This window comes from Ammodytes marinus (assembly GCF_949987685.1).
Source record: "Ammodytes marinus genome assembly, chromosome: 9".
Classification (NCBI taxonomy): domain Eukaryota; kingdom Metazoa; phylum Chordata; class Actinopteri; order Uranoscopiformes; family Ammodytidae; genus Ammodytes; species Ammodytes marinus.
Window position 1 is genome coordinate 1,552,157 of NC_137213.1, and position 72,089 is coordinate 1,624,245.

Here is a 72,089-nt window from a genome sequence, read left to right on the forward strand (position 1 = left end):
CAGTTTTTTTAAGGAAAACAAAAATAAATGAAAATCAGAAGTTTGCTTCAATAGATACACATTTTGTATACTTTATTGAAAACATTTCCAAATGTATTTATCTGTGTAAATATTCTATAATTGTAATACAGAAATCAATTCCTGTAATGTTGTCATTTACTGTAAGGATGCAACTCTAAGCTGTTTGTTTGCTGGAAAATTCGTATTACAGATGCAACTTTAGATTTTTGCAGATTGGGTTGCACTCTCAACCCTGCCTCTCTCAATGAGAGACCATGATTCACAACAGGGTCTAGGGTTCTAGGTCTTCCTCCACACATCCACACTCTCACTGCCACTCTTCTACCTCCAACAACCTGTCTTCCTTGGTCCATTTCCAAAAAAATAAATATTTTTGCGCTTTCCCTTTTATACTGTATATATGTTCACTAACAAGTCTAAAACAAGACATCTTAGTGTTTCAGTTGAAATTGCAATCCGCAGTGTTTGAAATGCATTCATTCTGTTTTGAATGTGTGGTTTATAGTTGTGGCAGCAGTGTGTTAGCATTTGAAAAAAGTGCTGGAAATCCACAGTGTTGTGCAGGCTGTGGTTAAGCCATGAGATAAGTGTGTAGAGTTTTGAAAATTGTGTTTAAGCAATGAAAAACGATCTACAGTTTGGTCCGGATGAACCGCTGCTGTGCATACTGTTAAGAGTTTTGCACTTGTCGTTCCAGTCGTGCCCACTGTGGTTTAGCAATCATAAAAGACTAAGTAAAGCTTTATGTGTGAAAACCACTAAGAACACATGACTTGAAACATTTTCTTATTCAGGACACTTTAAACTTCAGCCTCAGTCCAAGTTTGTATTTTCTCCAGGCCAACTTTGTGAAAAGTAATTCACATTTTCTGCTTCATACCTGGTTCCACCCCAAAACAAACTGTCAACTGGATTAACTGTGAGATTGAACACGTTAGCACCTGGTGAACCCTGCACCCTCCAGGCCGTGGTGGGACTCTTCAGGATCTTATCATGATGACACAATGAATGATGCACACAGTAGATTATACTGCAGCCCACTCACCCACCCTGCCTGTCCTGTGTGTTTCCCTCAGTCTCTATTCAGACGAGGTGGATGAACGATCAGCGGCCAAGTCAGAGCTACTGTAGCTCCACTGAGCTTTTGACGACATACTATCTGCTATGTGGCCGTTCTGATGTTTGTCCTACACACTTACTTTCCCTCAACCTTTATTAGAGTAGAGCTGTGATAGGAAACAGAGGGAGACATGCTGTGTTCAAATCCCCCTACGTTCTGCTATTTAGTATGGTAGAAAAAGATTTATGATGTCCAAATTCTTGCGGTCCGATTTTGCATGCTTAATAATACTCAGATGTCTAATACACCCGGTCAAGATTGTTTGTTCTGAAAACAGCATGCTATTTTGGGTGATTCTGTCCCACAATCCAGTGCACACCGGAAGTGGAGTCACATCTATGGAGACTCCATATGAAAACAACCGGGAATGCAACAGATATGTAGGCAAGAGGCAGGTTCAAGTGGTAAGAGTTATGATGAAATAAATAAGTAAAAGTATGTCCCAATTGTAGCATAATGCATGCTATGTAGATTTTTTTTTATGGTCAGATGTATGTAGAAAAAAGAAAGAGTATGCGATTTGGAATGCAGCCGTGGTCTGTTTTTCTTGTACTATGAAAAAAGAGAAGGAGAAGACGAGCATTTTTTTCCCATCAAGTTGCAGTGCTCTTGTCAGCCACACAGAGGCACTCAAACACCACTTCCCCTTCCCACATACAGGAAGTGACACTCATTCATTGCTGGCAGTGACTGACTGCAATGCAACAAGCTTCTTTCTTTGGACAGTATTTCCTTGTCTTATTTGGCTCATGACTTTATACTGATTCATCACTTATTAATACAGTATGCATGCCCATGTCCTCTTACGCACCAAATGGAACCGTGCAGTGGCAGACGGATGGAGCCTTATTCTATAATATGCACAGACACACATGTCAATGACCTCCTACAGTCATGCCCAAAATTATTCATACACAGCAAGAGCGGTGAAGAAATTGTTAGCGGACAAACACATTAACGTTTTACAGTGGCCCAGCCAGAGTCCTGACTTGAATCCAATTCAGAATCTGTGGAGGCTAAAGATCAGGGTGATGGCAGTGAGACCCTCCAAACTGAAAGAGTTGGAGATCATTGCTAAAGATGACTGGGCAAAAAATACCAGTAGAGACATGCAAAAAGCTGGCCAGCAATTAAAGGAAGAGTTTGATTGCTGTAATAGCCAATAAAGGCTTTTTCTATTGATTATTGAGAAGGGTATGAATCATTTTGGACATGCAAATTGTTGTTCAAATGTAAATAAAAGCTGATTTTTTTTTCCACAATAATGCCTCTTGTACATGGTCTTATTATCTTCTGGGAGAAGCCTGTGTCATTTACAATCGAGAAAAAACTTGCTGGTTGAATAAAAGTAACTTTAAGTAAAAATGTACCAGGGGTATGAAGAATTTCAAGCATGACTGTATCTTACATACAGAACAATTTAGTATGGGAACCATTTATTTTCCCCACACTATGTAATTTCAACAGTTCATTTTTAGAATCCATAGTCCAATCATTTCCAATGTTGGTCAGGGGAGATTTTAATATTCTTTATGGTCCATCTTGACATTTCTCTCTGGTTGGGAAACATCCATTCCATCTTTATTTAGATGATTTTATGGAGCTGTCTGGTGTCCTTATGGAGGTTCAGACTGGGGGATCTCTGTTCTACTGATGACTGACAAAGACTTTCCTATACTGAGTAGGTTCTTGATATTATCAGCGCCATAATGACTTCTGAAAGGTTCAGTAAGCGGAATGGTTCTTTTAGCTAACTTCCTGTCAGTTACTGCAGTTAGCAGTCCCCTCCCTCGTCCCTACGTCACCACATTAATGCACTGCGATCTTCAAGCAGCGAGTTATCTAGCATCATCTCAGATCCATAAGTGTGATAAAACATGATGAAAACCATCAAAACAGACATTGGGAAGGATTTTTACCTGCTCCGCCATTGTAGGCGCATAAACATTCACCCATCTGTCACTCTGGCGTGCACCGGCAGTGAGACCATGAGTGAGACGGGTGTCGGTTTGTAGCGTTCTCTCTTGTGATTGGATATTAATTTCGGGATCCCCCGAAAAGTTTATTTGCCGATGACATGCAGAGCAGCTGACTGAGAGATCGGCTTTATGAAACGCGCACATTATGCAAGTGATCACTGTATGAATAAAGAGCGATTTAACACTTATATTAACATAAATAAAGCGCTTACTTCACCTTTAAGAACTCAACTTACTTACTGATCTGTAAGCGTCTCTCCTCAGCACTAATACAGTGTAACACACACATTAGTACATTGTGTTAATGTGCATTTGGCTGAGTATTAACCCATTTTCTTGTCAATACTGAGATATATTTTTTTATTTAATCTTTACCTAAAAAATATTTCTGTGCAATATTACGGTGAACTGAAAGATATTTGACTAATCTAATTGTGGGCAGTAGTAAGAATGATGGATGACTGCTAATGCTGTTGATACAGGTTGGAACACGTTCTCTACCTCACGTCACACTAACGGAGCAGCAAAGATATCAGCACCCTGAAAACAGGATGAAACTCAGATTTATTGGTTTACAAAGTACACAAAATTCCTTCCATATATCATTTATAGAATGCCTTCCATTATTTGTGCATCATAATGCGTTTTGAACATTAAGACTTAACATCAACAGGTGTACATGCATTATTAAATAAAGAAAAACACATTGGTATTAGAACATATAAAATTGCATAAGTCATCCTACCAGAATTGAATTTTTTTTAATAAAAAAAAGAAAGAACTACTGGCTAAGAAGAGGTTAGACAAGCAGTAAACAGAGGGGGAGATTCTAAAGTTATTTCTAGACACTTTTAAAAATTCCATTAATACAACATTTTTGTTGTACTATTCAGATGGAGAAAGCAGTCATGCTTTGTTTTTCCTGAACTGTGTGTGTGTGTGTGTGTGTGTGTGTGTGTGTGTGTGTGTGTGTGTGTGTGTGTGTGTGTGTGTGTGTGTGTGTGTGTGTGTGTGTGTGTGTGTGTGTGTGTGTGTGTGTGGAGGGGCTGGTCATACACATTATTACAACACTGTGGTCCCAAACACTTAAACAATAACACCACCCTGAGCCAAAATAAAAAGACTGCTCCAATTCAGAAATACATTAACAAAATGCATAGAAAAGTCAGCATCCAAATCCCAAGGATTTGAATCAATGGTTAACAAATGACAGTCAGCAGGGTGAGGGGGATGAGGGGAAATAAACACAACCTAAGTATATACATCCAAACAACAGTAGAGCACTATTATTACATTGTTTTGTTGCGTTGTCCCCTCTGTTTGGAGCTCAAGTTTGTTGGTGTGTGTGTGTGTGTGTGTGTGTGTTGAGGTAACACTGTCTGTGTGTTCACTTGTGTTCCAGTCGCAACAGCTGCTCCTTCCCATTGACGGTGAGTGAGCGGAGCTGTCCGTCCTCCTCCACCTCCACTCGCTCAACACCGTTCTCTACAATCCTGCAGGAAGACACAGAACACAGCGCGTTACACTAAACCTTCAACTGGAAAATGCATTGACTGTGTTGTGCACGATAACATACTGCTCTATTTCATTGTAGATGACTCTGTATACATTTGATAAAGTGATCAAGATTTAGGGGAGAACGGGGTTATACGTCACAAGGGTTGGTTGTCACAATCGTTATATCAAAGTCAAAGTCAAAGTCAGCTTTATTGTCAACACTTCACATGTACAAGACATGTAAGGGAATCGAGAAAACGCTTCCCCCTATCCCGCGGTGAACATATAAAAAGTAAAAAGTGCACAGGCACAAACAACAAATATACGAGACAACACTAAAGATAGACAATGACATATAAAATGTAAACATGTGACATCACAGAAAGAGAAATGTAGGGTGAGACAGTGAGACCATAAAACACTCTTTCTGCCTTTTCTCAGGCTAGGATGATCCGTTTTTTTTGCGATTTCAGTTCTGCTTTCTTGCCTTCTTTTTAAGATTTTTACCATTAAAATAACATTGTGACAAACAAGCCCATAGTGTGTGACAACCGACTCCTTGAAGGGATTGGTTGTCACCAGGGTTTTTCCTGCATGAGACATTTTTGGCGCCCCCCAAAGAGGATTTACCGAGCGCCAAAGGAAAATCACCAACACCAAAATGATAAAAACTGAGAATAAATGTAGCCATTGAAAACCTCTCTAAATTCAGCCCAATGTAAGTCATCCTTCTTGTAGGGCTGGGCAATAACTTGATTTTCAATTACAGCTTCCCTCAATCATGAAAACAAAAAAGCGTTCGGCTGGTCCAGAGAGTACGAGGGAGAAAAACTTATTGTGTTGTCTGAAAACACTTGAGACTCACAACTAGGGCCCGACCGATATATCGGCCGATGATAGCACATCTCCGAAAATCAACAATCGGCAAAATGGCCGCCGATTTTCTGCCAATTTTTTTTTTTTCAGTAATCATGTTGAGTGAGATGCATTGCTGCCCCGGAGGTAGCCTATTAACAGCAGCAGCAGGTGTGTTGTAATACATTGGATTAATTCACACTTGACAGTTCCCCCTGACACCAATAGCAGAGTCATCGGTCATTTCTTGACTGTTAATAGTAGTTGATATTACTATAGTTATTATATAGAATTTATATAGCGCTTTATTGGAGGTCATTCAAAAGACACTTTACATGAAACATATAGAAAATCATACTTATAGAAAAAGAAAACAAAATACAGACAAATTAAAGGCCTACTTCACCGGTTTGAATATGAAGGTGTATTGAATTCTGAGATCCTATGTAGTATAAATGTGCAAAAAAAATTTAAATTGGTTCATCCTAGCCTGAGAAAAGGCAGAAAGAGTGTTTTTTTTAACCCTATATTAATCTTACTGTGACATCACAGTAAGATAAATATAGGGTTAAAAAAAAACCTTACTTTGTAAATATTACTGTGATTTCTCCTACTGTGACATCACAGTAATATTTACAAAGTAATGTTTTTTTTAACCCTATATTTATCTTACTGTGATGTCACAGTAAGATAAATATAGGGTTAAAAAAAACACTCTTTCTGCCTTTTCTCAGGCTAGGATGAACCGATTTTTATTTTTTTTGCACATTTATACTACATAGGATCTCAGAATTCAATACACCTTCATATTCCCACCGGTGAAGTAGGCCTTTAAAGATAAGGTTTGGAGTGGAGTCAGGTGTAATTATGCTTTCTTAAAGAGGTGAGTTTTGAGTTGACTTTTGAATGAGTTTATTTAGTCTGAGATGCTGATGTTTGGAGAGAGGGAGTTCCAGAGGGTTGGGTGCAGTTACATAAAATGCTTAATGTCTGAGTTTAAAAATGCGTCATGTCACTTTAGACATATTTGTAACACTTTATTTTTTTTTAGATAATGCATATTTCAATAAATAAAAAGTTCCTGTACACTTATCGACAGTAACAAGTAATTCATATACAGTATATGTAAGGGTTCAAAAAAGTTAATTTTTTCAATATATATTTATGGGATTTAAAAAAATAATAATCGGCCGATTTAATCGTTAACGTAATTTTCCTCTGAAAATAATCGGCATCGGCACTCAAATCCATATCGGTCGGGCCCTACTCACAACAGACTAAAATAATGTGCAAAATATGTCACGCGCGGAAATGCGAGTCACATGACATATGCGACCGCCAGAGAGAGAAAAAGGGAAATGCGTCTGCACCTCAAAACATCCCGACAAATTTCTTTATTCACTTTAAGTAGAATCATAGTGGTCTTCGACCAAGCAATAAATTAATTAAAAACACTGGAGTTTAAAGCTCCTTGACTCCTGCCACCACAACAGTCAACACTGTACAATATCCAGCCAGCTCCTTGAGACATACATAAATGATGCCCTCACATTCCTGCTACCAAAATACGTGCCCTATCAACATCATTTGCAACGGTTTATTTTTATTTTGACATATTTTTTTTTTCAATTATTAAAACATGTTTAACTTATTTAGCCTATTTCTATTTTCCTTGTTTTCAGTTCAATTAGGCCTATGTTTAAAGTCATGGTGTTAATAGAAACAACCTTGTTTAAAGTTAAATGAATGCATGATGACTTTAATCAACGATTAACTGTCTTGAATAATCGTGATTACACAATGTTAATCAAAATAATCTTGATTATGATTTTTTCATAATTAAGCAGCCCTAACTTCTTGCAATTTCCATGGTTTAGATCAATGGCATTATTAAACAGGTTATCATTATTAGTATTTTGATAGAAAAGAAAAGAGTGTCACTACAACATGTATGTGACTAATAAAAAGCTTTGAATCTTTTGACTCTTAGCAGAGACTTCATGGTGGACTTTGAGAGTTTATAACTCTCAACAGACGCTCAGGGTAATTGTCTAATAACGAAAGTAGTGTTATCTTTACAAGCTGGCATTTCTATCTTCCTGTGACGTGTGTAGGTTGGCAAAGATGATATGAAGTGGCTCAAACCACGGATACTGCTGCAATATGTGAGACAAGTGAAAGGTGTGAAGCCACAGTGGCCTCCATTAGCTTGAAGCAGAGGCGGTGTGTCTCTACCTTTTAGTGGTGATCTTCCTGCCGTTGATGATCTTGGTGGAGGAGGACACAGAGCGGAAGTTTCCCCCCATGCTGACCCCCCCGCCCCCAAAGGAGGAGGAGGAGAAGGACGTGAAGCCCCCGCCTCCTCCCAGCTGGCCCATGGTGCTCATGTGACCCATGTGTCCCATTGGGCTCATAGTGCCAAAAGAACCAAACCCTGAGAGAGAGAGACAGAGACAGAGAGACAGAGACAGAGACAGAGAGAGAGACAGAGAGAGAGACAGAGACAGAGCGACAGAGACAGAGAGAGACAGAGACAGAGAGAGAGACAGAGACAGAGACAGAGACAGAGACAGAGAGAGAGACAGAGAGAGAGCGACAGACAGAGACAGAGACAGAGAGAGACAGAGAGAGACAGAGAGACAGAGACAGAGAGAGAGCGACAGAGACAGAGACAGAGAGACAGAGACAGAGAGAGAGAGAGAGACAGAGACAGAGAGACAGAGACAGAGAGAGAGACAGAGAGAGAGCGACAGACAGAGACAGAGACAGAGAGAGACAGAGACAGAGAGAGAGAGACAGAGAGACAGAGACAGAGAGAGAGCGACAGAGATAGAGACAGAGAGACAGAGACAGAGAGAGAGACAGAGACAGAGAGAGAGACAGAGAGAGAGCGACAGAGACAGACAGAGACAGAGAGACAGAGACAGAGAGAGAGAGACAGAGAGACAGAGACAGAGAGGCTCAGTTAAACAGGGGACAATGTCATACTACTGGGTAAGGTGGATTCAGCGGTTTAGTCACTGGTGTGTGTATGTCTTACCTGGATCAAAAGGTGAGAAGCCAGCACCAAAGGGAGGGAAACCGACAAAGCCCCCGTAGAATGAGCCCCCTGTCCGGCTGCGGTGTGCCTGTCTTTGTTGGTGATGGTGGTGGTGGTGGTGCCGCCGGCCGTTACCAAAGAATGGATCCTCACCAAACGGGTCTGCACCTGGGAGAAGAGAGCAGCACACACAGGGGGGTGGGGGGGGGGGGGCTGTTCAGTTAAAGCAGGACATGAGGAAGATAAACTAAAAAACTAAAACTTTCAAATCTACATTTTGGTCAAAAGCACTAAATCATTAGCAAACTTGTGATGTTTGTGATGTAACTCTATTTGAACAGTGACAGTGTACAAAAGAAAGATGAACCTTGTTTAGAGCAAGGAGAGATGCATTGTACCAGGTGTGTACTGCTATTTTCACCTGTAGTCTCTAGGCAGGTAAGAACAATAAACAGTACTAAACTAAACAAGACACAATAATATCTAGACATGGGATCAAACATTAAAAGGATAACAAGATACAATGATATAAATACATAGGATACAAAAAGTTTACGAAAAGCACCATATTACATATTTTATAAAAAATACACCCCTATCCTACTAGCACTACAACATTCTGTAAGTGTGTGCAGGTCTGTTGCGTGAGCAGCCAAACCTTTGTCAGACAGGAGAAAGGTGTGACATACCAACATAGTACAACTTACCAAAAAAGTCTGCGAAAGGATCCCTGCCGCCAAAGAATTCCCTGAAGACGTCTTCTGGGTTACGGAATGTGAATGTGTCGTGGAAATGGTCTCCATTGTGATAATGGTTCCCTAAAAACATATGGCAATTGAAACACACACGTAAACAGTGTGTAAACATAGAGCAAACCAAACTACACTAAGAATACTGCTCAGTACGTGTCTATTCTCACCAGTCCAGCAATCTATATCCATTCAATTACCCAGCAGCCACCTGTGCTGGGGCTGGACACACACACTCCATAATCATGGCTAAAACACACCTCAACTGGCCATTCATCTCAAGATGTGTTCCTAACCTCCAAAAACATTTGATCAATGGCTACACTAAGACACTGCTTTGATTGACATGATTGGCTGTCAAGTCAATGTTCAGGCCTTACTAACTTAATACTTATTACTGTGGTTTCCCCCCTAAACTATTCTATTCACTTAGTCTGGTTATGTATCAGATAAGGACGGTGTTTCCATGGCAACAATTGACAAATCCTGCTGACAACACACTGCCCGGGCGAAGAAGAAAATCCCCACCTGGATGTAACCAGTCCTCCATTGGATAACAACTACAGTGATTAATATGTTCAGTTGGCAACAAGTTATTTAACCCTAACTGATGCAGTGTATAGCTTCTTATTTCTTAAACAACCATGTCAGAAGACATGTGCTGTGGTTTAGGAAAAGATGTAACTCTGTATCAGAGGGGGAAATGATTGGCCTGTATAAGACAAAGAAAACTACTGAGGAGAAGATGAAACTAAAATCATGTTAAGAACTGTCCAACGCATTATTAAAACCTGATAGATAGTGGTGAACCATCTCTGAGGAAGAAATGTGGTCGGAAAAAATCTTTTATGATCATAATGGGAGATCACTTCAAATATTTGGTGGAATCAAAATGTAAAATATGGACAGTAGAACTCCTGTCTGTTTAACAGTGAAAGTAAGAGCATGTCCACATGGACAATACAAAGAGAACTTATACGTTCCGTATCAAAGCTAAAGGCGGTCGAACAAAATATGAGTGTGTGACTTTGTTTTGGCCAGGCAGTGTACAATGAAGGAAGAGAGAAACATGGCTGAGTGTGTGCTTTGACAGAGCTACTGAGGAACAAACAATGAGCAGTACAATGGCTTATAGAGACAGACAGCAGTTTGCTGGCTCTGCCACTATTCAACATGCTGTCACTGTAAAGGCTGGAGTGAGCATTCTGTAGTGAGCTGTACTGATGTTGTTAGTGGACACTTACCTCGCCCTGCATTGTTCCCTGTCAGCCCCTCTTTGCCATAGCGATCATATAAGCTCCTCTTGTTGGCTGAAGGGAGGAAAGTCAACAAATCTCACTATAGAAACACTACATTGACATAGACAGGTCAAAGGTGGAATCACACATTCTGGAGAATGTTTGTTGACAAAATCAGTGAATACTCTATCTCCTCACAATCTGCTACCTGTCCGTACTGTGTGTGTGCTGCTGTTAATACACAGCCCAGGCTCTGTAAATTGGTACGTAAACAAAGGAAATGTAAACAAAGTGGGCCTGCTGTGTTTCCAGTGTTTCCCACACATAGGCTGTATGTGTACAGTCGGATCAAGGTAAAGACATTAACGCCACCTAACCCCTACTTCATTCCTCTGCAAAGTCCATCAGCAACTAAGGCTAGTTAGCTTAGCCGAGCCCAAACAAGGACACCTGCTTAGAGAGGTCAGTGTGCTCCCAACTACAGGTCAGATCTCCTGTGAGAGATGTGCCCGCCCTTTGTCATATAAAGAACCTGTCAAAGAACGTCACTGGGATAAATAGAAGAGAAAAAAACAGCACGTTACATGGTGATGTGTTCAAGTGCTGTTGGTTAAAATGAAAATTTGAGACAGCTCATCATGATTAGTTCAAAGTGAACCCGTAAAAAAGTAGTGTTAGGCGAGAAACTAAAACAAAAAGGCTACAGCTGCTGCTGAAGTAGTAAATAGAAAAAACATATCAAACGGCCAACCCAGTTACACAAAGGTAACACTGTGTAGCGGGTATAATTTGAAGACGATTAAAAGGTATCAAATTGGATACTGTCCAACCGTATAGTCTGGTTTGTTTAATATGTAAAAAGATATTCCTATCTAAATGATTTAACATAATTGACTCATTGTTTATCAATAAATGATAAAACTTAGTTTGACTCATTTATTATTCAACCCGCCCATCACACTCAGCAACCTGACCAACGCAATTACATTCTCAACCTGTGCCAAACCCTTTGCATACATAGTCTAGGCTGTGTATTAACACCAGATTAGTGTTTTAGCACACTCACGGTACAGACAAAAAGCAGATTTTCACTGATTTGGACCAAAAAGTGATTTGGAGTAACCAACATTCTCCAGAATAGCTTAGCCCAGCTTTAAGCAATGAGCTCAGAAACAGTGAGAGTATAGTGTTGTTGCTATGAGCTTCACTAACTATTACAAACCATCTGACAGGACTTCATAAGCCTCCGACAGCTCCTTGAACTGCTTCTCAGCCTCTTCTTTGTTGTCGGGGTTTTTATCAGGATGCCACCTCAGGGCTGCCTTCCTGTACCTGCAGGGGGGAACACACACACACACGATGGCTGCTTAACAAGACTAAATAATGTCAATATTAGGGGTGACGAAAAATCTATATTGCGATATTCGTACAGGGGCCTGTTTCAGGTAGCTGGTTTTGAGGCAACCCAGAGTTTGTTCGCTCTGAGTTAGTGGAAACTCTGGGTTTTCCGTTTCAGGTAGCAGGTTCAGCGCAACCGAGAGTCTGTTACTGCGGCAACATACGCCGTGGGTCTAACCTGCTCGGGAGGTGGTTAGACCTACCCTGAGTTTGTTTTCACTTTACGCTGCAGCTCCGACTGAAGAAAGAGTGTCACTGTCACACGCGTCCCTGTACAGTTTGAAGCAAAATCACTCCATAGAAATCTCCATCGGGATGTTTTTATCATTTCCTGATGATTTTACGTTTGACCGATCATTTATCTGATCAGTAGCCTTGTTCTCAGCCCTCGGTCCGTTCATATAGGCGGCCACCTTACACATCGTGACATGCTCTACATTCAGATTAATAAACCTATTTGTATTGTATGTTTTTTAACGTATGTGCCACTGAACAGATTTATGTCAGGTGGATTCATGTAACGCTGCGGCTGCACGCGATTGTTACTGTTCACTTGTGCGATCCTAAAGTCACAGACGAGCCTCGTTAAATAGCCTAATATGAATATAAAAATTATATAATAATTTAAACTGTGATCACTTGAGGAAAATGGATCTGGTAATAAATCAATCAGGCTCTTCAATGGAAACTGTCACCTTATGTGTCAGACGTTAATGTCTTTCACTCCCCATTTAAAAGAAGCGACAGTCTGTTTACTGCACAGTGGGCTATTAGGCTATAGCTTCCCAACATATTATACAGCGAATATAAAACACTGTCAGAAATGCTGTGCCGCGCCAGCTTTATTACTTTACTGCTGATATGCGTAACTTTTTAAAATAGACTATGGCTTCTCATACGGAAGCGAAATGATTGCTCTGTTTTTTTCTGAATTGCCGAGGAGATTAGATCAGAGTTATGAGACAATATCCCGTTAATTCTTCTCCATACCATAAACTCATTCGTTAATATTTCTAACTCCAGTGGGAGTAGCGGAGAAGTTTTTTTTTTTGAGAAGTGGAGAAGTGGGAGGATCACGCATTTGTTTCTTCTGTTTCCATGGTGAATCATGTTATCAGCGATCCATTGACGATGGCTTTTATGCACACGCTCCACCCAGAGTGAACACGCTCAGAGTTGATTGACCCAACGCTGATCCACTGTTCTGAAACCCAAAACCCAGAGTTGCTCATCAACCCTGCGCTCTGAGTTGACCAACTCAGAGCGCAGGATTAAACTCAGAGTATGTAAAACCAGCTACCTGAAACAGGCCCCAGGGCTCCAAGGTGGGCACACCTGCGCCCAAAAATCTATGGAGTGTGCCTAGATATTTTCACTGGTCGCACCAGTGCACCTGAAATTTATCACATCATATTAAATGTAATATTGGGTATAGTACTGCTCGATTAATCTAATCACGATGTGAGCTAGTGCAATTACATAACCGCAGAAATGGCTGCGATTGCAATTTATTGTTAATATACACTCACCGGCCACTTTATTAGGTACAGTGGTTCATTTTCTTGTTAACACATATAACTAATCAGCCAATCACATGTCAGCAACTCAATGCATTTAGGAATGTAGACCTCGACGGGACAACTTATTGAGGTTGACACCGAGCAACAGAATGGGTTAGAAATGGGTTTTAAGTGACTTTGAACATGGCAATTTTGAGGGTGCCAGGAGGGCTGGTATGAGTATTTCAGAAACTGTTGATCTACTGGGATTTTCACTCCAAACCATCTCTAGGGTTTACAGAGAATGACCCGAAAAAGAAAAATTATCCAGTGAGCGGCATTTGTGTGGACGTAAAATGCCTTGTTGAAGTCAGAGGTCAGAGGAGGATGGGCATACTAGTTTGAGATGATAGAAAGGCAACAGTAACTCAAATAACCACTCGTTACAACCAGGGTATGCAGAATACCATCTCTGAACGCAAAACACGACCAACCTTGAAGCAGATGGGCTACAGCAACAGAAGACCCCACCGGGTGCCACTCCTGTCAGCTAAAAACAGGAAAATGAGGCTACAATTCTCACAGGATCACCAATATTGGACAATAAAAGATTGAAAAATCATGCCTGGTCTGATGAGTCTCAATTTCAGTTGTGACATTCAGATGGCAGGTTCAAAATTTGGCGTAAACAACATGAAAGTATGGATCCATCCTGCCGTGCACCATCAACCATGCCATGTTCAAAGTCACCTAAACCCCCTTTCTTCCCCATTCTGATGCTCAGTTTGACTTCAGTACATTGTCTTGACCACGTCTACATGCCTAAATGCATTAAATTGCTGCCATGTGATTGGCTGATTAGCTTTTTGTTTTTATAAGCCATTGAACAGGTGTACCTAATAAAGTGGCCGGTGAGTGTATGTGTGCACATGTCTGTAAATGTTCCAACCGCTCCTCTGTTCTTTTAGTAGCGCCCCTCAGCTCCTCTGACAGTGTGTGTGTGTATGTGTGTGTATCTGTAGCCGGTGAGTAAAACAAACAAACATGGACGCCGACGGGCAGCAGCAGCCAAGCCAACGCTACACTGTGGCGCAAAACAAGCGCAACATGTACTCTATGGGGATAGTTAGGAGTCAGGTACACCAACGTTGAAAAGTTATAGTCGCAACATCACGTGGTGACCGGTGGCAACCTCTTATAATAGGTCCATGGTGGCAGTCTAGCAACAACACATGAGAGCGCAGAGAAAAGTCAGATGAATGCATGAGAGTGAAGCCCCATGCAAGTTTCACTAGCTTGACACTGCTACTGTCTTTGCACTTTGGAGGAATGCATTTATTTTCATGGGGGGATTTTTATTTATTTATTTTGAAAACAGTAGGCCATAGGCTACTAGCCTATTACAAGTTTTATTTTTTATATTTTCAATGATTCTTAATATGAGCATGTTTTAAATTGAGATACAGGTTTCAAAGCTATCAATATTCTCTAATTTTCCTCGAAAACCAAGCCAGTAGAATCATATTACCATTTATTTATTATATATATATATCGCATCGCATATCGCAATATTGGCCTCAATAATCTCAATCACACTTACTCTCCAAATCGTGCAGCACTAATTGGGTGCACCCAAAATATATGCTGGTGCACCAATGAAAAAGTTAGTCTGGAGTAGGGATGATAATTAATCGATAATTGTTCGTTAAGAATACTGTCGATCACGTAACATTGTTATCGATCATATAGCCGTTGTGTTGCACAGTGTGAGTCCGGCAGCACAGCAATGAGTTTCACTATGTGGCAGCACCATAGACTGTATGGGCAGCAATTAAACATCCTACCAGCAGGGGGAGATACTTAACTAGTAGTAGGAGACAACAGAACAGGCTCAGGCAGCAGCCTGCAAGCTGCCGTAGATGTCAAAACATAAACATGAAGAAGTTAAACCTGCAGTGTGTAGAATTTTGGGTTTTATTTCCTAGCAGATTTTGTAGAAAGTAATTATAATATCCATAAGTACATTTAATTTAGTGCATAATAGCTGATTTTTTTTTTGGATTATTTATTTTTCCCTTAAAAAGGGTCTCATATATGTCCATATTTCTGCATATCTTGGACCAAGGCCTAGTGACGCCATCTTGAAAGTGTCATAGTTGGAATGTCATCAGGTGCATTGTTTAAAATTTAGAATTGTTCTTGTCCTTGAAGGCCACTGTAGCTTCTGTTATTATTCGAAAGGGGTGGGGTTACCCAGGGAGTGTTGCATTCTAGAACTTTGTAGAACTTTCTTGATGTCATATTACACACTGCACCTTTAAAAAGGCGAAGTTTGGCATCGGACAGCTTTTAGAACCGAAAACAACTAAGTTCATTAAGCATTGTGAAACCTTGTATAAGTACAACACTTAAACAAACCGAATTATGTACCACTTGTACATTGAAGCCTACATCCGACCCTGTTTAACGTCACGTTAGCGCCGCTAGCATTAGCTGCTAACTTTAGCGTCTATGCTTTCCTACTTCGCCTTCATCAGGGAACTAATTTGCACATTTTAGATGATGATTAGATGAAGTAACGTTAGGTCCTTTACCACTCAGAGAAACGTGCCGTGCCCTTATGCAGTCTTTGGCAGCATCTTAGGAGGCGCATATGTGTTTAAACTTTAAAGGTATCGTATCATTGGCTCCTTGTTGGCTCATAGCCTCGGGCTTTCACCAGCGCCGCATTTTATTATTATTTTATTTTAAAAAGTTGCCTTGTCTTAATAGATTGTTGTTTGCCTCGAAGATCTTGGAATAAAGATGTAATTGAGTAAAAACCTCTTGTATACAGTCTATGGTAAAAACGCTGTATTTTGGATGTTCTGTTGGCATTTTTTAATATGTAAAAAGATAACGATTAATCGGTAATTAATCGCTAATTTTCCCGATGATCGATCAATGAAATTTCTTAAAATGCCCATCCCTAGTATGGAGCCCTGCTGCAACTCTCTTGCGACACGATACGCTAGCACCAAATATAGAGTTCAATTGTTTTTAATTAGCCCATTAATCTGTCCGGCTCTAATTGTAGTTCACAACCCGTTTAAAACCTGAATGTTTTCCCTCTAAAATAGATACTGGAGCTGATATCTCCAAAATACTGTAAGTATCACAATATCTTAACGCTGGATATTTGAACACAGTCCTTCCCTCATTGAAATGACTGGAGGTTGTGAGTTGTAAAAATAGGCCTTAACACTCCAGCCTGCAGCATACTGATGACGTCATTTTCTTCTCGCAGCTCTGTCATCGAGAACTTTGTTCTTTCTTCACGCGGAGTATGTAACAGGCTTTAGATGACGGACCGCAGATTTACTCTATTATTTAGTGCCCACTCAATACTTGTGTTGTTCCTAGAAGTTTCATATTGTTACTAGCACAGCATTGGGATAGGTTTCACAGCTGAGATTGATAATGCTTGGATTAAACTCACGCTTTCTTAATGTCATCTGCAGACACATCTCTCCGTACTCCTAACACCTGGTAGTAGTCCACCATGATGAGTGGATGGAGGGAGAACCTTCACAGCCTGCTGCACCTACAAGGACAAAGACAGCTGCTTATACAACACACACATAGTGAGACAGAGAGAGAGACAGAGAGAGAGAGAGAGACAGAGAGAGAGACAGACAAGGACAAAGACAGCTGCTTATACAACACACACATAGTGAGACAGAGAGAGAGAGAGACAGAGAGAGAGACATCAGACAGAGAGAGAGACAGAGAGAGAGACAGACAAGGACAAAGACAGCTGCTTATACAACACACACATAGTGAGACAGAGAGAGAGACAGAGAGAGAGACAGAGAGAGAGACAGACAAGGACAAAGACAGCTGCTTATACAACACACACATAGTGAGACAGAGAGAGAGACAGAGAGAGAGACAGACAAGGACAAAGACAGCTGCTTATACAACACACACATAGTGAGACAGAGAGAGAGAGAGAGAGAGAGAGAGACAGAGACAGAGAGAGAGACAGAGACAGAAAGAGAGAAAGACATCAGACAGAGAGAGAGACATAGACAGAAAGAGAGAGAGACAGACAAGGACAAAGACAGCTGCTTATACAACACGCACAGTGAGACAGAGAGAGAGAGAGAGAGAGAGAGAGACAGAGACAGAGAGAGAGACATAGACAGAGAGAGAGAGACAGAGACAGAAAGAGAGAGAGACAGAGAGACAGACAGACAAGGACAAAGACAGCTGGTTATACAACACGCACATAGTGAGACAGAGAGAGAGACAGAGAGACGGACAGAGAGACAGACAGAGACAGAGAGATACAGAGACAGAAAGAGAGCGACAGAGAGAGAAAGAGATAGACTGATAGGCCTTTCACACCGCCGCAAAATCGGCGCTAGTTCTGGGCTTGTTCGGAGTTAGAGCCAGTGTTTTGGTTTCACACCGCCAGAGAGCCTGCTCCGGGCCGTAAAAACCGGGGGAACTCATACCCCAGGATTGAGCAGGGTTTGATAAGAACTGCTTGCGCGAACGGTTGGGGGAGGGATTATCCTGACCAACCAGAGCAACTCAAACCTCATGCCCGCCATATTTAAAAACACCGCTACTACGAGACGTAAACATAACATAATTACCGAACGTAGCGATCAAATTGACCGGCGAGAATACGCTGTATGGGTCCTGTTTGCTTAAGAAAGCAAAGCGAGAGCCAACAAGTGTAAAAATAAGACGTATTCGCCGCTGTTGTTGTGCTTAAAGCTAGCGGTAGCTTTAGCGTTAGCCACAAGAGCAGCGGCGTCGGGTGACGTACACACACGTTTACAGTGACGTCATGACGTTGCTCTCTTGCCGGCTCCATGGCTGTCTCCGGTCGATGTGAAACCAACCGGTTCATAACTGGGATAAGGCTGTAACCAGTTTTGAACTGACCCCAACACCAGCCTGGAACTGACTCTTGGTTCATTTTGGTGTGAAAGGCCTAAGAGAGACAGAGTACACACAAACGGTTCAAATGAGATTAGCAGAGCATCAGCAGCCCACGACCAGTGGCTTTCAAAGTCAGATGGAAAGATGGAACACTACTTGGGCCAAAATGCAGATTTGGTCTAGTGTTTATTTTGAAAAGTTACGCACACTGTTTTGGTTCATGTCACTTCCGTTTGATTGACACATGGGTGTGGTTCAATCTATATACCTGGGCACTCGTGGCGGGCGGGAGTTAAGAGACAAAGGGGGTTAGTGGCGCTCCTGATTACATTTTCTGTTTACCGTCAAACTCGTCAGACCATAGTCAAACAACCGTCAGTAACAACAGTTAATCTTTTTAAAAAATGTTTTCAATACCCTCTAGATGATTCATCAGTTGTCATTCTGCCTTCATTTGTTAAATTCTCAAACTATATTCATCACCGAACTTGGATTCATTGATTGACGCGTAACTGCCTGGAGCCCACCTAAGCCTTTTAGGAAGGCTGTCGCTATACGACTTATTCCTTATGTCATTTTTTATTTGATGAGAATAAGATAAATGAGGTTAAAATCCCAGGCAACATTAAAGATGATTGTGGTGGACTGACCTACCCACCACAGCAAAGATTTCACTGCTTTTTTTAAATAAAAGTTAATTGACAGAAATTGCATGTGTTAACTTATTTTGTGAGCTTCTCATAATCAGAGAAGCACATTGTCAGCACATTTGTAAAAAAATATCTCTGTGTCTTTAGGTGAGGTTGGGTCCAATGTGACAGTGATTCTGGAGGCGGCTTGCTGTGAAAATCACTTCTAGTCAAAATCATTGAATATGATCCGACGCTTATTGTACGTACTGCGTCTGTGTTTATGCACAGCCTAGACTCTGTATACAGTATTGCTGTAAATGAAGTGTCAGACAAACACCAACATGGAACTGATGTGACTGTCAGCACTAAGAGGCCAGTTCACTATGTCATTTCGTCTGAGTTTTCAGAAAATCAGAACATTCATGATTCCAGTTTCCAATAAGCCAATATTGTGGACATCTTGGTTTTGAAAAAAATGGCGACCTTTAAACACTCATTTCTAAATATCTTATCTCCTAGATTATCTAGAATCAAGATTGCATTAGCCAAATCTGCCTCTTTGGGGGAAAGAAATCCAATGATGAATACAAATATATACACATGGTCAATAATGCATTTTGGATGGCGAGCTTACATTTCCTATACACAAAGCAGAATTTATTTTGCAGAGCAGAGCTTTTCTTACATCCCTGTGGAGGTTGGGGACTTGAACCCAAGTGGTTCAAATGTTCAAATCCCCCCAAAATTTCCCACAAAGCCTTTTTTTGGGCCATAGTGGACTGGACTATATGAGCAGGAGACTGAATTGTCTTGTGGACTTTTTTGGGCCGAACAATGTCTATGAGCTGAGAGTAGTTAAAGGTGGGATAAGCAATTCTGAAGAATGTTTGTTGACAAATTCCCTTTTTGTCAAATCTGTGAATATCTCCTCACAATTGGTTTCTTGTGCGTGCTGTGATTGTGCTGAACAAAAAGCCTAGGCTGTGTATTAACAGACCAGTTTACAGAGCCTAGGCTGTGTATTAACAGACCAGTTTACAGAGCCTAGGCTGTAAATACTTTGTTTCTCTGCGCACTCACAGTCAGGAAGCAGATTGTGAGGAGATAGTCACTGATTTGACAAAAAGGGATTTAGTCAACAAACATTGTCCAGAAACAAAGACTACACCTTAATACAGTGGTGTTCTCTCCTCACGCTGTTACATGAGAATTATGAATGTGTAATGCAAACACAATGGTTCTGTTTAACAACAGTTCCTTTCTACTGATACAGCGTTTGGTACACAGCCTGTCTTGTAGGCCTACTACAGAACACAATGAAGACATTCAAGAATCAAAACGGCCTTTTTGATGACGAAGTCGATGTCGTAACATTGTGTTTATCATATCACTTATCCCAGTATATGTAGTCCTACTACAGTCTCTATTCACACTAGAGATTATACACACAGTGTATGAGACACGGTGCATGTTGTAATGATTTAAATTCCATGGAGGCCAATTTATAGTTAGGTAGGTGGATACCAGATGACATCAATACGACTCGTCTGTATTGATTCTCTCCATATATAAATGTTCAACCCGTAACAAACGTGGTAGGGCTGCTGGGAATGGAAACTCAATACTTTGAATATGTACTGCAAGACTGCGACAATTCAAAGTAAATGAGCTAAAAGCATGATAAGCTGTCGTGCGTCCAGCTCTCCCCGCTTTCTGAGCTTGTTTATCCGGCTGTGACCCAGAACGGCTGCCGCTACCCGGTTCATTCATAAAAAGGGAAAGGAACCGCAACGCTAACGGGAATGGTTTACTGCACAGTCTTAGGACATAGATATATGTCCATCGATTCCAGTATCACTGAAACGGTTTTGTCTGGTGGCGGTAGCATCTGTTAGCCGCTCACCTAGCTCACCTATCATAAGCTGGTTAGAGCGTTAGCATAGCCCTATTCAGATGTAAACATCATTAGCCACATTAGCTCTGCTCTCAAATACACTTACCCAATTAAAGTTCGGCTGTCCGTGGTGCCAGTGTACGTGTAGGACAGTCGGTCTGTTATTTCCTTTGTAACAAGCTAAACAAGTTAATTCATGTTCAGCGGTCTGCAGCTTCTCAGATTAGACGCAACGTCCTGTTTATCACTTCTTCATCACCCTCCATTGAGCGTTCATACAGCTCACAGGCGCAGTACTGCCCTCTAGTGGACACAGCCAGGTGTGGCAATGGACAAAAGAAATGAGCATTATCGTCCTCAAAATACAAAAGCTATCAAAGGTCAATACAGCCCCATTCCATTTCCCTTCTTTCAGGAAACACTAACAATGAAAGAATGACTGCAAACTCATGAACATTAGTTGGTACTGGCAACATGTAGCCTGCTTTTTATTCCTCAAATGAAGACTGTACCCAGTTCTAATGCACATAGTTTGTTTTTAATACATGTATATATATTTTATACCTTTATGTTAGCATGCGTGTTTTGGAGAGCGAACAAAGTAAAAATGTCATCGTACAGTGCAACTGCTTGTTTACTGCACTTTACAAAATATCTTGAATTTTGAATAAAAGTCTATCACAGTGTATGATTAGAAAAAATAAAAGAATAAACTTATTTTATCATTGCTTACAGATGATATTCTTCTCTTTGTCAGTCTGTTATTAATTCCACTCACAATTCTTATTGGCAGCTTTCCTGTCCCCAGCTGTCCCAGTATCAGCACCTTGGACAGCAATCAGGACATATTTATATGTCCACTGATTTATTATCACAGCAGCAGTGAACAAAATAGTGTAGATTTTTCTGTATAATACAGTTCATATGTAATTCTAGGATAAAGCAGAATTCCATTTAAAATATCCATTATCCCGTCTCCATAGTTGCACATTTCATATTATTGGATTACATCTTTAAAATCATGATGATATGACAACGGCAATTACTCATGATCAGTTCAAAATCCTTAAAATTCACTTACAAATATTTGTAATGTTTTGCTTTAAAAAAACACATTATTTATCAGCTACTTTGATACATGGTTTCATCTTGTGTTCTATGTCAGATTAGCCTGGTCCTACCAGACCATCGTACTTCATTTCATTTGTATAGAAGGTCTGGAAGTGCTGTAATTGACAAACGTTAACTCACTTGAAGGCGGGTGTCTGTTGAAGTTTAAAACTATTGGATCTGCCCAGTGCCACTCTGGATCTGCCAACCAATCGCATAACGTTTGCTCGTGACGTCATGTGCCGGCTTCTGACTACAACTGAAACTGGCGCACAACCTCAACATAATTGTTCTCAGCCACTCCCTCTGTTCGCTGGTTGGTCATGCAAAAATATATCATGAGAAAGCCCGCGAATATACCGCGGACCCAAACTGACTACTGAAGGGAAATGAAAATTGAGCAGAAGTAGGTAGGTGGGCGGTGCCAGGCTAATGTCAGATCATATCTGTTCAGTAATTCATAGTGTTGACGGATACATGTGTTTATTGGGACATTGTTGATGGAGTACAGTAGTGGTGTAAAAACACCTGAATGATGACAAAGAGTCAGAAAAGAAAGAGCAGGGCTCCAAATGCTGCCATGCTTTGGCCCATCAAGTACTAGTCATACCACAGTCCATTTCACCAACTATCATTTTATTATTTAGTTGAAGTAGACATGTGATTGGGATGAAAATAAAAAGAGCAAGTAAAGGGTGGGAACAGTAAAAGACACAAAGCTGTATTAAACTATTAAAAAGAAGTGAGAAAAGTGCCTGGAAAAAGACCTTTGTTAAGGCTGTTACATACTCCGCCAGAAGAAAGAACAAAGTTCTCGCTGACAGAGCTGTGAGAACAAGAAGTAAGTTCTTTCTGGTCTGGACATTTCATACTTCATGAGAACTCAAGAGGGAACTCCTCACCCGCAACATACGTCACGTCACGCGCTGTTACCATAGTAGCACCAGCTGATTTTCCTCATTGACTTCAGATTGACCAATCACATAATAGTTCTCGGACAAGCTGCGAGAAGAAAGTTTGGCCGGGGCGATGTGTGGAGAACAAGCTGCAAGAACAGCTGAACAAGAGCTGAGAGAAGAAAATGACGTCATTTTCTTCTCTCAGCTCTGTCACCGAGAACTTTGTTCTTTCTTCACGCGGAAGATGTAGCAGGCTTTATGGTGTCTGAAGGTGCTCCATGTTGTCGTGGTGACAAGCTTTATTTGAGCAGCTTTGCGGTTGCCATGGAGGTCATGGTGGTCATGGTGGTCATGGTGATGGTTGGCACGGTGATGTCTTTGAAGATGGGCTGGGTCACGCCAGAGTAAGAGACTTTGTTCTCACTCAGAGTCCCAATGATCATCTGGCGCATCTCCCTGCTGGCATCCCCACGCACTGCCAGCAAGGCCTGGATGTGCTCCTCCCTACGCACAGCAAGGGACAGGGGCAAAGCAAGAGGGTCAGACGCCTGGCCATGGAGAAACTTACCTACATAGTAAAAGGGTCAATATAGCACTTTGGAAAAGAGCTGGGACTTATTCATGACATTTCTGGATTTGACTAAGACTCTGTAGTGACCTGCTCTTCAGTCTTATGTAGATGTTTGACTTATGTTTGAGTAAGGGATGGGGCCCGAACTTTGGATGTCTTGATTTTGTTTAAATAAGGGCCGTGATGCAAATTCTGAAGTCTGCACAGCTTAAAGGAATACTTCAACCATATGGAACCAGCGTTCTACCATTATAAAATCGCTATTATAATATAATGAATGAGGTTTTTCTTCCCCCAGTCTTTCCGAAGTCTTCCCTTGGCCCAGCTGTCCTGTTAATCCTAACCCTACATTTTACCATGTGTGATGTCACACATGGGAAAATGTAGGGTGAGAGCCATAACACACTCTTTCTGCCTTTTCTCAGGCTAGGATGAACCAATTCCTAAACTGTTTGCACATTTATACTACATAGGATCTCAGAGTTCTATACACCTTCATATTCCCACCAGTGAAGTAGGTCTTTAAAGAAAATTCCTCAAGGTGTTCTTGTACCGGTACTATTGCACTCACAAGAATGGCCCGGGTGGACAGACAAATGTACAGTATGGACAGACAGAAAACCCCTAAACATAATGCCTCCAGCCTTCGGAGAGGCAGAACAACTTACTGCCAAACCAAAATATATTTAGGCAAAAGAGAAAATGGATTTTCTTTGAGGTGTAAACACGACTGTGCTACAGATGTTGACACGGTACTGTCACACATGATACAATATTAGTTATTCATTTGAATGGAAATATGCTCCCAATGTCAAGACAAGTATTGGTTAATGTCCATGAGTTGTGCTGATGCCAGAGGGCCTGTCTGTACCTGATGTCAGGATATTTGGACACCAGAGTGGTGACCTCCAGGAACAGCAGTGTGGGATCAGTCAGCTTGAACACCTCTGCAATGGCAGCGATGGCCCCACACAGCCGGTCTGTGTCTTCACCCTACACACACAACACACACACACACACACACAACACACACACACACACACAGTTAGGCCTGGCTTTTTCTGGCATTATCATGGTAAGTTACACTATGTCTACACACTGGATCAGAACTGCTGTGTACTACAAAGGCTTTTGACAGTAGATAATTGTTGGTTCCAAACGTAAGGCTCAAAGTTCTTTTATTTGTCAAATGCACAACAATTACTGAAGTAGTAGAGTTGTCAGCCTCTCTCACAATGCTTTAGACAATGTATAAAGAGAATCATGAGAGTGGATAAAAAAACCATCTAAGACATATAAAACATACCAGTGCAACTTTAGAGTAGGGGTGTGCACGTGTACATGTGTAACAGGTTAGTAAATCAGAACCATTTGGGAATAATCAATAAACGAAAACTTTTAAAAAAATGTTTTATAAAGTTCTGAAAATGATTCCATTTCATTCATTTCACTTCACAAATAAACTATTTGAGACAATGACGTCACGGTTAACGGTGTACACGGAAAAATGTGCGTTGTGTAACCGTTGAGACATTTTTGAAAACGTTCACACCCCTAGTTTAGATACAAAAATAAAAGATAATACATTAAAAAGGATTACTATGCAGATGTAAACAGGTAGTAACTTGAGTTCATAAGTGATGCATTGTATGTGAACTCACTGCAGCCAGCTTCCTGAAGAGGAACTTGAACTGCTCCGCCTCTTTGATCATCCTGTCAGCCCCCTCTCTCCTCTCGTCAGCGTTCTTAAAGGTCATCCTCTTCTGCATCACTGCTTTAATGTATTCTACCACCACGCGGCGCAGGGCCTCGCTGGTCATCTCCTGAACACACACACAGCCAGACTGGTTAACACTCATAGCTATGGGGGACAGTCACACTTGCTGATGGCTCCAGTCAGTGTCTTGTGCCTTACCTCATGGCAAACATTTCCCTGAAGCTTTATGGTAAATAATGAAGTATCTGTGGAGGTAGCTACTACTAAATGGTAAATGGACTTCACTTATATAGCGCTTTTTAACCGATTTTCTCAGCCCCAAAGCGCTTTACAATTCTTACCACATTCACCCATTCATACACACAGTCATACACCGATGGCAGTAGCTGCCGTGCAAGGCGTACTCTGAACCATCGGGAGCAATTTGGGGTTCAGTGTCTTGTCTAGGGACACTTCAACATGTGGCGGGTAGGCGGGGGATCCAACCTCCGACCCTGCACTCCAGAGGCGACATCCCTACCCACTGCGCCACTGCCGCCCCTACTGTGAGCCCAGTGTTGTGCTCCTCCCACCCTACCTGATTGAAGGGTTTCTTGATCTTGTTGAAGTCATTGAAGTAGTCCTCCACTGTCACACAGATGGTGTCCACAGCATGAGAGCCCGCCAGCCACTTCCTGGTCAGCAGCTCATTCAAGTGATGCTGTCAAATGAAACGGAACATTTAATTGACTGTCAAGGAAATTGAAAAGCAAGAGACACTTGATCCATCTTAAGCCCATTGACACAGTGAGCAGAGAACTTGGTGTCATTTGAAGATGATGTGTTGTTGTTTTATTATTATTATTATTATTATTATTATTATTATTATTATTATTATTATTATTATTATCATTATTTATTTATTTATTTTTGCAGCAAATATGTAAAAAAGGATGACATATATTTGGATTTATTTGTTTATTATTTTGTGTACACGCCAAAATATTTCCTCTCACACCTTATCAATCACTAAATTTGATCATAGCAAGTACCAGTGAATTATCCTGTCATACTAAACCACTCTTTTGTAAAGGAATAGAACTGTTACATTCTTAGAATGCAATGTTTGATTGCATTGTGCAACTCAAACATAATTCAATTCATCTTTAAAGTTGTAGGGTGATGACCCAGCAGACCAGATCACACACATGTGGAACTAGATAACTAAGTGAGAAGAACATTTTTGGAAGATAGAAAGAGAATCCTTAACCCACTGATGACTATGGCAATCTAGGATGCATGTCCTTAATGCCTGTGGCTTTTCTGAAAAAATAGTACGAATTGTCAAGTCTACCAAAACCTTAATATTAGGGCTGTCAAATTAACGCGTTAATTTCGATTAATTAATCACAGAAAAATTAACGCGATTAAAAAAATTAACGCAGATTAATCGCACTTCTATAATGCTTTTTGACCCGGTGCAAAAGTGGTGCGGAGCTGCACCTGTAGCTCGCCGGGCGCGTGGGTTAAAGGGAGAAAGGTAAAGAGAGAAGCAAGGGAAAGGGGCCGACTCGAGGGCTCTATGGACGGTTTATGGGATGCATGAAGGTAGGAAGACATCTTATTTAATTCTCCGCAGTGTCCGTGCATTATTTATTTAGTGGGTGCAACAATGTAGGCTAGGTTCAAAACAGTAGTAGGCCATATCTCTCAATCTTCCTCCAATTTTGTTTGCCCCGCCCCGTGTGTGTGTGTGTGTGTGTGTCAATATTTTTGCCTATGAGTAGGCTACGAAATGGTGGCAGTGCAGTGCTGTCTGTTGTGGGAGATGGAAAGTCGTAATTTTGTCTGCTTGTTTTTTTGAGAAAATTCGGCGCTAGTTCATGTATAAAGCTGGCTGAGGGGAGGAGACAGAAGTTACGAGAGACGGAGAGCGAGCGCGCGCGAGAGAGAGAGAGAGAGACAGAGAAACAAACTGTAGCAGGCTATACAGCTGTTTACAAACAGGTATAAAAGTGTCATTAAAGTATGCGATTAATTTAGATTAATTAATCACAGAGCCTGTAATTAATTAGATTAATTTTTTTAATCGCCTGACAGCCCTACTTAATATCTAAGCCTGTGTAGCACATAGAAACATGAAATAAAATACATTTAAAAGTTAAGGTTCACAGGTTTTATTTGAACATGCTCCCTTAGCGCTTACACACCAACACATTTTTCTAAAAATCGTCAAAATTAGATGGGGGAGAAAAAAAAGAATAAATAGTATAAAATATTTAGTGTGATTTTCGTCAGTAGCCTATAGTGGACCTTGATTCTGCGCACCAAACGCCACTAACTGTTCTGTAATACACTATCGCTGACACAGCCGGCTTATTTTTTTTAATTATTTTGTTTTATTTTTTATTTTTTATTTTTTTGATTGATGTGATTTTCGGCAAACCACACAACTTTTGGGTGGTCACGTGGTCTTAAAAAATCAACAAAACCCACCTCATGTGTATTTGAACCAATGACAGTGCATTCTATGCTGCACATGCCATGAAAATGAGATAAAGTAACAATGCTGCACGATGCAGCATCAGGCAGGAGAGGCAATGTGGCATCGCGCAGCAGCCGTCATCAATGGGTTAAACATCCTTCCATAGCTGGTGAATCAGTCAATGTAATGCATACCCTGGAAGTCCAATAAAAGGCCTTCTTACTTCTAGGTCTAGGAAGACTTCGTCCAGTAGGAACTGACATCCCTCCTTTGCCACCTCCATGAGAGTCTTCTCTATGGCAGCATCACTGTCCGTGGGCTCTGACCACTGGGAGTACTTTCTCTTCAGACTGTTGATGGATTCTCTGTGGAGTTCATGGGACAATGCATTCAAACATGGAACAACCAAAGTCTTGAATGTCAAATGATTCAAAATCAACCAATTTCCAATCAAGGTAACACACAGACGTGCTTTATAAATGCAGTCCTTTTAAGCTTGGTAAGAACCCTCTGCTTTGCTAACTCCTGACATGTTGCATGTCTGTGGGACATACAGATGGGATCAGGCATCAGTGACCACACCAGGTGGCAATAGCTTGTTTTGTCTATGGACAATCTCGCCCAACCCTACTTAGGCCCAGACCACTTATACTTAAGCAGTATTCTAAACATTCTACATTGGCTGGAACAGCCCAAAACATTTCAATTGGGAGAAATGTATCGCAGCTTCAGAAACTATGGCAATTCAAAAGACCTTCAGAACATTCATATGAAGATTACAAATACAACAACAGAAACATGGGGACCACTGCAGTCCACTATCCATTTGAATATGGCCCTACAGTCCAAAGTGCACCATCACTGCTTCCACTGAGGCTCTCGCAGCGACCGGCAGTGACAGTGTGGTGTCTAAACTGGGTTTGAAAAGTATTTTGAGGGCTGCTTATGCTGCAAAGCTAAGATGGATCTTTTTTACTTGGCCACTCCATGTCAATGGCGCTGCTGCAATTGCACTTTGTGAGTGGAGCTGAGTGACAGATGCCTCCATACAGCCGGCAGGCTTCATGCAGAGGAAACCTGATGGAACCCTGTGGCCCGACCAAGAGAAGAGGCTGCCTCAGGAAACAGCGGAGCCCAGTCCCTCTGCCTTCAGTGATAACAGGGAATGTACAATCTCTGCTGAATACACGTGTAACCGTTTAGTAAATCATAACCGTTTAGGAAAAATCAATAAACGATGGCCCTCAGTGAAAAAAATTTGGACAACCCTTGCCATGGATCAACACAGGTCGCCAAAGATTTAGATGGGACACCAGAGTGTGTTGTATCTATAATCACTCGCTCACTGATTGGGAGTGTGTAGGGAACAGTTTGGAATTGGGGCATAGTGTTTGGTTTTGTAGCAGGGAGAGCAACATGTAAACGTAGCTTTGAATGTGCCCTTTTCACTTTTCTTTATGCTTCAGAAACAAACACATATTCTTGCTGGTCTCTTCTGAGGCTGAGATCTACATTTAGAACTGGTGACAATGACAGCACTCACCACTTGATTATATATGATCAAGCTGCTTGGCCCAACCAACCTCACATATATTAACATTGATGATGTGAGAAATGTGATCTTACTTGAATGTCTGGCAGTTGTTGATGATGGCGATCATGTACTGTACATAACACTGAGGCTGCTGTCTGTCTCTCAGATGCTCCTCTTTGTAGGTCACCGCCTCCTCTCTGTACCTGCACACAACATACACATATGTCCCTTTGACCTTCAAACCAATCTCATACATCTAAGGGATAGCTTTATGTTTATCACATCAGAAAGAAATGAAAATATTACCTAATAAGGAAAGTGTTCATCTGTTTAAGACAGAGCTTCAGAACTTGCTCTTTGAAATCCCCGTCGATCTGCGCAGCGACTTGTAGGTTCTGCTCAAACATCTGATGAAGAGTGAAGAAGAAAGAGCGGAAAGCGGTCAACTCTTTCTCAATATCTGCTCGGCCTTATTCGTTCGGGGTTACTTTACCAAAGGCCTGTGTGTGTGTGTGTGTGTGTGTGTGTGTGTGTGTGTGTGTGTGTGTGTGTGTGTGTGTGTGTGTGTGTGTGTGTTTGTGTGTGTGTGTTTGTGTGTGTTTGTGTGTGTGTGTGTGTGTGTGTTTGTCTGTGTGTGTGTTTGTCTGTGTGTGTGTGTGTGCATATGTGTGTGTGTGTGTGTGTGTGTCTGTTACCTGAAAGACAATAGCAGGTAGTGTGGTCTGGTAGAATCCGTCCTGGTCGGCCTCAGGCTCTGTGTCTTTCTGCCAGTCTTTCTTGTCTGTCTCCAGCGCCTTCCTCAGCCAGCCTGTTATATTAGACTGAAGACAAACACACAGGCTGGGTACACTCTTTACTAAAACATGCTTTGGAACATTGTCTCTATGCCACTCTAACCATGTTACATTTTATTCATTATGACAACATGGAATTTTTCTAACGAATGTTTACCTTTAACTTAACAACCCTGTTGACACATGGAAAGGAAAACAAAAATCAATCTATCTATCTATCTATCTATCTATCTATCTATCTATCTATCTATCTATCTATCTATCTATCTATCTATCTATCTATCCATCTATCTATCTATCTATCTATCTATCCATCTATCTATCTATCTATCTATCTATCTATCTATCTATCTATCTATCTATCTATCTATCTATAGTATGCATCAGATAGATGGATGGATGGATGGATAGATAGATGGCTAGATGGATAGATGGCTAGATGGCTAGATAGATAGCTAGATAGATAGATAGATAGATAGATAGATAGATAGATAGATAGATAGATAGATAGATAGATAGATAGATAGATAGATAGATAGATAGATAGATAGATAGATAGATAGATAGATAGATAGATAGATAGATAGATAGATAGATAGATAGATAGATAAAATAAAATAAAGCCAGGCATAGTGTGCATGTGTACATACTAAATCATTTAAAGCTATAGTGAGTGCATAACTTTTTCATATAAATCAATGTCTGTTAAATTCAGGCCATCGGCAAACGAGTTGACAAAGTTGATTAAGCCTATTATCAGCTCCACAAAACTCTCTGTATTTCTCAGTATGGCAGCGTTTACAAACTGGTGTTTCCTCCTGACATTAGTGCAGGAGCTCAGAAAAATCCAAAGAAGAGCCCAAGAAATGTTTCAGTTCAACAACAGTTCTACTGCTAAGAACAAACCTGGACGTACATTAGAAGGTATAAAATCCATGTGCCATCTCTTGTAGATGTGCGGACATTGTTGTTGTAACTACTCAAAAAATTCCTCATGGTGGCAACACAAGTTATGTAGGGCCCTATGATTTCCGCGATAACGAAAACCCGGACGGAATCACGGAATCGGGCAATAAAAACGGAATCTGCTTGTTAACACGGAATGTCACGGAATTCGCCATTATTTTGGTGAAATTCAATTTCCAAGGCAAAGGGAAACAACACGGTTGAAATTAAAGCAGAACTAGGGAGGATTTTGGTTTGGCGACATCTAAAGACCAAACTACTGCCGTGAAAAGTAGAGCCTGGCTGCAGGATCGCTAATGTAACACAGCGCCAAACCCCTTTCACAAATCTGTCTATTCAATGTTTACTTATGAATGTATCCATGTACGTAACTCTGACATGTACTTAACTTAATTTATTGTTAATAATATAGTCTGTTTATAAATTCGGCATATGATTAAAGCATCTAAAAGCACGTAATCATGTTAAACGTTTACTGTTTTTAAGTTATTAATGCCACTCGCTCCCGCAGATACACAGCACAGGGAGGTCTTATATTCAGCCATTGCTAAAGGGAGTGTTGTATTATGGAACGGCCCCTGTGGTACGAAATTCCAGTCTCAATACTGTTTCCTACACGCAATTATAACTCTACAGCCCGTTGTTTTCATGTAGTGTAACTTGTGTAATGTGTTACATTATTCAGCTGTTGCCGTGATGTCGGCTAACGCTGATGCTAATGTTAACTAACTCTCCGTCGCACAATAGACTGTAGGTTGGTGTTGCAGCCAGCTGTTAGGTGAAGCGCTGTTCCACAGGTAAAAGCCATGGACCTATAAAGCCTGTCCAATATTCACTCTAGTCCAGCTTCTTGCAAAGTTAATAAGGACTTTATTATTTATGTAAAAAGAATATTTAATGTTTCACTTGAAGCACAAAATGAATGGCTTTATTTTCTGTTATAGCCTATACCCAACAAATTTGTTTTTTTGCTTTTTTTAAGCACTAAAAACAATGCAATGTTGTGATGTATTTTAAATTTAGCCTTATATCTGATTAAATTGTTAGAATATTATTTGTTCGCAATAATTAGACACTCGTTCTGATGACGAAATGAGTGTTAATTGTAAAAAAACGGAAGTCATGAGATTAAAACGGAAAAAACGGAATTTGTGAAAAAATAAAACGGATTTCATAGGGCCCTAGTTATGTTTAGGTAGCTTCAAATGTCAAATAGATTAGGGTTCCTGTTAATGTGTGCCGTGATGTGTGTGTGTGTGTGTGTGCGTGTGTGTGTGTTGCTCACTGTAAAGGTCCTAACGTATTTGTTGAGCAGATCGTCCACCACGTTCTGGGGAAGCAGAGCCTCCAGCTGGTTGATGTCACACTCTGAAAGCAGCTCTGGATGGCCCATCATCTCTGTGCTGAAACACACAAACACACACACACACACACACAAACACACACATACAGACAGCTGTCTCATCAATACAGTGTTATCATGCTATGAGCTCAATCTGTTCCTTAAAAGAATAGTTTGACATGTTTGTGCTGGGTGGGTGTACTATGTGCCACCGATAAAGCTGGAGCTAGCATTGACTGGAATGAGGCACACAGTCAAACCCTATTGAAGGCAAGGCAAGTTTATTTATATAGCACAATTCAGACACAAGGCCACTCAAAGTGCTTTACAGGGGCAAGATTAGAATACATAAAACACATTAGAAAACATTTAAAAGCGAATAAAAGAAGCAAATAAAATAAAAATAGCAGGTTAAAATTGAAACAAAAAAGTCTTCAGACTCGATTTAAAAGAACTGAGACTTGCAGCAGACCTCAAGTCTTCTGGGAGTTTATTCCAGATTTTTGGTGCATAATAACTAAAAGCTGCTTCTCCTCGTTTAGTCCTAACTCTAGGGACTGTAAGTAGACCTGTCCCAGATGACCTAAGGGCTCTGGACGGTTCATAACGTATCAGCATATCAGTAATGTATTTTGGCCCTAAACCATTTAGTGCTTTATAAACCAACATCAGTATTTTGAAATAAATTATTTGAGTGACTGGAAGCCAGTGTAAAGACCTCAGAACTGGGGTAATGTGATCCACTTTTTTGGTCCTAGTGAGGACTCGAGCAGCAGCGTTCTGAATTAGCTGAAGCTGTCTGATAGATTTTTTTGGAAGGCCAGCAAGGACACTGTTACAGTAGTCAAGTCTACTAAAGATAAATGCATGGATAAGTTTTTCTAAATCTTGCTGAGACATAAGCCCTTTAATTCTTTATGTGTTTTTTAGGTGGTAGTAGGCTGATTTATTAATTGATTTAATGTGTTTCTTGAGATTTCTGGCTTGGGGTGTGGTTTCTAACGTAACGGATGTAAGCTGTGCGCTGACTTTTAATTGTTCATTTGGCACCAAAGACAATTACTTCAGTTTTGTCGTTGTTTAATTGAAGGAAATTTTGGCACATCCAATCATTGATTTGTTCAATGCACTTACTCAGTGCCTGTATCGGACTGTAGTCTCCTGGTGATATGGTTATGTAAATTTGTGTGTCGTCTGCATAATTATGGTAGCATAATTTGTTCTTATTCATAATCTGAGCTAGTGGGAGCATGTAGATGTTAAACAGAAGAGGCCCAAGAATGGAACCTCATTCAATATTGAGCTCCGCATTCAATATTTGTCCGCTCAGATGTGAAATTGCCTATTGACACATAGTAGTCTCTATCCTTTAAGTAGGATTCAAACCAGCTTAGTACAGTTCCAGAAAGTCCAACCCAGTTTGCTAGTCGATCTAGTAATATGCTGTGGTCAACTGTGTCAAAAGCAGCGCTGAGATCCAGTAAAACTAAGACAGAACTTTTGCCACTGTCTGTGTTTAAATGGATGTCATTGAGGACTTTAACCAGAGCGGTCTCCTTCTGGAAAAAAATCAAAGCAGTTGTTCTTTGCTAAGTAGTTATTTAGTTGTTGATAAACAGCTTTTTCAATGATATGGGCCTATCATTTTTCATGAGTGATGTATCTAGATTGTTCTTTTTTAGGAGTGGCTTGATGACTGCTGTTTTCAGGGCCTGTGGGAATACACCTGTCTGAAGGGACATGTTGACAATTTGTAGAACATCTGAGGCCATACAGCTAAAAACAGTTTTAAAGAAGCCTGTGGGCAGAATGTCAAGGCAGCAGGATGAGGAGTTCAGGTGTTGTGTAATGTCCTCCAGGTTTTTGTGGTTTATAAGATAAAATTCTGTCATTGCATTTGAATTGATTTTAAGAGGGAACACATATGTTGAACTTGGTATTGATGCAGTGACAGCTTGTCTAATTTTGTGAATTTTCTCAGTAAAGAAGGAGGCAAATTCATTGCAGGCTCTTGTGGAGAGATGTTCAGACGCTACTGACACAGGAGGGTTTGTTAATCTGTCGACAGTAGCAAACAGGGCACGTGCATTGTTGTTTTTGGTGATGATGTCAGAAAAGAAAGACTGCCTTGCATTTCTCAGTTCTGAGTTAAACGTGCACAGTTTCTCTTTGAAGATGTCATAATGAACCTGGAGATTTGTTTTTTGCCACCTGCGTTCTGCTTTATGGCACTCTCTTCTTTCTATTGTGACCTGCGGGGCATTTCTCCAAGGAGATCTTTTCTTACCAGAGACAACCTTCATCTTAGTGGGCGCAATAGCATCTATAACACTTGTAAGTTTGCCGTTAAAGTTGTCTATTACTTTTGATTGATCAATTGTGTGCACAGACATTTTACTCTCAAAAAATAAACAGGAATGGTCTGAGAGGGGACCCATATCTGCCACTGTTACGTGTGCCCTTTGTTATGAGTTGGTTTGTCAACATGCTGATTTAGTCCAAAGTTGTCAAGGACACAGCACAGTTCTTTCGCACATCTGTCCTCTGGTTTGTCAGTATGAATATTGAAATCTCCGACGATTAATACACAGTCAAACTCAGTACAGATTACAGACAGCAGTTCAGTAAGTTCATCAAAAAAGCTTGTATTGTATTGTGGTGGCCGGTAGATATTGATGAAAATAGCTCTAGAGGCTGAATTTAACTGGAGAGTCACATACTCAAATGAATCAAAATTTCCATAAGACATCTTTTTGCATTGTAGAGATTCTTTAAACAGAATAGCACCCCCCCCCCTCCTTTTTTATGCACTCTGGATTCACTCACAACATTTGGGGGGGCAGACTCTATGAGAACAGCTGAGCTGTTATCTTGGTCTAACCTGCTTTTGGGTCTTCAGCAGCCATCAATACATACTGGGGTTAAAGCCCCGTTGAACCCAGGTCGCCATCGCTCATCTGGATCCAAATTCAGAAAATGTATTTGGACTGCTGCAGTTTCCCCAAAAAACAAACTAGAAATGCTCTGTTGTCTGGTGAAGCCCAAATGACCACTAACAGCATTGACTCAGCCTGATAAGTTTGACCTGTGTGCTGATAACCAGTCTGTCGTGAAGTGATATCCCACAATAAGCAGCACGTACACAGACAGAGTGTGTACCTCTTATAAGTGTTGAGGACCCAGGTTAGCAGGGAGACGATCTCATTGGCCTCCAAGTCCTCAGAGGCCAGTTCTTGGACACGAGTGGACACAGCATTGTGGTACAGACCGAAAAACCTGAAACACACATGTAAACAACGTTACCTTACTGTGGTGAATGAGTGGAATACATGCACAACTGAAATACAGTTCACAACATGCATGGGTCAGTTTGATGCATTGTAGCCACTATCTGATACTTTTCAGAAGTAACCACAAGAAGGTGGCTCTCATTCTCATTTTATTTCTAACATTCAACTTTGCAAATGTAACCTTCAAACTGCTTGGATTTTAAAGGACAGTTAGGTGGACAGGTAAAATACACTGCCCAGCCCGTAAAAAAAAATCACAGACTCAAATATCTTGTTGGCCCATCTTTAGCTTTGATTATGGCACTTATTCGCCCTTACACATCTTGATAAGCTTTTTATGGCATATAGGTTGCTTAGAACCTAGACCTGACCAACTGAAGCAACCCCAGATCCTACTGTACACTGCCACACAGGCTTGTACAGTAGGCACTAGGCATGATGGGAGCATCACTTCATCCACCTCTCTTCTTACCCTGATGCACCCATCACTCTGGAACAGGGTCAATCTGGTCTCATCAGACCACACAACCTTTTTCCATTGCTCCAGAGTCCAATCTGTATGTTCCCTGGCACATTGAAGCATTTTATCCCGATAAGCCTCACTGATGAGTTGTTTCCTTAAGGCTACACATCTGCATAGTCCATATCCCTTATGTTCTCTTTGCATTGTGCATGTGGACATGCTCTTACTTTCACTATCAAACATAGCCGGGAGTTCTACTGTCAATATTTTACATTTTGATTTCACCAAATAATTGTATTTATTTTAAGTGATCTCCCATTATGATCATAAAAGATTTTTTCCGACCACATTTCTTCCTCAGAGATGGTTCACCACTATCTATCCAGGTTTTAATAATGCGTTGGACAGTTCTTAACATGATTTTAGTTTCATCTTCTCCTCAGTAGTTTTCTTTGTCTTATACAGGCCAATCATTTCCCCGCTCTGATACAGAGTTACATCTTTTCCTAAACCACAGCATATGTCTTCTGACATGGTTGTTTAACCCATTGATGACGGCTGCTGCGTGACGCCACATTGTATCTCCTTCCTGATGCTGCGTAGCGCAGCATTGTTACTTTTCATGGCGTGTGCAGCATAGAATGCACCGTCATTGGTTCAAATACACATGAGGTGGGTTTTGTTCATTTTTTAAGAGCAGGTGACCACCCAAAAGTTGTGTGGTTTGCCGAAAATCACGTCAATAAAAAAAAATAGAAATAAATTATTTAAAAAATACGCCGGCTGTGTCCGCGATAGTGTATTACAGAACAGTTAGTGGCGTTCGGAGCGCAGAATCTAGGTCTATTATAGGCTACTGACGAAAATCACTCAACTCATTGCATCTATTTATTAACAATATACTGTATATGAATTTAGGCTATATTTTGCTGCTCCAACTCAAATTCAGCCCAGCCAGGCAATAGTTAAGTTTCAGTTTCATTTTCATCTCTGTGGTATACAGCTGTTTGGACCAGCTGATCGGCTCCCAACAGCCGGAGTCAGTCTGCGTTCCAGTTGTACTGGAAAGTTGGATTTATGGTGCTAGTGATAACTGAACTAAATAATAAAATAAAGCTATCTCCTCCTTCCTATATCTGTCTATCTTTATCCCTCCACTGCACACTCAGTCACTACTATCCATGCTAAAAGGAAACAGGATTATAACCTCATTTAGCACATTATTTTTAAATATTTTATATTATTTTTTATTTTTTTTCTCCCCCATCTAATTTTGACGATTTTTAGAAAAATGTGTTGGTTTGTAAGCACTAAGGGAGCATGTTCAAATAAAACCTGTTAACCTTAACTTTTAAATGTATTTTATTTCATGTTTCTATGTGCTACACAGGCTTATATATTAAGGTTTTGGTAGACTTGACAATTCGTACTATTTTTTCAGAAAACCCTCAGGCATTAAGGACATGCATCCTAGATTGCCATAGTCATCAATGGGTTAAGAAATAAGAAGCTATACACTGTATCAGTTAGGGTTAAACAACTTGTTGCCAACTGAAACATAATAATCACTAGAGTTTTTGCTTTGTTAAATCCAGTTGGTGACTTTTTTTTTGTGTTACGGACATGTTCATAAAAACAGAGTGATTGATTTTTGATGCGTTACCTGTTGAAGGTGTTGTAGTGTGGGGGGAAGCACTGCACCATGAGGTTCTTGACAATGATGAGGTCATCCAGAACATACTTCCTGGTTATTTCTAGAAGACGAACCAGCCACATCTTATCAGCCTCTCTGGTCACAGACTGGGTGCCCTCGATGCGGGTGCTGACTGTACCCTCCAATACCTGGAACACAAACACATCAAGACTTGGAGGGCAGAGTCTGTACACTTGGCTAGAAAAGCTCCTCTACAGATAAAGACGACTAAAACTTTAATACAACATCTATTCCACAGCAAATCTATCAATGTATTCTTTCATGTTCCATACTTACACAAAATGGAATTACAATTCAGCATTGAAGGGTTGACAAGTTAAATGAAATGTAGAACATATTTCACAGACACAGCCATGGTGAAGCTCATCTGTCTTTGGCTATAGATCAGTCTGGACTAGTTTTTACAAGCAGGGACACATGCCACAAGACTAAAATACAAACAAACCTAACTGGCCATCTGGGTGGAGTGAGAAGTGGGACAAGAGAAACATTAGAAAAGGAGCTACATTAAATTAGAAGGAGGGAGAATAAAAGGAAGACATCTGAGTCCAACCAAAAAGCAGGGCTAAAGAAAAGATAGAAGAAGAGGAGGATCAAGTACAATGAGAAGATAAAGAAGAATGGGACGGCAAAACAACTAGGAGCTAGATAGTGGAACCAGTGGAACAGTTTAAAGAGATAATAGAATCAACTCTTTTCTTTAAGATCAATGTTTGGTATTTTATGCAATTTTATTTTTCTATTTATTAAACGGTTTGGAGAGACAGAGATGAACTGGGGAATAACGTGCAGAGAACGACCCGGGCTGGATTCTAACCCGGGTCTGCTGTGAAGAGGACTGAACCTCTATGGGAGGGGGGACTCTAACCACTACTCCACCTGCGCCCTGCGATAATAAAACTTCTTCTAATTGTCCAAGTAAAGCTCTTGATGTCATATACAGAGAGCAATAGTCTGATCCTTCAGCACTGGTCTCACCTCAAACATCTTGTCCTTCCAGCGTTTGGGTCTCCCAGGTGGGATGAAGCCTGTCTGCTTCTTGCGGTCCACCATACGCCGGTCCATCTTCTCCTCTCTCTCGATGATGCGCACCACTGACACCAGCATGGTGGGGTCGCGCCTCACTGTGAGCATGGAGCGCTGCAGCACCATCCACAGCTGTTTGGCCAGCTCGTCTGACAAGCCCTGGACCTGGACCCCAGCACAAAGACATTGAAAAACCTATTGCCTAAAAGGTCCTTCCAGGAACTTTAAAATATTTCTGAAACTGTACTGTATTTTTTCTCTGGTGATCACAAGTAACAGCAAACAAGACCATGAGTGCAAAAAATGCTATTTGTATATAGTTTTTCTTAATGCCTTTGTCATGGGCACGCTCACCCAGCAACAACAGCTGGCGTGGTAAAAACACTACCGCTTTTGTCAAAAGGGGGAGCTAGAATTAACACACACTGAAAGTTCCTCGGAGCATCTTTAAAGTGATTACATAATAACTAAAAATGCTTTGGCTAGAATATAATTGTATTTTCCACCAGAGAAGCCGTGATTTATAGCCTGGCATTTCCAGACCTGCCACTAGGCGCTGGCAAAATAAATTTGCTGCGCCTTTTGGTCTGGGCACTCTCCATTGAAGCTCATTAAATATGTCATGAAATCCTAAGCTACCAATCAAATCGTTCTATCTGATATGGGCGGGACAGAGCCCTATGTATGGTGCTCTGGGGCGGACGTAACTGGATGACGACAGTGACGTGCATGTGCCGTCGAAGCCGTGATACAGTGTTTCCCACAGAATTTTTTGAAAGTGTTGGGGGGGGGGCTGGTATGCTCCCCCGGAAGAAAATGTTGTACCTTTTAAATGTTAAATGCATCAATCTGGTGTACTTTGAGGAACACTATTCCTATATAAATGGTGATTAAGATGGAGTTTAACACACTTATCAATGGTTAATGAATAAATAATTTTCTATGATACACATTTGAGCCATCAAAAAAATGAAGCAAAGGTGGTGGTTACCTGAGGTTCAAAAGAGTGAACACAAGCGCCCTTTTGTTTTATTAGATTGTTGAATTACTAGTACTCAAATAACTGTGACTACAATCACGAAGGATAGCTCACAATATTATTTCCAGCAGAGGGTGCTCTGCTGGAAAGGCAGCAGGCGCGCAAATTACCCACTCCCGACTCGGGGAGGTAGTGACGAAAAATAACAATACAGGACTCTTTCGAGGCCCTGTAATTGGAATGAGTACACGTTAAATCCTTTAACGAGGATCCATTGGAGGGCAAGTCTGGTGCCAGCAGCCGCGGTAATTCCAGCTCCAATAGCGTATCTTAAAGTTGCTGCAGTTAAAAAGCTCGTAGTTGGATCTCGGGATCGAGCTGACGGTCCGCCGCGAGGCGAGCTACCGTCTGTCCCAGCCCCTGCCTCTCGGCGCCCCCTCGATGCTCTTAACTGAGTGTCCCGCGGGGTCCGAAGCGTTTACTTTGAAAAAATTAGAGTGTTCAAAGGCAATACAGTCACAGCGCGTGTTGACACCGCAGGGGGAGGGGCTGATTGACTCGGGGAGATTGAAGCCTCGATCCCTCAAGCGGCGCTTTGATAATACGTCCATGATTGAAGGAAATATTGTTTCTTGAGATCACAGCGCGAATCACACGTTAAAGATTTTTATGCGGAAATGCTATTGTTTCCAAGTGAAACTCGCACATTGCAAATGAAATGTTTACATGTATATTTTTAAATAGTAAAATATACATATATCAAAAAAAATAAATAAATGAAAGTGTGGCGGGGCAAAATGAAAGTGTGGCGGCCCGCCACGGAATGATACATTAGTGGGAAACACTGCGTGATAGTAAACATCAAAGATGGCTGTGGATATGTTGTTCAGAGTTTGAGATGGCTTTGGCCTCGACGTTTTACGATTTGGAAGACGGCACTCAAATCTTTCATTAGCAAGTAAGTGGAATGTTCTGTTTTGCCGATCGACCACGCCAAACGTTTAATTTAACAGCTAAACCGCTGTTCTCTAAACAAACTGGGCTTAATACGTCACCTTGTGCATCGCTCTGATTGGTTGTAGTGCTATCCAATTGCGTGCAGTGGCATTTGAAATGCACGAGTAGGAGCCGCCCCTTGAGTTGGAAATTACTATTGATCGTGGCCAGACCCTCTATCGTTCAAGATATCAGGGTCTGGATTTCCAGGCTAAGTGATTTAAGTTTCTACAGAATTTTTTTTTTTAGGAATGTATACTATACTGAAATACTTAGCTATCTGAGTAACAACACAAGCACGTCGCGCGCAGACACACACCGACACACACACACACACACCAGGGATGGAAATTAACACCCGCCACACGCCAAATGCGGGTAGATTTGCGTGCTGGCGTGTAAATTGTGTCACTTCACCCGCCACTGTGTCGGGTAATACTTTCCAGTCAGGTCCGATCTAATTTGCATATTTAATACATTCGTCATGAACATGATGACAGGGCGCTACACAGTTCAACAGTTTCTTTTTGCCTTTCTAGTCGAACTGAACTACGGCGCGATCCGCTCCGCTAGGAAATACTATCTGCGAGTTAATGTGTGGAGGCATAAGTCGACAAATCAATCGACTTACTTTGCCCCCTTTTTTTCTTCCCACAGCAGAGGTTGAGGTGCTGAAAATAAAGTGAAAACTGCGCTTTTCCTTTAAGCAGCAGAGCTGCCGCCGTTGTTACAGTATTTGCATCAAAGCCCTAATGGTAATACATGTCCGTGCTTAGAGGTGATTTTAATTGTGTCGGCTGAAACAGAAACTAACGGAGGGATTCGGCTCACATACAGTCCCTTGAGTCGCGCAGTCAGTTTGCCGACATGGCTTTGTATTTAAGGCTCGAGACATACAATCAGATCGCATACAAACAGGGAAGCCTTTCCCATCGGTATCGCTAACGGGGAGAATATCCCCGGTTATTATTTGAGCCTCAAACCACAGAGTTCTTCCCCGTGCGGTGGCTCGCGCACTCACTAATGATCTCACGGTGAAACGCTGCTTTGCTCGGACGAAGGCATCGTGTGTTTCTAGATGATTTAACGTCATAGTCTCAGACGAGCGTTTAACATTATGCTGCATCTTTTGCACTGCACTGTTTTTTATCAACAGTGAAAAAATGGTCCCACACCGGACTCTTATGTGTAGCTGATTACTTCATGCACGCACCTTGCAGAAGTGACGCTCCTGCAGCGCGCTCACGACCAGACGTGACACGGTGACATCTCCCATTAATAAAACGGCATAACTCCCTGATTTTCAGATTTCTATTTTTAAATTCGACTTGAGCGCAAGTGGAAAACCGGTCAATGTGTCGACACATTCACATCCCTAATGCATATGGAGAAAGTGATAAACAATATCAACATTTCATATCATTAACTAAAAAGAAAAAAGAAATCTAAAGGTAACTTCAATACTGTATTATAATTATTGACTAAATGATGAAAAAAAGGTGTCTGCAGGGCCAGTGAAAATATACAAGGGGCCAGTAAAACTCGGATCTATTGGCCAAGCGGGCCAGTTGGGAAAAAAAGTTGCATTGAACCCAGAGTATATATGGAGTTCAATTATACAATGTTTTGAAATAAAGATGGCGTGTATTGTGTATCATATATAGTAAGAGTGTACCATTTAATTTGCAACTCAGTTCCTTGGTAGCACCTACTAACAGTACAAATGACTTCTGATGGAAAACATTTGTATGAAAAACACTTTCATTAGCTATTCTTACTATTGTATTGTTTAACATTAACGCATATATTAAAAAAGATATTGCGTATAAAAAGTGGCTGGTAAAAAAGATGAGTGGCTGGTAGATTTTTAAATCTACCTGCCACAGTGGCTGGTAGGCAAAAAAGTTAATTTCCATCCCTGACACACACACACACTTGAACTCACATCTTCAAAGTAGATGGAGATGAGGTTCATGTCTTGGTTGTTCTTGCAGTCCATGCGGTACTGCTCATACATGAGGTCATCCCGTGAACACTCCAGCTCCATCAGCTTCCTGTGGGCCTGCAGCAGCTCGGCCTGCTCTATCAGCTGCTGGGTGCCCGCCACGATCTCTGGCACTGCACAGACAAGCACACAGCATGGCATAGTTAAAAGACCACTGCACAGACAAGCACACAGCATGGCACAGTTAAAAGACCACTGCACAGACAAGCACACAGCATGGCATAGTTAAAAGACCACTGCACAGACAAGCACACAGCATGGCATAGTTAAAAGACCACTGCACAGACAAGCACACAGCATGGCATAGTTAAAAGACCACTGCACAGACAAGCACACAGCATGGCATAGTTAAAAGACCACTGCACAGACAAGCACACAGCATGGCATAGTTAAAAGACCACTGCACAGACAAGCACACAGCATGGCATAGTTAAAAGACCACTGCACAGACAAGCACACAGCATGGCATAGTTAAAAGACCACTGCACAGACAAGCACACAGCATGGCATAGTTAAAAGACCACTGCACAGACAAGCACACAGCATGGCATAGTTAAAAGACCACTGCACAGACAAGCACACAGCATGGCATAGTTAAAAGACCACTGCACAGACAAGCACACAGCATGGCATAGTTAAAAGACCACTGCACAGACAAGCACACAGCATGGCATAGTTAAAAGACCACTGCACAGACAAGCACACAGCATGGCATAGTTAAAAGACCACTGCACAGACAAGCACACAGCATGGCATAGTTAAAAGACAACAACTTGTCCTGAGACTAGGGACGTCAATATTTTGGAATTCCACGATTCCATTCCATTCCTAATACTTGGGGTCACGATTTGATTCAAAATCCATTCTCCATTCAAAATCTATTTCTGGATTTAGTTCAAAGGAGGATTTCAGGATCTCCTCCAGTCCACTGTGTGCTAATAGGCGTTGTGTCTGTCTGTCTGTCTGTCTGTCTGTCTCCTCCAGTCCACTGTGTGCTAATAGGCGTTGTGTCTGTCTGTCTCCCCCAGTCCACTGTGTGCTAATAGGCGTTGTGTCTGTCTGTCTGTCTGTGTGTCTGTCTGTCTCCTCCAGTCCACTGTGTGCTAATAGGCGTTGTGTCTGTCTGTCTGTCTGTCTGTCTGTCTCCTCCAGTCCACTGTGTGCTAATAGGCGTTGTGTCTGTCTGTCTGTCTGTGTGTCTGTCTGTCTCCTCCAGTCCACTGTGTGCTAATAGGCGTTGTGTCTGTCTGTCTGTCTGTCTGTGTGTCTGTCTGTCTCCTCCAGTCCACTGTGTGCTAATAGGCGTTGTGTCTGTCTGTCTGTCTGTCTGTCTCCTCCAGTCCACTGTGTGCTAATAGGCGTTGTGTCTGTCTGTCTGTCTGTCTGTCTGTCTGTCTCCTCCAGTCCACTGTGTGCTAATAGGCGTTGTGTCTGTCTGTCTGTCTGTGTGTCTGTCTGTCTCCTCCAGTCCACTGTGTGCTAATAGGCGTTGTGTCTGTCTGTCTGTCTGTCTCCTCCAGTCCACTGTGTGCTAAGAGGCGTTGTGGCAAATGATGGCATGAAAGCAAATTAAAGTCCATGTCTGATCCATCTTCATTTATGTCGATCTTCTTTTAAATATAATTTTCTTTTGTAGACGACAGGAATCGTGATTTTTGTTTTACATGAATGGATTTTTTCCCCCTCCCCTACCCGATTATGTGTCAAAGTTCACGGAGACTTAAAGTGTTGTCTCCAAACTGACAGAAAGCCTGGGAGGTTTCCATCATGACACTAGATGTTCTGTGTGGGAAGCTTACCAGAGAAGATATTCTTCAGGTTCTCCACAGCGGAGGCCAGCTGACTGTGTTGGACCACAGCATCCTTGACGTCCTTTAGGCTCTCTATGGTGTTGATGCTCTGCCTCCAGTCTTTACTCACATCAGCCAGGGAGCTCTGGATGTCTTTGACATCCAGCAGGGCGCTGTGCAGCTGGCTCAGCCCAGTGCGCACACCGTCTAGCTGGGACTGGATGGCTGCCTGGAGGGGACCAACACACACACCCTTCTTTTAGCACAATTAATACTATTATTAGAGTGCTTAGAGGGCAGTTTTGCCCTTTAATGGACATAAATAGCTGGAGAAGTTGTGTGGGGAGAGAAAGAGAGGAATGACATGCAACAAAGGCTACTGGCTGGATTTGAACTGGCTACGTTTTGAATCAATGGCATACGCGGTAAACATTCGGCTACCAAGAAGCTCCTGTTTTTAGCATTGCTATGATATATTGATTTGGGGCGACTGTGGCTCTAGTCCAGGCAAAATAGCGTTTTTCATAGAATAAATTGTAAAATTATTTTTTTCAGCTCAGATAATTTATATGAGGTGTCCAGAACAACATACTAAAAGTCCTAAGAAATCCTAGTTGAGGAAATGTGTTTAATTCTCATCAATCCGAGGTGTGTGCCAATAAGGCGAGACACCAATAAATCCCAATAGGGCTATTTTTTTCCTTTACTCCTATCAAAATGAAACTTTACACAATGAAAGTATCCATGAAAATTAAAAATTGTTGTATTACAAGTTTCTTTGAAAATGAATTTTAATATGCAAATGAGATATACACTAATCGTTCATGCCCAAAATAAACCCAAATAGGCTTAATTTTTTCCTTTAGTCCTACCACAACAATAAAACTTTACATCCTAAAAGTATACTTGAAAAGTAACTTTTTTTGTACCTGTAAAGTGCTTTGAGTGCCTAGGCAATAAAGCGCTATATAGATCCTATCCATTATTATGATAAACCGTTTTGGGTCAATTCATCAAATGTGATATAATGAATGCTTTCTCTCTTACTATAACATCATACTGTATGCAATAACAGACTGTTTAAAACTGCTGTTTCCTATGGGAATACAGGCCCTTAAGGAAGAGGCTGTTTCCTATGGGAATACAGGCCCTTAAGGAAGAAAATAAGAAGTGAAGTAAATGGAGGGAATGGTTATGGGATGGAGCTGGCAATGACACAAGTCAGAAGAAACATTGAGACCGGGAAGAAGGGGAAAGGAATTTGGTTCCAGTGGAATTATACAACAATCACTGACATGAGGGTAAAGTTAAGTGTAACTTCACAGAGATTTTAACATGGCTTACTCCTTTCAGCCTAAGACCTCTACGTTCTGTTTAGCATTGAACTAGATTTGTGTGATTGTTTGATGAATTGTTTTATTAATGAGTCATTTATGTAAAGTAAGTAAGTCATTTAAGTCAACTGTAAAAAGGGCACATTGAAATGTGTCTTTTAAGAATCCCCCCTCAAGTTTTCCACCTCGGAGGGGGTCATGTCAAAGCCAAGTATAACCAGCTTCTGAGGCTTGGTGAAGACTTGCTGAAACTCTTCTCTGTGTTTTTTTAATCATGACAAACTGAATATCTTTAGGGATTGGACTAGGGCTGTAACGATACAAAAACTCACAATTCGATTTGTAACACAATTTTTGACCCACGATTCGATACATACAACGATTTTTGAAATTGGAAAAGCATTTTATTTGAATAACATTTATAATAAAATGTAACTTAATGTAACATTTGATAACAAATAACCTGAACAGATCTGAACACAAAGAACAATATAAGCAACATGAATAAATAAATAACCAAAGATATAACATTTCTCTCTTCTCTGTAACAAAATAATACTGTTGAAAAATAAAAAATATTGAACTGACCAAAAATCAACTTTAGAAAACAACTAAACACTAAAGAGCTACAGCTTCCTTCACCAAAGCTTTTATCCAAAACTTAAGAAAAATATATAAAAAATAAAAGTCGCGATTCTCCCTTCTCAGGCCGCGATGCGGGATTGCGGCTCTATGTATCGCGATTCTCGGTTCGATACACATATCGTTACAGCCCTAGATTAGACTGTTGACATTTCAAGAGAACTTTTTTTCACAGACAAAACAACTGCTCTGAATTGAAGAGTGAGTGAAAGAGTGTGTGTGCCCTGTCACCTTGAGCCTGGCCTCCACTGAAGCCTTCTTGCGAGCCTCTCTCCTCCTGTACTGCTCCACTTTGTCCAGCTGGTCTGAGCGCTGCAGCATCCCGGCAACACGCTGCACCGCCGTGGCAACCGCCTCCCGACTGGTCTCCTCCATAGCAACGTCAGTTAGATACAGTACCAGTTTGTATCCAAAGGCTTCATGCAAACTCTCTGGAGCTGAAAGAGTAAAAATACACTGTTACAACAAGTCACTCTTTAAAACCAATGTGTTGATTTCCTTATCAAATCTACATCAAGCTTACATATCCATGACCAATCCAAATGACTCGCAACTGATAGGCAATATTTAGTCAAACAATGTCTCAACGAGTGCTACATGACATGTGCACAACAATCACACACTGAAATATTGTGCTGAATGTTTGGAAGCACACTTATCATTCATTTGTTTGGGTGTGAGTCAGAGATTAGAACGCCAGAGAGAATATCATCAGGTTCAAGGAATTTGAACCTGACAATTGTTTGTCAGATGCTTTTTGTATCTGATTTAAATCATAAACATAACCAACCTAAATATGCATTACATACATTACTATGGAGAGGTAGCCAGGAGAGCCATATCAGTGAGACTGAAAACTTTGACTTTAGACTCAACATACCTCCTTCATTTGTGAATGTCATTTCATTTCAACACCACTCTAGTGGAACACCAATTCAATTTAGTTAAAGGTGAAGTAAGCGATTTATTTATGTTACTATAAGTGTTAAATCGCTCTTTATTCATACAGTGATCACTTATACAGTGTGCACGTTTTATAAAGCCGATCTCTCAGTCAACCGCTCTGCATGTAATCAGCAAATAAACTTTCCGAGGATCCCACGACTGATAACCAATCAGAAGAGAGAACACTACAAACCGGCACCCGTCTCACTGCTGGTGCACGTGCAGAGTGACAGATGGGTGAATGTGTATGCACCTACAATGGTGGAGCAGGTAAAACTCCTTCCCAACGTCTATTTTGATGGGTTTTATCATGTTTTATCACACTTATGGACCTCAGATGATGCTAGATAACTCGCTGCTGGAAGACCGCAGTGCATTAATGTGGTGACGAGGGGACGAGGGAGGGGACTGCTATCTGCAGTCATTGACAGGAAGTTAGCTAAACTGACCATTCCGCTTACTGAACCTTAAACTGGCTCAATGACAAATAAGGGTTGGCAAGACGGGTCATTTGAAAATCTTTCAAAAATGTATCTTAAAAGCATCCTTGAGTCAAGTTAAATTATATATTTTGTGTTTTTGTTAGTTTTATTTCATGTGAAATGGGATTAAGACAATTTTTTTACAAAAGGTAAATGGACCTGAAAATGTCAAATGGTATAACCACAAAATAATAAGTAATATTAATTATTTTATCCACAACACAATAATAATAACTTTAATTTCCAGATATCACATGAAAAAAGATTTGATTAGGATTACCCCTATATCTAAAATGTATATGATTTTGTAATATTGAGTAGGACGTAAGCTGGAAAACATCTTGTTTTCTAAATAATCGTTGACCAATCTTGTGAAAATTTATAACAATGATTAAATACACTGTAGTAGAGTATTACATTATGTCCTACATTAATTCACAGTTACATTATCGTATTTCTAGGAAAAATACTGCTTACACCACTTGACAAAAGCCAGTTACACCACTTAACCGTGTTGCTTCTAAACTCAAAAAACATTGTTGAAAAAGCATCACTAAAATCAAGTCCTAGTCAAGATGCTTACTGTTATTGTAATTTGGTATTAAATCGTATTGCAATGTACTAAAAACATTGGTCAACAAATATTATTAGGGTGACTATGGAGTTATTATTCTATCTTGGTTCAAGAGCGTGGTCTTTCGGTTTCAGAGCATTTTTTTGTACTAAGTGTTGACAGTTACACCACTTTTTGTCATTATCCTGTCATTAGACAATTTTGTCATTATCCTCCAAATATTCTCTCAAAATTGTTCAAACCAAAAATTCTTGAAATGGTCATTATTTTGTATGTTGTGATGGTGCAGGTGTTTGTGTGTGTTATGAAAAAAAACTGCAATAAATATATCGTGAGAAAAAACGTTGTGTTAACAAAAAAAAGCGTAAAAGTAATAGGCTACATAAGCTTTTAAAATGTATTTAAACATTTTCAAATTGAATTTAACCATAGAGACTAAAAAATGGGCGTCACCACGACATTGAGCCAACTTCACTAAAGTGTTTAGCTTGTGCATATCCTGTCACAAGAAATCACATGATATTTTATCCAGTTAATGTGTGACAGAGCTTTGACACAGTCGTCCTTAGGCCTACTGTATGCTTGGAGCTATCAAAATGTTAAATGGGGTCATTGTTACGACGCTGAAGTTGGCAGCTGATTCGCAGCAGCCGATTCGGCAGTTAAGGAAAAGTTAAGGGATTCTTAAGGAGCTGCGGAGCGACTGATTCTCCGTTGTTTAAAGGTACAACGAGTAAGTCGGCACGTTGGCGACACCTTTGAACAAAAGCGGTAGTATTTTTACGACGCCAGCTGTCGTGAAGCTGTTTTCTAGCTCGTGCAGGGCCTCAAGATTCAAATAATCAGGAAGCAATATAGTGCGTGTCCGTGTGTTGAAAGTGTGAGGGCACCGGACTCTTTTCGGCTCGGTGAGAGTGGTTAGTGACACAGCATCAACTACACCTGACCTGATTGCAATGAGTTGATCCATTGTCACCTCTCACGGAGCTGAACGAGTATGTGTCCCCAGTCCCCACACAAAGCGAATGAACGAGAGACGGCAGTTAGTTATGGATCACGATGAGGTAATGTGTTTATGTTGTTGTAAATAATGACTATTTCAGATGAATAATGGTCATCTGATGATGCTGGTGAGGCAAAGTAAACTTTGTTTTAGTAGGCTACCGCTCATTCATTTAGGAGTAAACACTGCAGTCTAGGTTCGCTGCGTGAAATTGTGTATGCGTTGCTTGGCAACGCCCTCCCGCCCGCCTATCACTCTCCCTTTGAGCTTTTCTTCATTGCATTTTATTTTTTTTTCTTTGATGGTTCAGCCCCGTTATCAGTCATTATGACGACAAATAACTGTCTCAAACAAGGCTCCCGCTCCCCTTCTAGGATGACCAGATCGCATTTCCATTACTTTTCACACGTCCCGCAAATTGAGACGTTGTCCCGCATTGTTATTGAAAGTGAGCCCCCCTTTTTAAATGCGTGTTTTATAATCTGGCATTTATCCGATAGCTGTCAGGAGACAGCAGTCTCCGTTTGTCTGTGTGTGTTTGTCTGTGTGTGTGTATCGGGCTGCTGGGCTCAGTGGCTCTGTGAAGGTGCTGCCTGCAGTGCTTCAACGTTCACTTTCCTGTTACTTCAAAATAAAAGCCAACTCACGTTTGTCAAGTGAAATGCTAATGTGAAGCCAGTGAAATGCTTTTAATGTGAAGCCGCAGCCTTAATGCTCTATTTGTTTAACAGTAGCTAACTTAACTGCTGCACGCTGATCTAAAGATAGTGTTTTTTTAATTTAGAAAGCCGTGTCTCTGGCATTACCGGTGGTGACACGAGTTTATTTTGCTAAAAAAACGGCACTTTGTCCCGCATTGTCCCGCACAAACGTAGTCTTTGTCCCACATCTGGTGAATTGGGATCTGGTCTCCCGCTCCCCTTCCCTCACCTGGAGTGATAGGCTTTTCAATTCACGTTCCTGCGCCACACTGAAATCTGCGACCAATACGGATATGTGACCATAGAGCATGCACGCGTGAACCGAAAATCGGACTGGGTGTACGACCAGATCAAATGCAGTAATAAAAACTATATAAAAACGTCTTTCTTTGCACTGATGGTCTCGTTTGCTGTTAAAGGTAATTTATGATTATCAGAGGAAAAATTAGGCTGTTTAAAAGATATTTAAATGTTACTCGTTGCCGCTTTAACCTCCTAAATCGCCGCAGTAAAGCCACATTAATTAGTCTAGATTATCTAAGAGAGTCTAACCATTCTTTAAAAACAGTTTACAATTGATGTAACCTTTATTAAGTTTGTTTAAAAGAAAGAGGGGAGATGTCACTGCTTTTTTTGCATCTGGACCACATTAGAACTGCTCCTGATTGAAAACCACTGCACCTAGACTCTTCAAATCTGGACTAGATTATCACAGTGAGGCTATACATTATAGAAAACATAGTTTGTGATTTGTGAATCTTTTTTTCTATTTGTGAAAATGCAAAGAATGCACATTTTGATGGTTTTTAAAGGTCTAGGCCGCATTAGAACTGGTCCTGATTGAAAACCACTGCACCTAGACTCTTCAAATCTGGACTAGAATATCGCAGTGAGGCTATAGATTATAGAAAACATAGTTTCTGATTTGTGAAACCTTTTTTCTATTTGTGAAAATGCAATAAAGATACATTTCAAGGTTTTTTTGGGGTCCAGACCGCATTAGAACTGGTCCTGATTGAAAACCACTGCACCTAGACTCTTCAAATCTGGACTAGAATATCACAGTGAGGCTATAGATTATAGAAAACATAGTTTCTGATTTGTGAAACTTTTATTCTATTTGTGAAAATGCAAAGAATGCACATTTTAATGGTTTTTAGGTGTCCAGGCCGCATTAGAACTGGTCCTGATTGAAAACCACTGCACCTAGACTCTTCAAATCTGGACTAGAATATCGCAGTGAGGCTATAGATTATAGAAAACATAGTTTCTGATTTGTGAAACCTTTTTTCTATTTGTGAAAATGCAATAAAGATACATTTCAAGGTTTTTTTGGGGTCCAGACCGCATTAGAACTGGTCCTGATTGAAAACCACTGCACCTAGACTCTTCAAATCTGGACTAGAATATCAGTGAGGCTATAGATTATAGAAAACATAGTTTCTGATTTGTGAAACTTTTATTCTATTTGTGAAAATGCAAAGAATGCACATTTTAATGGTTTTTAGGTGTCCAGGCCGCATTAGAACTGGTCCTGATTGAAAACCACTGCACCTAGACTCTTCAAATCTGGACTAGAATATCACAGAGAGGCTATACATTATAGAGAACATAGTTTCTGATTTGTGAAACCTTTTTTCTATTTGTGAAAATGCAATAAAGATACATATCAAGGTTTTTTTGGGGTCCAGACCGCATTAGAACTGGTCCTGATTGAAAACCACTGCACCTAGACTCTTCAAATCTGGACTAGAATATCACAGAGAGGCTATACTTTGTAGGAAACATAGTTTCTGATTTGTGAAACCTTTTTTCTCTTTGTGAAAATGCAATAAAGATACATTTCAAGGTTTTTTTGGGATCCAGACCGCATTAGAACTGGTCCTGATTGAAAACCACTGCACCTAGACTCTTCAAATCTGGACTAGAATATCACAGTGAGGCTATAGATTATAGAAAACATAGTTTCTGATTTGTGAAATTTTTATTCTATTTGTGAAAATGCAAAGAATGCACATTTTAATGGTTTTTAGGTGTCCAGGCCGCATTAGAACTGGTCCTGATTGAAAACCACTGCACGTAGACTCTTCAAATCTGGACTAGAATATCACAGAGAGGCTATAGATTATAGAAAACATAGTTTCTGATTTGTGAAACCTTTTTTCTATTTGTGAAAATGCAATAAAGATACATATCAAGGTTTTTTTGGGGTCCAGACCGCATTAGAACTGGTCCTGATTGAAAACCACTGCACCTAGACTCTTCAAATCTGGACTAGAATATCACAGAGAGGCTATACTTTGTAGGAAACATAGTTTCTGATTTGTGAAACTTTTATTCTATTTGTGAAAATGCAATAAAGATACATTTCAAGGTTTTTTTGGGGTCCAGACCGCATTAGAACTGGTCCTGATTGAAAACCACTGCACCTAGACTCTTCAAATCTGGACTAGAATATCACAGAGAGGCTATACTTTATAGGAAGCATAGTTTCTGATTTGTGAAACTTTTATTCTATTTGTGAAAATGCAATAAATGCACATGTCAACGCTTTTTTGGGGTCTAGTCCACATTAGAACTGGTCCTGATTGAAAACCACTGCACCTAGACTCTTCAAATCTGGACTAAAATATCACAGAGAGTGGTTTTCAATCAGGACCAGTTCTAATGCTGTCTGGACCCCAAAAAAGCCTTGAAATGTATCTTTATTGCATTTTCACAAATAGAAAAAAGGTTTCACAAATCAGAAACTATGTTTTCTACAAAGTATAGCCTCTCTGTGACATTCTAGTCCAGATTTGAAGAGTCTAGGTGCAGTGGTTTTCAATCAGGACCAGATCTAATGCGGTCTGGACCTCAAAAAAGCGTTGACATGTGCCTTTATTTCACTTTCACAAATAGAAAAAAGGTTTCACAAATCAGAAACTATGTTTTCTACAATATATAGCCTCACTATGATAATCTAGTCCAGATTTGAAGAGTGTAGGTGCAGTGGTTTTCAATCAGGACCAGTTCTAATGCGGTCTGGACCCCAAAAAAACCTTGAAATGTATCTTTATTGCATTTTCACAAATAGAAAAAAGGTTTCACAAATCAGAAACTATGTTTCCTACAAAGTATAGCCTCTCTGTGATATTCTAGTCCAGATTTGAAGAGTCTGGGTGCAGTGGTTTTCAATCAGGACCAGATCTAATGCGGTCTGGACCCCAAAAAAGCGTCGACATGTGCCTTTATTTCATTTTCACAAATAGAAAAAAGGTTTCACAAATCAGAAACTATGTTTTCTATAATCTATAGCCTCACTGCGATATTCTAGTCCAGATTTGAAGAGTCTAGGTGCAGTGGTTTTCAATCAGGACCAGTTCTAATGCGGTCTGGACCCCTAAACACCATTAAAATGTGCATTCTTTGCATTTTCACAAATAGAAAAAAAGTTTCACAAATCAGAAACTATGTTTTCTATAATCTATAGCCTCACTGTGATAATCTAGTCCAGATTTGAAGAGGCTAGGTGCAGTGGTTTTCAATCAGGACCAGTTCTAATGTGGTCTGTACCCAAAAAAAAACATTAAAATGTGCATTCTTTGCATTTTCACAAATAAAATAAATGTTTCATAAATCAAAAACTATGTTTTCTATAATGTATAGCCTCACTGATATTCTAGTCCAGATTTGAAAAGTCTAGGTGCAGTGGTTTTTAATCAGGACCAGTTCTAATGCAGTCTGGACCCCAAAAAAACCTTGAAATGTATCTTTATTGCATTTTCACAAATAGAATAAAAGTTTCACAAATCAGAAACTATGTTTCCTACAAAGTATAGCCTCTCTGTGATATTCTAGTCCAGATTTTAAGAGTCTAGGTGCAGTGGTTTTCAATCAGGACCAGTTCTAATGCGGTCTGGACCCCTAAAAGGCATTAAGATGTGCATTATTTGCATTTTCACAAATAGAATAAATGTTTCACAAATCAGAAACTATGTTTCCTACAATGTATAGCCTCTCTGTGATATTCTAGTCCAGATTTGAAGAGTCTAAGTGCAGTGGTTTTCAATCAGGACCAGTTCTAATGCGGTCTGGACCCCAAAAAAACCTTGAAATGTATCTTTATTGTATTTTCACAAATAGAAAAAAGGTTTCACAAATCAGAAACTATGTTTTCTATAATCTATAGCCTCACTGCGATATTCTAGTCCAGATTTGAAGAGTCTAGGTGCAGTGGTTTTCAATCAGGACCAGTTCTAATGTGGTCCAGATGCAAAAGAAGCAGTGAAATCTCCCCTCTCTTTCTTTTAAACAAACTTAATAAAGGTTAAATCAATTTTAAACAGTTTTTAAAGAATGGTTAGACTCTCTTAGATAATCTAGACTAATTAATGTGGCTTTACTGCGGCGATTTAGGGGGTTAAACAACGGAGAATCAGTCACTTCGCCGCTCCTTAAGAATCCCTTAACTTTTCCTTAACTGCCGAATCGGCTGCTGCGAATCAGCTGCCAACTTCAGCGTCGTGTCATTGTTTCATTGTAGCGTTGAATAACGTTAGCCGCTCTACTACACACAGTGACAATGTAATGACAGTCAGGGGCCGAGCAAGCGGTTAGCTAACATTTAAATCGTTCTTATTCCGTCAGGTGGTAAACTGCAGACTGACAAACCACTCACTGTGACAACTTGAAACGTTCAGCCCAATAAATATAATAGCATAAGCATAGCTAGCAACGGAGACGAAAGGCTAGCAGTTAATAGAATGCTACCGGCTGTAGTGCACCACGCTCCCTGAAGCCAAACACATTCTTACCTCAGGCTCTGAGTGAATACATATGGGGAGATGAAATGTATTTCTACATGTATAATATATATGAGTATTATTTATAACAGTAATGTTGTTGTGGTTCCTCTTCCTCCTTCATGCTCTTCTTCGTGTCTCCTCCGGGTTGGTTGGTGTGTTACCGCTCTGTAGCGCCTCACTGTGTGTCGGAGTGGAACTGCAAAGAACTATACCAGTTAACAGTTTTCTTCAACAAGCGCAAACATCACATATTTTTTTACACGCCGCTATCACTCCAAATAGTGGAGGCAGGGGCGTAGCACCAAATTCTGGGCCCCTATACAAAAAGTCCTGAAGGGCCCCCTGAAAGGCGGTCTTACAATACACACGGCTCTCTGAGCCAGACAACTCCACAATATTTCATTTGATGAATGACCAAATCATTACTTTTAGCAGTGTTTCTCCCAGAAAATGTCTTAATGAAGGTGGTCACTGGCCAGTGTCAGAGGAGGCAAAAATGTTGGGGGTATTTTGCTCAAAGATGCCAATGCGCACTATAAAAATGCCATCTAATGCCATAATGAGCTATACACTAATCGAACATGCCCAAAATACACCCAAATAGGCTTATTTTTTTCCCTGTACTCCTACCACAATAAAACTTTACATAGTAAAAGTATACTAGAAAAGAAACTTTTTTTGTATTACAAGTTTCTTTTGAAATGAATTTGAATATGCACATGAGTTTTTTTTAATGTTTTTTTTTAATCCAGCCTGGATCCTCGACCCCTTCTCTGTGGCTCTTGGTTCTGGCACCCCCTATATCAGTTCCTGGTTTGTTCTTTGCTTAGTTCTTCCCCTCTGGGTCATATTCATCTGATAAATCAGGCAACTGTGAGTTTGTGCAGCTATACTACGACATTCTCCGCAAATGGCAGTGCAAAAGAATCCCTGTTTTTTGCATGTGCATTTATTTGTGCTGCAGTCTTTCTTGCAACTACAGCGGACTACATCTAGTATTTCTGATGGTGCCGCAGGCTTATCGTCATTATTGGCCTAAATCTCCACTCCAAAACATGCCACCCCCAGTCTTTTGGGTCCATCATTTGATAAAAGACCTGAAGACTATGGAACTTTGCAGCTGAAGTTGGAGGGAGAGTTTGAGGTTCCACTGGAGATGAGTTAGTTTATCACAGAATCGCCTGTATCTCAGCATATCCAGTGATTCATATTTTTCGCCCCCATACGGTGATACTAGAGCTTTTTCACCTGCTGCAATGATGATGCCTTTTCGCACATTTTCCGGTGACTGGCTGAACACCTTGGCTTGTAGGCCAGGCAAAGTAAGGCATGTTGGGGCCAAAAATAGAATAAATTGTAAAATAATTTTTTTCAGCTCAGATAATTTCTATGAGGTGTCCAGAACAACATACTAAAAGTCCTAAGAAATCCTAGTTGAGGAAATATGTTTAATTCTCATCAATCCGAGATGTGTGCCAATAAGGCGAGACACCAATACATCCAAATAGGGCAATTTTTTTCCTTTAGTCCTATCAAAATGAAACTTTACACAATGAAAGTATCCATGATAATTAACATTTTTTGTATTACAAGTTTCTTTGAAAATGAATTTTAATATGCAAATGAGCTGTACACTAATCGTACACGCCCAAAATAAACCCAAATAGGCTTAATTTTTTCCTTTACTCCTACCACAATAAAACTTTACATAGTAAAAGTATACTTGAAAAGTAACTTTTTTTGTATTGCAAGTTTCTTTTTAAATGCATTTGAATATGCACATGAGCTCCACACTTATTGAATATCCAATCATCGTACTGCCAATGGGTGATGGCAATGCTGCTTTTAGACTGGCCTCTAACCTGAAAAACTGCCTGGCTTACCTGCCAGGGGTATAACAGGTGCCTCTCGTGAATTAGATTACCCCTCCCCTAGCTAGTGTAATTTTTTACTTTTTTCAGTGCCATAGACGAGATGTAGAATCACAGCCTGAAATGGCATGGATAAAGAGGAGATTGTCACACACCGTGGGACCAAGTAACTCCTTTGTCTACTTTATGCACCATACAGTGCTGCTTGAAAGTATGTGATCAGGTGGGCCAAATTGAGTGATGAAATGGACCAATCTAATGAGAGATCTTTATGGAAGAAATTGGGCGGCACTAGATAAGACACAAATAAAACCAGCCAGGTCAGTTTAGGCTCACCAAACTGAACCCATACAGGTCAGACTTGCCAAGCTTGTGTGCATTCAGATCAGCATGATGCAACAAGAGTACTATCAAGTCTGTGTCATCACCTACTGAGACTGTGTCTTTTGTTCTGGCAGAGGCAATGGCAGTTTGGACAATCTGCATCGTGCTTTGCATGGTTTGTGATACACCATTTTTATCTTACAAGTTTCTTTGAAAATGAATTTTAATATGCAAATGAGCTATACACTTATCAAATATAGGCTACCCAAAATATATCCGCATAGGCTTCATTTTTACCTTTACTCCTACCACATTAAAACTTTACACAATGAAAGTCTACATGAAAAGTAAAACATTTGTATTAGAAGTTAACTTATAATGGTCAAGGCTTTCCAGAAGGGGTTGGTCGAACGTCAGAACAGGGGTCACATCATACTGCAGAGCTTGAGTTTCCACAAACCTCAATGTTGAGTATATGCAGGATTCATCACTGGGATCAAGATCAATCATTGGAAGTAATGTTAGTAAAGCTCTCCCAGGGTGTTCATCTAGTCCTATCAAAATGAAACTTTACACAATGAAAGTATCCATGACAATAAAAATGTTTTGTATTACAAGTTTCTTTGAAAATGAATTGTAATATGCAAATGAGCTATACACTAATCGTACATGCCCAAAATAAACCCAAATAGGCTTACTTTTTCCTTTACTCCTACCACAATAAAACTTTACAAGCATTAGCAAGTAAGAGGAATGTTCTGTTTTGCAGACCGACCACGGCAAAAGTAAAATTTAACAGTTAACCCGCTGTTCGCTAAACGAACGGGGCTTAATACGTCACATTGTTCATTGCTCTGATTGCTATCAAATTGCGTGCAGTGGCATTTGAAGAGACACATCTAATTCATAAGAGGCACCTGTTATACCCCTGGCAGGTAAGCCAGGCAGTTTTTCAGGTTTGAGGCCAGTCTAAAAACAGCATCGCCATCACCCATTGGCAGTACGATGATTGGATTCTAAATAAGTGTGGAGCTCATGTGCATATTCAAATTCATTTAAAAAGAAACTTGTAATACAAAAAAAGTTACTTTTCAAATATACTTTTACTATGTAAAGTTTTATTGTGGTAGGAGTAAAGGAAAAAATTAAGCCTATTTGGGTTTATTTTGGGCGTGTACGATTAGTGTATAGCTCATTTGCATATTAAAATTAATTGTCAAAGAAACTTGTAATACAAAAAATGTTAATTATCATGGATACTTTCATTGTGTAAAGTTTCATTTTGATAGGACTAAAGGAAACAAATTGCCCTATTTGGATGTATTGGTGTCTCGCCTTATTGGCACACATCTCGGATTGATGAGAATTAAACATTTCCTCAACTAGGATTTCTTAGGACTTTTAGTATGTTGTTCTGGACACCTCATAGAAATGATCAGAGCTGAAAAAAATTATTAACTATTTTTGGCCCCAAAATGTCTTGCTTTGCCTAGCCTAATAGCCAATCCGGATGGCAGTTTGTCAGAACTTATTCTACAGATAAAAAAAGTCTGAAAAAGTTTATGGATTATTCAGCATAACAGGGAGAGACTCATAACCTTTTTTTCTTTAAATGCAAATGTTTAAAAGTCGAGCGTTTTCAATGATGTGAAGACCAATACAATGCCTTTAAGCTTCCTTTATTGGAATGGAGATAGACTTTTCAGGGAGGGATTCTTCAAAGGCTAGTCATATAAAATCCAAACTTAACATTAATAGACAGCAGTGGCACTGTTTTCATTTAATACATTTTTGGGAACATACCCTTTAACACTGTTATTAAATTGGGAAAAAACAAATAGCTTTATGCAGGTGTCCTCTCTTTACTGTTCAGTGTCAGCCAAAGAGCAGCTGTCTTCAGACCACGCCTCCGTTTAAATGCTGTCTGTCTCAGGTTAGATCAAATACTACACACTTCTAAGCAGCCATCCAACTGGACAGGTTCATCCACATATATAGCAAAAGAGGATTCAACTCAATAGTTTTGGGGATAACGCATCTGAGCTGAACTGAAATATATATTTTTGGAACATCTTTTAAAGAACTGACGTTAACATGGATTTCCTTCAGCTTCCAGGTAAGAGTAATGTGACAACTATACGCATGAGCGACATATGAATGCACTAAAACTAACACACACAGGCATTTGGATTGATAGTGTGTAGTTCACAACAGCACCATCGTTTGACAGCATGTCCTTAGCAACAAACCTGAAAAGGATGGAAGTGGGTGGAATGTCAACATTTTGTTCAACATGTATACAGTCAAATGATTTAGAGAGACATTTAGCACTGGGATTATGAAAAGCCATTGTTACATTTAATGGCAACTGTTGACTGTGAGTATCCAGAATTAATGATGACATATCAACAAAATAAATTGGATTAGTCCTTTATTGAGTTTTGACTAGTCAACATGACTAGAGATATCTGTGATGATCAGTTCGGATAATCCATAATTCCAATAAGCATCAAGAAAAATCCAAGGCACTTTTCTTTATAACATCTGGCACATTCCAACTAGAATACGATTAGAAACATGCTTCTGTAATAGCCAGTGTGTCTTATCTTAACATTACTAACATTTTCAGTTGTTCAGTTAGAGCAGGGGTGGCCACTAGGTCGATCGCGATTGACCGGTCGATCGCGAGGGTAGTGTGGGTCGATCGCGTGGCATTCTTAAAAAATAAAAAATAAAAAAATTATTTAATTTTTTTTTTTTTTTTTTTTTCTACTATGAAAGAGCGAACGAGCCGTGTGAGCATGCGCCGACGTTCGGTGGAGGGAGAGAGGACACCACTTTCTAATTTGACATACAGTACATCAGTTTGTTAGCCAGTGAGCTAACCAAAGCACACAAAATTCCTCATATTTAGCCTCTTAATTTTCCTCTCAAAGTGCACCAGATTCATGCATTTCACTTTAAAAAGGTGAAAAAAAATCTCCCGGGGGGGCATGCCCCCGGACCCCCCTAGGAGGGTCTGGTTCTCTGCTGGCTACTATTTTCCTCCAGCAGGACATTGGAGGTACTAGCGTGGCACTGGATGTGTGAATGACATTTAACTAGGCAATAATTTGGGCAAGTCTGTCTGCCTTTCTTTCTCACTCCGCTGATATTTATTGGAGACTTTGGTTGTATGCAGCAGTTTTTTCTTTTCTATACTGGAAAATACCTTCAGGCTGCAATTCTGCAGACATGTTTCCTCTTAACTGAGAACCGTACCGTACAGAACAGAACCGTGACTTAAAAACCGAGGTACGTACCGAACCGTGACTTTTGACCCCTAATAGTAGGTGGTAGCTCACTTTGACTTGGTCATTTTAAAAGTAGCTCACAAGCTGAAAAACAGTGGCCACCCCTGAGTTAGAGCAAGAACAATTTAGCGAGTAGCGCTGCATCCATCTATTTGGCATGAAGGGCTCTTACATGAAGCATTATAGCAGGGCTCCTGACCTTTTTTTGTTCAAAGGACCGGCATATTAATTTAAAAACAATTCAGGGACCAGCAGCCAATTTAAATGCCTACATTTTGACATTCACACGGCACCTTGTCTGTTGTGAGAAGAGGTCTAGTATGTGAATGTAGGAGCGGAAAGTGCAAGAAGTGACTGAAAAGGGACATTTACACACACACACACAGGCTTAGGGATGGGTAGCCTACTGAAACCCAACATTTTGAAAGACTGTAGTATTGATAAGCTCCGCCGTTATCAGTACTTACATAACGGTACTTAACGCTTTTTTTATGATGGATTTTCGCTATTGATCCTCGCACACAAGCATGGCAGACCTCTCTGTGTCTGTGCAGGGGGCGGGCACTCACTGCCTGTCTGTCACTCTCACACACTCTCTGAGACGGTGATAGATGCAGGAGAGCATCCACCTCAAGAAGGCTAATGCTAGCGCTATATTAAGCTAGCGGGAGCCCACGCTGTTAATTAAATTATACAAACACATGGCAGGGGAGTGTTGTGACCATAAGTTGTGGCTGGCTATCTTTCTGGGAGCGTACCATCAGGCCTGCCCACACAAATGGCTGGGCCCCTGAAAACCTCCAGTCAATGGGCCCCCCTTACCAGAGGTGGAAAGAGTACAAAAATATTCTACTGAATTAAAAGTATGATTACTTGGATGAAATTTTACTTAAGTAAAAGTAAAAGTACTGGTCTAAAAATCTACTTAAAGGTCACATATTATGCTAAATGCACTTTTTAAATGTGTTCTAACATATCCATGGGTCCACGGTAGTGTTGCCACCCGTCCCGTTTTTCCCAGAATTGTTTTCACCAGCTGTCCCGGGAAAAAATAAATCTCTCCCGGGACACAATTTGTCCCGTTTTTTTGGGGGAAATGCCAAAACCTCATTTGATTTCCTTCGTTCAGTAGTTAAGGCCGTTTCACACGGGCCGAGGTGTTTGTTTCGCCAACTAATGCATTCTCAATGGAGAGGCGAGCGGGGCCGGGCAGAAAGAAAGCGCACGTCACGACAAGCGGGCAGGGGCGGTCTCAACGATCTCGGGGCCCGTTTCAAGACCCAGTGTGGGGCCCCCCACTTTTTTTTTTTTTTTTTTTTTTTTTAATATAAATAATGCTTGTGCATGCTCCCCGCGAAAATAGAAAAAAAGATTGTGGATACCATTTGGTTCATATACGGATTATGAGATAATGGGCCCAGACTCTTAAAGCCCCCGCTCCCCCACTCCTCCCTATCCCTATTCAACAGATAAAGGGTGGATAGCTACTTTTTATGAACAGTATAGAATTTACACATAGAAAGCTTATTACTGTATGTGTGAGGGGGCCTTCAAGGCCCCTCATGAAGCCCCTAAGACAGAGCTAATAATGCTTTAGTTTTGCACTTGCTTTTCTATTATTCACCTACTAGTTGAGGGGCCCATGATGATTCATTTCCTTATTTTAGGTGATTCCTTTTTGGACCCTGTTATTGACATGAGTGACTGAGCTCTTTGACAATGCGACATGTGAAGTTACTATCAGTATTTCTGGCTTAGGGCCCCCCTGGGCCTGGTTGCATGCAATTTTCTTCTCAAAGTGCACCAGATTGATGAATTTTACTTTAAAAGGTTGCATTTTTTTCTTCCGGTCCAGGGTTCCCACCTCAGTCTCCGTATATATCCTACTGTAAAAAGCACTGTAGGTGTTTATGGTTATTATAGGTCATTATACTGGTCAGTCTGAACTGGTAGCCTAATAATGGCCGAGCCCTCCGCCCCAAACATCAAGTGTCCCTTTTTTTCCTAAATCCAAGGTGGCAACCCTAGTCCACGGTGTGCCTAGAGACTGCCAAAATATTTAAAAAAATAACAATCTCTCCTTTTCTCACTCTCCCCCTTTCTGAAACCCCCACCCCTCCCCCCAATATACTCCAGTCAGAATTCTCCTCATTTCTGACCTCAAAAACTGGAAAGCCAGAAGCTTCCACTGTGCAGCCCACACCACTATTTCTTATTGGTCCACGGCCCTGACAGACAGAGGGCGAGGCGTATCTGGCTTCGCTTCCGGACAGGGGGCGGGGGGAGCTCAAAGATTGTATATTTACGAGGGGAGCTGCTACGGTGGCGCTGAGCATTCAATGTGTTCTCTCCTCCTGTCGATCATTCACTGTGTTAGTTTCCGGTATTGTGCCCTAAAAATAAAAGCCCCCTGCGATATTTCTTTTCCTTTCTATTTTTTTTACTCAGTAACGCAGGTGATATAAAATGTAGCGAAGTACAATACTTCAAAATAAACATAGGGGAGAACGGGGTAATCTGAGCCACTTTTTACATTTGCTCCCCTCTAAGGGAGCTAAAATGATTTATCACTCAAATTTACACATTAATTAATTAATTTAGGATGTTTCCTAGAAATGGGCATTATTTTGTCAAGACAAAGGGCAGTGAAAATATGATTGTTTTAAAAAAAGTTGTCATGTGGCTCACTTTACCCCACCTGTGGGGTAAACTGATCCACTTACTTTTTCCACTCTGAAACTAACATAACAACACATATTGTAACAGTAAGAATCCTGAAAGCTAGCCACACATTCCAGAACTAATGTCGGACTAGTAAAAGAATGATGGGGTTTGGTCAATTAAGCAAAGCAAATTTTCTAAACACTTGAAAGTAACTCTGAACAAAATCAAATACAACATATTATAATTCAAATGGTTTTAATAAGATTCAAATGAAAGATAGAACCAGTTAGATTAGAACACAGTCTGGGGGTCAGAACACAGGACCCTTAGAGCCAGCTAGTGTCTGGGGGTCAAAGCATAGAAAAAATCAGAACCAGCGAGAACAGCCTGGGAGTCAGAACACAGAAGAAGACCCAACTGGATTATAACATCAGCCTGTCATACTCTACAACTAGTCCTACTCTACATTCCAGCCCTGAAGATTACAGGGAAAGATGAGAAGGTGCTCTTTCCGTGTGGTTGCCCCAGGTCGTCTTCCTGGTGTATTTCCTTGGCATGATGGCTTTTCTACAATGTGTATGACATTAAAATAAAACATATGTTATGTAATATTACATTAAAATGTGTTTAAGACTAAACTTAACTTGTGCCTCATGGTGGGGGAAAGTGAGACAGTGGCTCACTTTCCCCCACAGCATTTGGCTCACTTTCCCCCACCACCACAGTTTGAGAAAAAAGTACCTCTCATTTCAGGCTAATCTTCAGTTATCAGCATCACATGGTTTCATATGTTGGAAGTTCATCAACACGTATGATATAAGTTTTTCTACGTGAATACATTTGCTTTGGCACAACAGTTGATTAAGTTGACAGCATGAAAATTTACTTTTACATGGAAAATACCTATTTAGGTGAAAAAAACATGCTTACCATAGCACCATGAGGTCCTCTCTTTCAGGGCCATGGGGAAATGAGAGGGTCTTGGAAACATACAGGTGAAACTCGAAAAATTAGAATATCGTGCAAAAGTTCATTTATTTCAGTAATTCAACTTTATAGGTGAAAATAATATCTTATACAGACTCATTACATACAAAGTGAGATATGTGAAGCCTTTATTTTTTATAATTGTGATTAGTATGGCTTACAGTTTATAAAAACCCCAAATTCAAAATCTCAGAAAATTAGAATATTACATAAAATCAATAAAAAAAGGATTTTAAATACAGAAATGTCGGCCCTCTAGAAAGTATAATCATGCACATGTACTAAGTACTTGGTTTGGGCCCCTTTTGCATGAATTATTGCCTAAATGTGGCGTGGCATGGATGCTATCAGCCTGTGGCACTGCTGAGGTGTTATGGAAGCCCAGGTTGCTTTGATGTGGCCTTCAGCTCGTCTGTATTGTTGGGTCTGGTGTGTATCATCTTCCTCTTGACAATAGTCCATAGTTTCTCTATGGAGTTCAGGTCAGGAGAGTTGTCTGGCCATTCAGGCAGAGTAATACCATGGTCAGTCAACCAGTTACCAGTGGTTTATGGTACCGTGGACAGGTGCCAAGTCTAGCTGGAAATGGAAATTGTCATCTCCATAAAGCTTGTCAACAGACAGAAGCATGAAGTGCTCTAAAATCTTCTGGTAGACGGCTGTGGTGACTTTGGACTTGATAACACAGTGGACCAACAGCAGCAGAGGACATGATACCTCAAATCATCACTGATCCAAATTAAATGTTGCGTTTCATTTGGAAATCAAGGTCCCACAGTCTAAGGGAAGAGTGGAGGGGCACAAAATCCAAGGGGCTTGAAGACCACTGTCAAGTTTCAACAGTCAGTGATGATTTGAGGCACCATGTCATCTGATGGTGTTGGTCCACTGTGTTATCAAGTCCAAAGTCACCACAGCTGTCTACCAGGAGATTTTAGAGCACTTCATGCTTCTGTCTGTTGACAAGCTTTATGGAGATACTGAATTACTTTTTCCAGCAAGTCCACAGTGCCAAAACCACAAGTAACTGGTTGACTGACCATGGTATTACTGTGTTGATTGGCCAGACAACTCTCCTGACCTGAACCCAATAGAGAAACTATGGACTATTGTCAAGAGGAAGATGATACACACCAGACCCAACAATACAGACGAGCTGAAGGCCACTATCAAAGCAACCTGGGGCCTGTTTCAGGTAGCTGGTTTTGAGGCAACCCAGAGTTTGTTCGCTCTGAGTTAGTGGAAACTCTCAGTTTTCCGTTTCAAGAAGCAGGTTCAGCGCAACCGAGAGTCAGTTACTGCGGCAACATACGCCGTGGGTCTAACCTGCTGGATAGGTGGTTAGACCTACCCTGAGTTTGTTTTCACTTTACGCTGCAGCTCCGACTGAAGAAAGAGTCACTGTCACAACGCAACCCTGTACAGTTTAAAGCAAAATCACTCCATAGAAATCTCCATCGGGATGTTTTTATCATTTCCTGATGATTTTACGTTTGATCGATCATTTATCTGATCAGTAGCCTTGTTCTCAGCCCTCGTGCCGTTCATATGCGGCCACCTTACACATCGTGAACATGCTTTACATTCAGATTAATAAACCTATTGTATTGTATGTATCTCGTTATTTATTTTTATCATTATCAGTAGTTTTTTTAACATCTGTGCCACTGAACATAGGCTATTTATGTCAGGTTGAAATGTAATTCTGTGGCTGCACGCGATCGTTACTGTTCACTTGTGTCATCCCAAAGTCACAGACAAGCCTCGTTAAATAGCCCAATATGAATATAGAAATAATATAATAATTTAAACTGTGATCACTAGAGGACAAGGGATCTGGTAATAAAACAATCAGGCTCTACAATGGAAACTGTCACCTTATGTGTCAAACGTTAATGGCCGCGTTTCCCAGAATCGTTAAGAGCCTCTTTGGGCAAAGTACTACTTTGGAGCGCTCTTAAGAACGCTGTGAAAGAAGAATGCGTTTCCCAGATTCGTTCTTAGCGAAAGTAGTACTTTCACTAAGATGGAACTGTACGACGGCGCTGACCCACTCTTTCAACCTTTCTTAGCGACCAAATCGTCAGTGATCATGCTGCGTCAGGGAAATTTATTTCCTCCACTTTTCGAAATAATAAAACAATGTTCAATGCGGACCTGGCGCAATAAACATAAACTAATAGTAGAGAAAAAAATGTTTTAATGAATTACACGTTTACGTTTTCCACACACGTGAGTTTATAGTACTACACATAAAAAAACATTCACAACCCTGTGGCATTTGACAGATATCAAGGAAACAGATTTAATTGAACTCAGCTGAACCTCATCCAGAGCGGCTCCACCTGCTATAAAGGCGTTGCCAAAGTCCGCGCGTGTGAGAAACCATGGCTGCATTACAACAGCCTCGCCGTGCGCGAAGCCAGACGGTTTACATAAATGCATACGTGCGTCGGCACTTCTCCCCACTGGACGTGCTATCAGACCGGGCCGTCCAGGCAAAGTACCGACTGCCCCGGCCGTGCGGAGATCCAACGGCTGATCACTCTGGTGTCTCCACACATCCAGAGCAACCCGCTGCAATTTTTCCTTCAGCCCGGAGATGCAGCTTCTGACTGCGCTGCGTTTTTAAGAACATATCAACCTCTTCTGAGGTCCAACAACCCCCAGCCCCTACCCCTTTACCACCAGTCACCAAGCACTGATCACTAAACCATAAACCACCACATCACCCATATCAACTCTCAGGCCTGAAGGCTGAAATAAATAAACAGAACCAGCAGATGTAGGCTACATGTAACGTCCTGCACACTATGAGTATTGCTGCAGTGTCCGAGTGCTTTACCTGAAAGTCTGGCACTGGAATGCTGTTGAAAGGGCGCACAATACGCACACGTCATTAACCTACGCTTAGATAAATTACAAATTGCCTGGGACTTTTTGTTGCTATAGGTTTGACACTCTCATTTCAATGCAAAATGATACACACAATACATGGTTGAAAAGGAAACCAAAGTAGTTTATTGAAACCATATGGGGGAGGGGTTACTCTGCGCTGTCTTTCCTGGGCGTCTGCATCACCTGCAACGAAGGGAGATTGATTAGTGAAACCTTCGCACTCTTCCTTTTTGTTTGGTTCTGGAACTCCTGCCACTTCTTCCTCACAGCACGCCAGTCACGCAGGCCACATGGGATGGAGGGGGACATATTTTCGGCTATGGCCTGCCTAACACGGTTCTTCACCGTGATGTTCTTTTTGCCCCTTGTTCCCCCGAATAAAACTGCCCGGTGCTGCCAGACCTCGTCCACTAACGCCCATCTCCTCCGCGGTAAACGACGGTGCCCGCTTGTTTCTTTTTCTGCCGCTTTCTTCCACTCTCACATGTGTGTGCCTATCCACGGGGTATATATGCGCTAATGGGCTTGATTACTACTTGGATACACTTGTTGCCACACCCCCCCCCCCCCCCCGCACCCACACACCCCCACACACACACGATACATGCGAAGCCTAATTCCACCTGTGTGGGGGTGACCACGGGGCGCTGTGTGTGACTTATGCGCTGATAAAGAGGTGGGTGATCGATTCGCCTGGCATCGATTTATTCAGTTTCAGCACGACCGCGGTGGACAGCTCCCACCAAAGAGCCTCTTTCGCTTCAACTTACGCGTTCTCCAAAGAAGGCACCAAAGAAGCCATCTGGGAAACACCCGTATCTTAACGCTCGTTCTTTGGCGAACCCTTCTTTCGACCCTTCTTTGGCCCCAAAGAACGATCGATTCTGGGAAACGCGGCCAATATCTTTCACTCCCCATTTAAAAGAAGCGAAAGTCTGTTTACTGCACAGTAGGCCTAGGCCTATTAGGCTATAGCTTGCCTACATAATAGGCTACAGCGAATATAAAACACTGTCAGCAATGCTTTGCAGCGGCAGTTTAATAATTTTGTTGCTGCTGATATGCGTAACTCAATTCTTAAAATAGACTTGCTTCTCATACGGAAGCAATGATGCTTTTGACTAAAAACTTTTGCACCGTTTTTTTCTGAATTGCCCAAGTGATTAGATCAGAGTTATGAGACAATATCCCCGTTAATTCTTCTCCATAAGCTCATTCGTTAATATTTCTCACTCTAGTGGGAGGAGCGGAGAAGTTTTCTTTTTTTTTCTTTTTTTGAGAAGTGGAGAAGTGGGAGGATCAAGCATTTGTTTCTTCTGTTTCCATGGTGAATCATGTTATCAGCGATCCATTGACGATGGCTTTTATGCACACGCTCCACCCAGAGTGAACACGCTCAGAGTTGATTAACCCAACGCTGATCCACTGTTCTGAAACCGAAAACCCAGAGTTGCTCGTCAACCCTGCGCTCTGAGTTGACCAACTCAGAGCGCAGGATTAAACCCAGAGTATGTAAAACCAGCTACCTGAAATAGGCCCCTGGGCTTCCATAACACCTCAGCAGTGCCACAGACTGATAGCATCCATGCCACACCGCATTTAGGCAATAATTTGTGCAAAAGGGGCCCAAACCAAGTACTTAGTACATATGCATGATTATGCTTTATAGAGGGCCGACATTTCTGTATTTAAAATCCTTTTTTTATTGATTTTATGTAATATTCTAATTTTCTGAGATTTTGAATTTGGGGTTTTCATAAACTGTAAGCCATAATAATCACAATTATAACAAATAAAGGCTTGAAATGTCTCACTCTGCATGTTATGAGTCTATATAATATATTAGTTTCACCATTTAGGTTGAATTACTGAAATAAATGAACTTTTGCACGATATTCTAATTTTTCGAGTTTCACCTGTATATCTCACATGACCACAAATGTTTTCCGTTGCCTAGATACAGGGGGTGGCTCACATTACCCGATGCCTCAGATTCCCCCGTTCTCCCCTACTCAAAGTAAAAGTAAAAGTATAGGTTTTAAAAATCACTTAAAAAATTACAAGTACGCGAAAAAACTACTCAATTACAGGAACGCGAGTAAATGTAATTCGCTACTTTACACCCCTGCCCCTTACCCATTACTCCTATCAACAATGAGTGTGAGTGCGCTCATCCCTCAATAAACACACACATGTATTTGTAGAGAGACTAACTATCTTATCAACCAGGGACTTGCAGGGACAGTTGGGGGAGCAAGGGCTCATTATTATTTTAAAATAGTAGCACATTTCTGACTTAGCCCAGCAGACCAATTTATTTTGATTCCCTTACACTCACACAATTGTTTAACAGATCAACAGATCTCTACAAAATAATCAGTTCACACAGAGACATTGTTCTTCTTTAGTATTCACTAAAGCAAACAGTTTTTTCACAATTTGCACGTTTTCTATGCTACTAGTTTCTGGTATAAGATACATTTACACTAATTGACTGCACCACATATTGCACTTTTTTGTATTTCTGCACATGACATTAAATCATTTGAAATCTGTTGGTGGTATTGTTGAAATAAATAACACTTAAAAAACAACATCAACAACAAATTCTTCACACACAAATGAAAAAAAGGCGGTTCTTCTGAATAACCAAACCAACCTACCCTCAAAATTATAAAGTTGGCCTATGTTTGGTTGCAACATTTAGGCTTAGTTCATTCTCCTCTCATCACTGCAAAAGCACTGAAGTCATTACAAAAAAAGTTCTTAATCTCTTTGAACTCAAATCTGTTCCTTCAATTATTTCCAACTTCTTTGTGCCTTGTGTCTTTCTTTGCATTAAGAACTTTTTTAGGTCTATTTTTATTTTTAGAAACAATACAGAAAGCAGGACCTTGGTGGTTACGTAAATAATTAAAACAGGATGATGCTGCTCGTCAGCTTCATTGTGGTAGGACCCGGCTGGTTGGTCAATTGGCCAGGTTTCTGAAAAACTGGTCAGACTTGGCTGGTCGTGTCAACCTGAAGACTTATGTAACTAATGTAGAAGAACTACAAAAGGTACCCAACCTGTTTTTTCATGGGGTCCAAATACTTTTCACAACGACACCCAGATACAAGTAGCAGGTAGGCCTACATGTGTTTTCCATGAGCAGGAACGACTCAGGAAATATAATCCAGTCAAAACTGTTTAATATCAAAACCCAATCTTGTCACCATTTGGCACACAAAGGGTTTATAGGATGGATTATGTTTGGAACAGTTACACTCCGCTGTGCTCAATCTGAAACATTTTGAACATTTCTGCTTTTCTACTGCTTTTTAAATGGCCGTAAGCGGAGCTGCGGCTCTGTGTAAACACCCAACTTTAGATATCAACATAAATATCTAAAAATAAAGTTTAGTTTAGTTAGGTTCTTGGCTTCCAAAGACCATGGGCCCCCAAGTGGCTGGGCACTAGAAAGCTTTCACACTTTCTACCCCTTATGTGCGGCCCTGCGTACCATGGACCTATTATAAAGTTGAGCGTAGCCTACACTACTATGACTGCCCTGTCGTCTTTAGTACTGTAGGAGTCCAGTCCTGTCATTATCACAGGGGCGGCCTTAACGATCTGGGGGCCCGTTTCAAGTCCTAGTGTGGGGCCCCCTGTTTTTTTTTGTTTTTTTTTAAATAAATAATGCTTGTGCATGCATGTGCAAGCTCCCCGCGAAAATAAAAACGCCCCCCCCCCCCTGAAATCTTACTGGCCACCCCAGTGCCCCCCCCCCAGTTCAAATGTTATTTTTAACCCATAAGGACCCATGGTGACACCCACGTAACACACACTTTGAATGTCCTACAATCTTCCATATACAGCTTTTTTGTTGACTTTTACTCATTAAGTCCCTAAGTGACATATACTCAACGTCCTGGTGTGGTGGTAATGTGACAGTCATGTGACTATGTCAGGAAGTGACTTCCCAAAAATTGCATTGTGACATGTGCACACAAGTGAAGGACCCAGCTCATTTTAAAAATCTTTTTTTTTGTTACTAAAGGTGAGTTTAAACCCATTTAACAATTATAATGCGTTAATAAGGTGTCCTTTATTACATTTAACTTAGTCTGACCATATTTCATGAATAAATTAATGTAGAACAAGTTAGGTAAATATCGCTGTGACGTATACGTCACATCGGGTTTTAGCCTTAAAATATTCTTGGAAATTCTGATGTGACATATTTGTCACAATAACAAGAATGGTAATAAGCCGCTCAATTAGTTACGCTGTTTCAATTATTTTTAATTAATATATGTTCTTTTGTGCAATTCAAAGTACATTTGAACATATATAATAAAAAAATAATGATAAATTATTATGTTATTGATCAAATATATTACAAAACTATTTTTGCATATCTGTAAATAAAACAAACACAATTCACTGTCCTATGCTGGTCCCATTTGAATGTAGAAGGCTAATTGTTTTATTTTTTCTTATGTATGACTGAGAATAAGCACTACACTGTTGAGAATGCACTTGAGATCATCATGGGAGATGAAAGTGAATTTGAAGGCTGTGACGACAATTGCTTGGATGAAGACCCAGAGGACCCTGATTACACTCCCAACAAAAAAGAAATGGAGAGGGAGTGGTGTGGCGATTCAGACTCTAGTGAATCAAGTGATGTAGATAGATGAAGTGCCACAACCAAACACAACAATTTTCTTGGAGAAAAGCAGGCCTCCCCTGGCAGGCCTAGAGGGCGGGTCCCCTCAAGAAAGTGTGTAGTGGGCTCAGGAACTGGACAGTGTTTGTGTGGTTGCTTGAGCGCCTTCAGGAGCTGGTAGCTAGCATGCTGGGGCTGGTAGCTAGCATGCTGGTTGCTGGAGGCCGGGGACTGGAGCTTGCTGCTGGAAGCCAGCGACTGGAGCTTGCTGCTGGAGGCCGAGGTCGACTCGGAAGCTGGAGAGCATTGTGGTAATGGAAGGCAATCCAAACTCACCAGAGGCAGAGGCTTGAAGCTGGGGACCGGGGGCAAAGGCTTGTAGCTGGGGACCGGGGGCAAAGGCTTGTAGCTGGGG

At 40.8% G+C, this 72,089-nt stretch overlaps 2 protein-coding genes across 2 annotated transcripts; both read right to left on the reverse strand.

Annotated features, from left to right (window-relative positions):
• Window positions 1-4,047: 4,047 nt before the first annotated feature.
• dnajb6a (DnaJ heat shock protein family (Hsp40) member B6a) lies at window positions 4,048-21,098 on the reverse strand. Its single transcript, XM_080034680.1, has 8 exons — window positions 20,964-21,098; window positions 16,875-16,979; window positions 11,722-11,831; window positions 10,506-10,571; window positions 9,220-9,330; window positions 8,513-8,680; window positions 7,708-7,906; window positions 4,048-4,613 (listed from the first exon to the last, which is right to left on the reverse strand). Exons 2-8 carry the CDS (start codon window positions 16,937-16,939, stop codon window positions 4,508-4,510), a joined length of 825 nt encoding a protein of 274 aa, XP_079890806.1. The 5' UTR covers window positions 16,940-16,979; window positions 20,964-21,098; the 3' UTR covers window positions 4,048-4,507.
• A 247-nt stretch (window positions 21,099-21,345) lies between these two features.
• exoc3 (exocyst complex component 3) lies at window positions 21,346-55,137 on the reverse strand. The gene is made up of 16 exons (XM_080033465.1): window positions 54,995-55,137; window positions 46,725-46,930; window positions 44,527-44,746; window positions 42,668-42,840; window positions 38,700-38,912; window positions 37,671-37,849; window positions 35,414-35,530; window positions 32,198-32,315; window positions 29,848-29,973; window positions 29,459-29,559; window positions 29,245-29,355; window positions 27,842-27,983; window positions 25,732-25,854; window positions 25,099-25,260; window positions 24,309-24,430; window positions 21,346-23,370 (listed from the first exon to the last, which is right to left on the reverse strand). The coding sequence occupies exons 2-16, from the start codon at window positions 46,866-46,868 to the stop codon at window positions 23,166-23,168; spliced, it is 2,256 nt and encodes a 751-aa protein (XP_079889591.1). The 5' UTR covers window positions 46,869-46,930; window positions 54,995-55,137; the 3' UTR covers window positions 21,346-23,165.
• Between the last annotated feature and the right edge of the window lie 16,952 nt (window positions 55,138-72,089).

Coding starts and splice junctions, on each gene's coding strand:
- exoc3 (XM_080033465.1), bottom strand. CDS start 46,868: ATGGAGGAGACCAGTCGGGAGGCGGTTGCCACGGCGGTGCAGCGTGTT. Junction 44,747..46,724: donor CAGTGGAGGCCAGGCTCAAG/GTGACAGGGCAC, acceptor GGTCCCCTCCAG/GCAGCCATCCAGTCCCAGCT. Junction 37,850..38,699: donor GGAAGGACAAGATGTTTGAG/GTGAGACCAGTG, acceptor TTTGTGTTCCAG/GTATTGGAGGGTACAGTCAG.
- dnajb6a (XM_080034680.1), bottom strand. CDS start 16,939: ATGGTGGACTACTACCAGGTGTTAGGAGTACGGAGAGATGTGTCTGCA. Junction 8,681..9,219: donor TCCTTTCGCAGACTTTTTTG/GTAAGTTGTACT, acceptor CTCTTCTCCCAG/GTGCAGACCCGTTTGGTGAG. Junction 7,907..8,512: donor CTTCTCACCTTTTGATCCAG/GTAAGACATACA, acceptor TCTCTCTCTCAG/GGTTTGGTTCTTTTGGCACT.